Raw genomic sequence first — 72,089 nt, 5'->3', positions numbered from 1 at the left:
GATTTTGGCCACAAAAATGATTGAAAACGAGTGAAACAGTTTAAACACTGCTCAAATGGTAGTTATGGTGCAGATGCTAGACAACAATAGCTGTTATTGTAGGCCTAACTATTATTCACATTTACTGCATCTCATCATAATCATCTGGAGCTGGTGAGGCCGTGCCTCCCCTGCCGTATTGGAGTGCACGTGCCTGCTCCACAACATCCTGTGACAGGTTAGATTAACTGGGCGAATAGACCAGCCGTGACAAGATTCAAGCGACAGAGAATTGCTGTGCAGCAAGAGCGATACAAGCAATGGATGTGACTAGAGTAAGCCCATTAAAAGCAGAATGCAAGCATTCCAACATTCCCATTGGCTGTGGCCGAACCGCATCATAGCTAATTTGCACAACATTAGGAATGCTTGTGTAACCGGGTGAATGCGGATGGAGACGGAACCATTGTGAGTGGTGAAGCGTTCCACCCGGTCCTATTTAAACACCGGACTTCGGGCTTGTTTCGAGCTAGTAGTAGCCAGCTGCGTTGGATCTGTTGGGCTCCGAAGAGTTGGCTGTGCCTCTGTGCTATCCGCTTCTGGTAAGTATCTGAAACTTTGATATGGGGTTTATTGTGTTTGGGCCGTATGTGACCACATTCCCTTCTCCTTGCAGCTCGTTGCGAGCTGCGCTGCGTTGTCGCCTTTACAGTGTTGGACTGCAGTCGCTTCATGCGGTTATGCCAGGTGCGTGTTCTACTTTTCCCTCTTCCACTGCTTCTCTTGGGCATTTCAGTTAAAGGGACAGTTTGGTCAATTTCAACATGCAGTTGTATTGCTCACGCTACCCTTGACTTGTCAGTACCTGTTGATGCCACATTTTTCGGCTCAGCCCTTTCCGAGATATGAGCAATTCTAATGGGGGCAGCGTTTGTTTACATTTTAAAAAAATGAAACATAGGCCAACTCCAAATATTTTCCCAAAGGGTACTGCTGTTTGCTAGTTGTCTGCTGATGTTTTATAACCTTTTGGATGTTTTTGGGAATAAATAAAAACGTTTTTTTGAAATGTAAACAAAGAGCTGCCCCCATTACAATGACCAGGATCTCGGAAACGGCTGAAGAAGAAGAAAAAAAAATCTCAGTCACTGACAAGTCCAGGGTAGTGTGAGCATAACAACTGCATGTTGAAATTGACCAAACTGTCCCTTTAATAGTAGTTTCTCATTCGATCTCATTCTCGACAGATCGGTGCATTGCTTAAGCTCCTTTCGGTCATTCGGAGCGTGGAGGCTGTGCTGTCGCTTCACTGTCGCTTCACTTGCCGTTTGGGCAGTTGTTTACCTCTGCCACCTTACTTTGTGGAAACACGGTAAGTTTCCAATGTTTCACGCTTGTCGGCTACGATAGCGCTAGCAGTGAGCCTAATGCCTGTTTGTACCCGTGCAGGAAACGTGTGTGCTTATGCCAGAAACGGACGTAGGCCTACGGTGTATCCAATATATAGTCGGCAAGCAACGCGACCAGCTCCGAACCGGTAAGTTTGTATGCCATGTTCACTATAGCCAAGTATCCCTGTAACACGCTATTAACCGGCTGCCTTTGCTTTTAGAGGTCTAACCCCAACCGCTACTGCTGTTTTGCCTGGAGTGGGTGATTGCTGTCGCTGCCCTTTTATTATTTTCCCAATACTGTCGCTGTTTGTGCGTCCCAGCTCCCAGTTGGCGTGAGAGGCCTGTATTACTGGAGCTGTCTTTAGTGTGTGTGACATCATTACTGTGTGTGTGTGTGGATGTGTTTGTCATTTGGTGTTTGTGTGTCTTTTGTTTGCTTTGCGTGTTGCTGCATTGTGCTGCTTCGCTTTTGTTGCATTTGTTTGTTTTGTTTGTTTGGCTTTACGTTCTTCCCAATTGTCCTTGTTAATTTTGGGTTTATTTTAGCAAGCAATCCAGCTCCAGTAGGTTAAAGTGGGACTAGCCCCTCTCCCTTCTAGCTCTCCTCCACCTGACTCCCATGTGGAGTGCTTAGGACTAGTTGAGCAGACTCTTTCTCTTCCTGTGTGTATTTCCCTTATTTGTAGTGAGTAGAATTGAAGTTTGCTGTGTATTGTCTTTAATTTGCTTTTCTTCCCTCTCTTGCAGTATTGTAGTGACTTGCGGTGTTGGGTGCACTGGTGGTGGCTTTCCTGTCTAGTCTGCCTTCTAAACCCTTTTCTTCTCCAGGTATATATTACAGGTGGTTGGTGAGTGTGAGGTGGAGTAGCCTATAGAGATCCCCTTGATTTGAGTAAAATTGTAATTGTCATAGTCATTGGTACCTGATAAACTATTTAAAAAGAAATTAAATTAAACTTTTCTATTGACCTATTTATGAAATAAATATTGAGAATTGCCTTGTGACTCCATTTTCATAATTGTTGAATTGAGAAGAAAAATAAAGAGACATTGTATTTGTACACTTTTTGTCCTCATTCTTACAAACTTTTGCACATTCGAACCTGTGAAGCCTTTTGGGTCTGTGTTGTTGTCTTGGGGTAGTCGAGAAAAACAAGCAGCTTATCTACCACTGGTTACACTTGCATTCTGCTTTTAATGGACATACTCTAGTCTACTACAAACTGTCGCTCAAATCGAATTGAAATGCTTTTGTCTCACCTGTCGCCCATGACTCAATAAAAAGTCAACTACTTCCGTCGAGGGAATCATGCTTGGTTTACTCGTGCCTATAGGGATGGTTTTGGTCCAGGCATAATTTTTCCAACAACTTCGGCAATTCCCTTGGTTGTTTTGCTGTTCTTGGCAAAACTAAAGCGGCAGAAACATTGCTTTACTGACAGGTTAGGGTCAGGCATGGTTTTTCAGAAATTTGCGACACGGCGGGAAAACAACTCAAACCTCGTCACATGACAAAAGTGATATTTCACGGTGTTGAGGACCATGAGTTAACGTGCAAAGTCGTCACACCTCAACACAGAATGCACTGGCGTGAGATACATACACCTTTAGTTGATGCCATTCTGGAGATGAGCACATCTGTCAATGTCTTGTCCACTGTAGTGGGTTTTTTCTTCAATACTGAAATGGTCGTTGTTCACAGTATCTGTAGGTGGTCGGCTGTTCTCCAATGTCTTTCTTACCCTTTTTATCTTCTTTTACACCAACAAAAGCATCCACCAATGAGGACCATAATTATTACATTATCAATTATTATGCTATTGCCTTTATTGCATTTTAACTATAACTTTATTGGCAGTTATTGTGTCATTTGTTGTTATTACATTATTGGCTGCAAAAAAATAGATCTTGACAACAATCATCACAATAATCAATCACAACAAAAACAATAAACGCACACAACAACAACGATGAAAACAATGGGTAGTGTAATTCCTAGACCAAGTGCTAGGCCCAGGTTGGTTCCATCGTCATCGTCCTCGTCATCTATCCAAAAGTTTGTGTCTGGTCCAAACACCCCCTGCAGCTCTCCTCGGATCTTCGTATAATTATCCCGCAGATGTCTGTGGAGAAACACATGCATACAATTCAGGTATTCCCCATGTTGAACTGATTGTACACAGGCACAAATTTGGCATTTGAATTGTTCTTGACTAGGTCAAGTAAGCATGTTACTACTACTTAATTCTGGTCAAGTAACCACACCACTATTTCATTCTGCCCAGTGTCAGTTTTCCACAGACTGCCACTGTGGGTTCCGGGAAACCGGGAAAAAAAAGAAACTTTCATGTCAATGGGATAATAAGGCCCAAAGGTGAGTTATTACATTACACTTAGATGATGCTGTTATCCAAAACGACTTACAGTTATTAACAGGATATCGGTTACAGTAGCAGGCCTGGACTGGGATCTGAAAAGGGCCCGGGCACTTTTTGACGCCTGAGGGCCCGACACCGATGCGGCGCCTATCGGTATTTATGACATCGTATATAATATAGCCTACATTAAAAAGCTCACACGAAAAAATGCTTCATCACTACTCACAATAACCTTCTTAGGGAGATGGTCGCAGTGTACCCTCATGTTCCCTTCATCCTGCATGTGAAGTTCTGAGTATGTGTGAGGGTAGGAGATAGAGAGGTGGACAACTAACTCTATTTTCCTGATTATTTTCCTGGCCAGTGAATCTCAATATATAAAAGTATTCATACCATTTCCCTTAAGCAAAAACTGAAAACAGGTCCCACAGACACAAACACCTTGTTAAGCAAAGCAATATTTCACACACACACACACACACACACACACACACACACACACACACACACACACACAAACACCTTGTTAAGCAAAGCAATATTTCACACACACACACACACACACACACACACACACACACACACACTGCAAAATGGACACCATATACAATAATAGGCCTAATAAAATGTAAATGTTTCAGCTTCAAATTGCTCCAGTCCACAGATACTGTCAGTGAGCTTACTAAATGGCAACACACCACAACAAAACCAAGTGACCGCTCATTGCTTAGGCTTCCAACAGAGGTTGATGACGTTACGTACAATAGCCTACGCCTTGGAGCGTCCAAACCGGTCTCCTCAAACATGAAGATATTGAAACATCCATCCCAATGATTAAATGCTTTCCAGAACAAAACATGTTTGCATGGATACAAAAGCCTATCTGTGAACACCACAGGAAAATTTAACTCATGAAGGCCCAGTAAAATATCAGACACATTCCAACAACAAAGTTAAGATACCATGTTTCATAGCTATTACAATAAAGGGAGCGCGTATCTACCAAGCGATTCACAAACAGCACGGAAAGACGGTTTCTTTCTTAGCCATCTATGCAAAGAGGCAGCTCAGGATAATACTGTCTTGATAATGACGTGACATGCCATTACAGAAGGAAAAGATAGCAAAAATACATTTAGTTTAAAACCATAGTTGCAAAAGACACGACAAGCAATAGACTAAAACAAGATATTTGTTGGATTTGAGAAAGTGAAAGTGGGGCTGCGCCGTAGCCTAATTAAAACGTAATGAGACGCAGTAGCACAGGTGGTTGTGACAGACAGCGACACGTAAAGACAGAAGATGTATAGCCTATGCTCGCGCAGCAATACAAAAACAGTTTAAGAAAATAAATCAATAGGCTACATATTTGTGACTGCTTTGAGCGAGAGGGGAGGGACGACATCTTTATTCTTTAGTTTCAGGCTACATAGGAAAAACGCAGAGGCGGTGTAGCTAATCTACCTGGCCAGCCAGGGTAGTAATTGGGTAGAGGGCAGATACTAGCTTAACTTCAACACAGCATCTTGTGACAGCTCAAGCTAAGGCAAATGGAAGATGTCTAGCTGGCGCAACATTACAAGACAAGTGCATGGGCATTTATCAAATGGGTACAAATATCCATGACTGATTTGATAAGGTCAGCATGACAAATTGGTCTCAGCTAATGAAGGGAATTACGAAAGGGAATGAAGGAAATTACGAAACGGCGAAGCGGCGCATAGCTACAATGCATTGGCTAGCTGGGTGTGTTGGGTGCTACCTCTCTCTCCCTGGGCCACGTCTCGTATCCGTCTGTACCTCCTCTGCTCGAACCATCTCCCGACCCCCGCCGCCTCTCCTCCGCCTCATTCTGCACCACCTTGCACTTGTTGATGCACCGGTGGCCTGCATTTTACTAAAATTTAATTTTGGTCCAAGTATTTTATACCTAATTATATTTGAATCTACCTTGAGGACTGAGTAAATTCTGGTATGTTGAGAAAAATGAAATATAGGGAAAAATCTGAAATACATGAAGGGATATTGTGCACATTTACCATTTTACCTAGCCAAGAATAAATGATCTGTTTTGGACTAATCTATTGGATGATTATCTAAGGCCCGCCGGTCCCATATCACTGGTCCAACAGCTCATTAATCTGCAATGGGCCGACACTAGAGGTGCTTAACTCGAATCTTTGAGGCGTCCGGATTGATTGGATCATTCCAAGGAGGGTATCCGGATTAGACGGATCAATCGGATCACACGGATCACTTATTTAAAATAAATAAAAATAATGTATTTTTTAAAACGTTTCTGCCGTTAAGTAGCTATGCGCCTCGCCTTTGTTGTTCCATTTATCAATTCACGTTGATAAATCAAAGAGTAAGACAGTTTGATCAACAAAACTCACTTTATGAATGTAACAGTTCCTAAACTCATGCTGCGATCCGACCCACCTGGGTCTCCTCACTGAACATGCAACCACAACTCGAACAGCCTTTGGCAGCAGTGAAACGGCATGTTCCTGATTTTGCAATAAATAATGTGTGTGTTTGTATTTAAGAAGACTAAAAGTCAAACATTTGGGAGCAGAAGTCTAGTTGAGCAGGGACAGTCAGGAGGCGAGCAGCAGATGACCACTCGCTTCCGCTGCCGAGTTGCCTTGCGACTCACACACTCGTGGCAAAAACGAAACTTAAGCGTTGATCCGATCCGTAGGGGATTCGCTGCTACCAACAACTCAGTCAGGATTCGTCTCACCGAGTCGCCGAGGGCGCCGCTGCTGAGTGACTCGGACGAGGGGAGTGACAGCAGCAGTGGCTTTAAAGACTGTAGCCTACGCTGTAACGCAGTGAGTGATAGTAGAGTCACGTCTGTAGACTATAATTTCCCTAAGAGTAGCCTACAGACTGAGATGTTAAAGCGTTGGCAGAGCACTATTAACATTAAAATGTAGACCTCAACAGAGTCAGAAGCACACGCATAGGGAGCGGGGATCCGCGACTCAAACACTCAATTGGCCACAACATAGGCTGGACGGATCAAACAGGCTCGATGAATGACGAGGCGGGAGTTGGTTCAGTTTTACTCAGTGAGTGTTCGTGACTGAACAGCATACTAGGGAGATTAGAGAATGGCTGTTGTAGTCAACTAAAGAGGATATATTCCGGTTTCACAATTTCTCGCGCTGTAACTGCCATTTTGTTGACATATTAATGAAATGCCGTCTGACCCGCCTTTGGTGGATCAATGCACGACAGCCATCCGGTCTGTTCGGATGAGGTCTTGATCCGGCTCTCCAACCGGATCCTCCGGGTTTTTTATCAGCTCTAGCCGACACTGGGCCAGCCTTTTTTGAGTCTGCTCAAATTCCATGATCAAGTTAGTCTGGCGAATTGAAGTTTATATCTGCCTCCTTTTTGGAGCGAATTAAAGTTGAGCATTTCAACCTCCCCATTGCTAAATAAGACACAGGCCTGATTGATAAGAATAAGTGTGACCTGAGGGGCTTCCGGTTATGGCGCGTAACTGAAAGGTGGCTTGGACTGAGGGCTCCGCCCGAATTCAAATAACATTTAAGTTTTAACAGTTAATATCGAGCGAATTGTGACCAAAATCAATCTTAAGGTCTGAATGTCGTTTTATGGGAGGGAAAGGACGAGGTAGAGGGAGAAAACAGACAAGTAAAGTTAAAAAACACGACGTTGAAGTGCCACGGGAGGACGAGTCCGAAGCTGAGGAGGAGAGCACTATGCTAAATCAAGAGACCTAGCGATGTGAGTCAAATCCTGTCAGCTATTAAATCGCTCAGAGATGACTTTAACACGCAACTACATGAAGTTAGAAGCAACTTTTCCACACAACTACAAGAAGTGGTCTCCTCTAACCGCGAGATAAAAGATGCAATCCGAAAGACTCAATGAAGCCGAGAACCGCATTAGTGCGGTGGAGGACCAGATCACCTCTCTCACAGCAGTGGCTGACACCACATGGGATAAAGTTCAAAAGCTTGCTATGCAGATGGAAGACATCGAGAATCAACGCCGACGTTGCAATATTAAACTGGTCGGAATTCCCGAGGGCTCTGAAAAGCGAGACTGCCGTGCGTTTCTGATGGCATGGCTTCCACAAGTACAGGGTATAGAGGAACATCTGAACATCGAGCAAGCATTTCGGCTGGGTAGCCTACCTATGACGCCGACAGCACAAACCCAACAACAACAAAGTGAGACAAAACCGCGCATTGTGCTTGTGAAATTCTTGTCTGCTCGTGACAAAGTGATGGATGCGACACGTCTGAAGGAGGTTACATGCGATAACAGTCGGGTGTTGTTTTACCCGGACCTGTCACCAAAAGTCCAGAAGCAACGGAAACCTTTTTGATGGTGTCAAATCATGGCTGAGATACTTGAACATGGACTATGGATTCATATTTCCTGCGCGACTGCGAGTTTGGCACGAAGACGCCTGGCACTTCTTAAACTCTCCTGCCAAGGCTGAGAAATTTGTCGATAAGCTGGAACGCTCGAACAGACCTACACGAGATGCCCGAGGTGGCTCTTCCAAGGAACAAGGGTAAAAATAAACTAGCCTACAATAATAGCCTACCATAGTTCTGATTGACGGTCTAGATTGTCAACAGTAACCTACTTGTGTGTAACTACAGTGGCACTATAACATTTGTAAGAGACATTGATCCAAACTAAACCTACTGTGGACTGTGAAACATTTTTGGTCACAAAGAATATTATTTTTCACTTTTTTTTTAAAAGAAAAAATATCTGGGCGGAGTTTACACCCAAGGTATTATTTTGTTGTTTACTGCTTAATTTTCTCCATTGTGACGATTGGTTGCTCACTGCTCCCTTTATAGGATCAGGTTGGAGCCTGACCGGGACGCTGGTCAAGGGGGGGGAGGGGGAATATGCGTTTTTGTACGCATGGGGGTGGTGTTTGACCATGTTTGGGATAGGCCTGTGTTTGGTTTGTTTTATGTTAATTTTGAAGGCACATTGTTGGTAATATTACATGTTATGATTATAGATGACAGTAATAATGGTTAATTTACAATTTATGGTATCATGAGCAGAGAGGTAAGGGTAAATATGATTTCATGGAATGTAAGGGGTCTTAGGAAGTTGGTGAAGCTGAAACAAGTAACTTCCAGATTGAAACAACTAAAAACACACATTGCTTTCCTTCAGGAAACTCATTTACTCTCATCTGAACTTACACCCTTAAAAAGGAGATGGCCAGGGCAGATCATAGCAGCCTCATATTCTTCTCATGCAAGAGGGGTAGCGATACTAGTTCACTCCTCTGTTCAATTAAAAATTCACAATACCATATTAGACTCAGCGGGCAGATATTGTGTTGTGCAAGGCTCATTATTGGGTCAAGATATTAATTTGGTTTGTGTATATGGGCCGAATAATGATGATGCCTCTTTCTATGACAATTTATTTTTGACCTTATCATCACTATATGGTGCCTTCTGCGTAGCAGGTGACTTCAATTGCACGTTGATTCCAGCACTTGACAAAACCTCAGGTATAGATGTCACACACACTCAAAGTAGGAAAGCAATTCAATACCATATGAATAAATGTGGTCTATGTGACATTTGGAGACATAAGAACATATCTAAACGTGAATACTCTTGCTACTCAGCTACTCATACTCTCGTATTGATTATTTTCTTGTTTCTAAATCCCTTATAGAAAATATTAATGACTGTGGGTACAAAAGTATTGTCATTTCAGATCACGCGCCATTGTTGCTCTCCTATATTGTCACTGGAGCTTGCAAAGGACCTTCAGTGTGGCGATTGAGCCCACGATGGATCCATGATAGTAAGTTTTTGACATTTCTTGAGGCAAATATTGATGTCCACTTTAAAATAAACACCAACCAGACATCAGCGTCAATTAGATGGGAGGCGTTCAAGGCTTTTATCAGGGGACAAATGATCAGCTATACAAGCAGTATCTCAAATAAACAACATTTAAAATTGATATAGTTGGAAAGAGACATTAAAGAATTAGAAGAAGAAATCACTATTCTCAATACGAATGAGACCAAACAAAAACTGGATATTCTCAGAGCTCAGTATAACGAGTTATCAGCAAATAAGGCAGCGTCTAGTCTAATGAAACTAAAACAGACATTCTATGACCAAGGGGAAAAAGCAGGGAAGCTCCTGGCGTGGCGTATAAAATCATTACAGAATGAACTTTGATTGAACTTGAGTCTGAAGCAGGGAAACCAATTGCTAATTTACAAGACATTAATAAAAACTTTGACATTCTATTCAAAACTATATACATCGGAAACTAAAGCAACTCCTCACTCACTTGACGAGTTTTTAAACCAAATAGACATACCTAAGTTGGATGATAATGCTCAAAAAGAACTTAACCACGCTGAGGACTGCTCTTATAACTTTGATATTAAAACCCGGCAAACCTTCTACAAAATGTGAGTCATACCGCCCAATATCTTTGATCAATAATAATGCTAAAATTATTGCCAAAGTTCTTGTACGCCGACTAGAGAAACATTTGCCATCTATTATTAAGCCAGACCAAAATGGTTTTATTATGGGCAGACAAGGTTTCCACAATATCCGCAGGGTGTTAATATTACATACTCTAAAAAAGAAACACCTGACATGACCATGATAGGTTTGGGTGCATTAAAGGCCTTTGATATGGTGGAACACACATACTTATTTGAAGTTCTTCAACGTTTTGGTATAAGCAGTTATTTCCTGAACTGGGTTAAAATTCTGTACTATGACTCAAGGGCGTCAGTACTGACAAACCACATAGTGTCAAAACAATTTCCGCTCTCCAGAGGCACAAGACAAGGATGTCCCTTGTCACCTCTTCTCTTTGTATTAGCTATAGAGCCCCTGGCTATTACAATCAGAAACAACCCTGAGATAACCGGTATCAACATAAATGATATTGAAAATAAAATAGCACTCTTTGCTGATGATGATGTTGTTTTCCTGACCAACATGAAGAAATCTGTACCTGCCCTACTGAAATCTATAGAAATATTTGGGAGCTTTTCTGGATATAGAGTTAATACAACAAAATCTACAATCATGTTCCCGAAAAGCTCAGAAAGAGAAACCCCACCGCTACATACGGTACTCCCTTTACATACATCCAGGATAGTTTCACATATCTAGGTGTTAAAATTACACCAACAATGGAATCATTGGTACCCACTAATTATGACCCCATTGTTGAATCTGTGACAGGCTCTATAAATAGATGGAAATCCCTGCCGCTGTCCATGATTGGACGTATTAACGTTCTGAAAATGAATGTTTTTCCTAAGCTCCTTTACCTCTTTCAAACCATACCACTTCCTCCTCCTACTAACTTTTTTTTGCCAAAATGAAGCAGATCTTTTGTCATTTTATTTGGAATGATAGACGCCCCATGTTACGCATGACTGTTGTATTTACCATATGATAGGGGTGGGTTAAAGGTCCCTTTTCTCCAAGGATACTATTGGGCAGCACAATTGAGAGCGGCCTCATACTGGTTTGACACTACATCATTCCCTGACTGGGAGAAGATTGAGGAGAAGACAACCTCCAAAATCCCTCTTAAGTTATATCTCCATTCAGCTAAACTTTCTTTTTTGAAAAAGCATACCTTAAATCCTTTTGTTAGGAACACGGTGACTGTCTGGTATGAGGTTTTGAAATACTTAAAAGAAAATGCTGCTTTATCCCAATTTTCTCCCATTTGGGGAAATAAAAATTTCACACCAGGTACAAATGATCTTGGCTTTAAGATATGGGCTAATGAGGGTATCAATAAAATATCAGATCTTTATGACAACAACGTCCTTTTAAGTTTCACTGATGTCAAGCAAAAATGTAACATTGATGGCAAGCATTTTTTTCAAATACTTGCAGATTAGACATTTTATTAACAAACTCAAAACTCTTTAAACATGCCCTCCCTGAACACTATTGAAATGATAGTTGTGAACTATTGTGGCAGACCTGGACTCATTTCTAGATTCTATCACAATATCATTGCAAAATCAGTAGAGTCCTCAGATGATAAAAGGCATGCCTGGTGTCTAGATCTTAAAGAAGAAATAACTGATGAAGAATGGCAGCATGTATGCTTACAAAGCCAAGTTCAAACAATAAATACACGGTTTAAGTTACTTCAGTACAAATGGCTGATGAGAACATTACTCCAGTAATACAACATCGTATTGATCCTAACACACCTGATCTATGTGTTAAATGTGGTACACAAAAAGGGACTCTATTTCATTGTCTTTGGGAATGTTCCATTATCCAAGAATTTTGGAAGGAGATAATTGAGACTTTGTCTAAGATAACTGATACACATCTTCCATTGTGTCCTAGGTTTTGTATACTGGGACTTTTCCCAGAAAATTGTACCCTCAGTAAGTATGAGAAATCAATGGTTATATACTGTATACTTGAAGCAAAACATAAAATAGCTCTTTCATGGAGATCTATGTATAGGCCAAGTAAGCAAATGTGGACTAAAGGACTTTCACACTGTATAGCCATGGAGAAGTTGACATACGTAATCAAGGGGAAATATAACACACTTGTTAAGATCTGGGATTCCTTTATGGAGTTTTTGGAGAGGGGGTTTGTCTGAAATTGTATAACCCATTTTTTTTTTTTTTTTTTGCTCATGTTGGTTTTTTTTTTTTTTTTTTTACTGTCTTCACATTGTTAATCTCAAGATTTTGTATCTACATACTGTTATGCTTGAAGATTATATCTGTCAACGTGCCTTCCTGTGTTCTTTTTACTTTATTTCTATTCTGTTTTTGTATGTGATTGTTTGCTAATTAAAAGGAAAAACCAATAAAGATATTTGTCTAAAAAAAAGTGTGACCTGATTGATACAGTATGTCACATACCAAGTGAGCACGGTGAGGGGTGTACAGTACACCCCTCATATTTTTGAAGATAAGTATATCTTTTCATAGGACAACATTAAAGGAATTTCACTTCTACACAATGATTAATGACCTGTTAACAACAGATATAACTGCTGAAATTTGTTGTCCCTTCACAAAAAGTCAAAATACTACCATTAACGTTTTACATCTTGTAACGAGTACACCTCAGGCTAAAATCCTGTCGAGTGTCTGCTAATGGCCCGAAACGTCTCGAAATGAAAAGGGATTAAAAGGGAGGTCATCATCGGTGTGCGTTTCAACCTTTCTTTGCATTAAACCTTTACATTTTGAGTCTGTGCCTGGCTAAAATAGATGGGTGTGAGATTTGAATTAAATCCTATAGAGAGTATCATGATCTGCTTTAGCCACTGTGTTTGTTGACATGCATGTTTCGTTAGTGAAATTCAACTTTCCAATGTTGACAGCATTCATACATTCCCAAACCATATCAGTGCTACTACCATGCTTGACTTGCCAGATGATAACCACACGTCATGGCTCCAGTGATCCATATCCTTGGTCTGTTCATCTCTCTTGAGACCAAGATAAACTGAATCTACGGTGTGAGTGTAGTAATACTACGAATTTCAGCGATGCGGTACCTAAAAGCCCCACGTGTCATTCCCAATACTCAGACGTTGCACAGCCATTACCTCGGTCTGGTACCATAGGCTCAGGGACCCCGGAGGTGTGGCAATCACAAATCCCTGTGGTCTCTCTCCCGCGTGCACTAACTCACTCTCACTCTTTCTAACAGTGTTGCGCTGGGGATTGGTTGAGACTCTGCTTGACGCACAGCTTTCAATGGTAGGAGACAGGGTTACCCTGTATAACACGCTCCAAATTTCACTGCCCCCATTTTTAAGTAACTGTAGTGTAGAACGGTGCGTGTGTAATGACACTTCGAATCTCAGCGATGCAGTGCATAGAGCCACACACGTGATTCCAATACTCAAGCGTTAGGCTACCATTCCAGAAAACCTAGTCTGGTGCCAGAGGCTCAGGGGCCCTGGAGGTTTATTTAAGTTGTATCCCCAAGCAGCAATTGAATCATGACACAAGAGCCCTTAGTAAACAGTTGAGGCAAGGCACCGATTGAAAGATTGGTTAGTATGGGGTTCTGTGTTGCCGGCCAGAGTATTACAAGTTCTTGTTTTAGTCATTTACCATTTCACCACTTTTGGTGTGATGTTGTGTGGTAGCTCACGGTAGCTCCATTCCCTTTCCACACACATTTCAGAGCTATTTTGAGCACGAGGGACCTGTGGACGCCCCAGGCCCCGTCTGTTATACCAAAACTCGGATCACGGGGTGCCGGTGCCACGAGCTGGTGTAATTCCGCACGATTCTTGGAAATGTCGGAGGAGCTTTACGCACAGCCCTCCTGGACGTATGGATTTGCCAGACACACATTCCCTGACTGACGAGGCTGGGTAAGAGTTATGGCATCTCGAATGGATTACGCCTGCTCTGCCGCCTACATCCTTTCTACTACTGTTGACTGCTGGCATCACGTCTCGGTGGAGACAAGCCAGGAAATATCTTTAGTGACACGTGGTGATCTTCCGCCAGTGTCAGTCACAAAAGGGAACTTTTCCAGGGTGACCACTACCATAGGGGTAGGTATTGCACTCCCAGACCAAGCAGGTGACTCGGGGCCCTTTGGGCATTTCCCAAAACATGCAATGACATTTTACGTGAGAGTCTCCACGGGCCAAGCATAAGGCGTTACGCACGAGCCCTTTGGACTCCCCTACGGTCATTTCCCCACAGAGAGATTTCTTGGCTCTAGTGCAGCCCAGTTGGTCACTCGGAGACCAGGGCTGTGACACTGGAAGGGGGGGCCTTGTATGCCTGCCCAACCCCACAACGGCCAAAGCTTGGCTTCCCCGGGCCATTGGGAGGGTCCCTTGCCTAAGAGTCTAGTGCATCCATGGGTAGCTGGAACGTCTTCACTTGAATACCGGGGCTCCTGGATAATGTCATCAGAACAATCCAGGGCGCCAGGGCTCATTAGCCCTCTACAAGGCTAATGATGGCCTAGGGCCCTGGTTCTTGGGACCACAGAGCCCTCTTTGGAGCCCTGAACCCCATTCTCCCACTGTTAGCGCACAGGAGAGCCCACTGCCTCGGACAGCCAAGTGCGGTGGTGTGGTCCCCCAGTGGACCCTCCTCTCGTTCCAACTCAGATCGCACTCCCAGGACAGCCCCAGGAGCACAGCAGTGTCTAGAGGGCTTGGTCTGCCCTCCGGACACACTGGTGGTCAAACCGCTAGGCCACAGAGCTTGGGTCCTTAGGCCCCTGAACCAACCTCCTCTCGGGTATGTCACCACGTCTTGACAGGCACAGAGGGGTATCTAGAGGGGTGGCCCCCGCCTGTCTCCGATCTCCGGCATTCCGTTCAGGATTGAAAGCAAACACCAATTGTGAGATGTCGAAATGAGTCGACCGAAAGAGAACTAATGGTAACGACTGTAACCCCTGTTCTCTGAGAGGATTGGTTGTTTTCAGAAGAAATCTGAGTGTGCACGAACTCTGTTATATACTCCTGGGCAAGCCCTCGGCTGCGGCTCATTGGCCTGGTGGCACAATTGAAAGCTGGCTTTGGTAAGTATCACACAAGAGAGATGATACCCATAGTGATATATTAGATATTGTAGATATATATTAGATATAGTAGATATCTTATTCATCTCCCTCAGAGAACCGTGGTTTGTAACCTTTAGTTCTGTTCGGCTTGTGGCCATCGTCTTTGTTGGACAAAAGGTACATTTTGGATTACTGGATTGAATGATTTCGAAGATCAAATTCGAACGGACCTCTGCAGAGTCTATGATGTTATAATTGTGCTTTGGGTCCAATGCTAAGGACTCATACTCCACGGGGAACATTTTGAGAGGGGCTTGAACGTTTCCCCCGTATGAAAAACATGCATGCAACTAAATGTAATGGCAGGGCATATTACGGGCAAGTACACACAAAGTAAGTTCTAAAGAACGATGGTGTTACCCAGGATTCTTATGTGGACAATCTCACCCTTTAAGGATTTCAGTTGGAACAATGACATCATTTTCTCTGGCAATAAAGCTGACTTCAGCATCGCTGTCACTGTTGCCTCTCTCAACATCTGTTATCATCACCCATAATGTCAGTCCCCTCTCAAGTGCTCTGGTAAGACAAACATTAGAAAAACACATGATCAATGTGAGAAAAAAACACATTAAATGCATGAACATGAACAATGAAAAACAAGTGCAAATAATCACTTACAAAATGTGGAACATGTATTGTAAACAAGAACATTATTCATCACAAGAATGAAACTCACCTTTCTGTGTCATGAACCTGTTTCAGTACTTGGTTAGGGTGCTTGTTGATGTATATTTGCACAACTTCATTGTCCTCTATTTCACCGGTTACATTGATAATGACAGTTGTAGCATCAGAGAGATGTCCAATATCCTATATAATGAATCTGTAGTTAGTATGAATGCAACCACGATGTTTTTAAACTACATATTATTATAGGACCTATCCTGGACCACCACTACATCACTGGTGAATAAAGCAAACTAGTGCCTTTACTTCCTGTGGAAACTGAAGAAGGCAAGTGCTTCACCTCCCATCATGACCACATTCTACAGATGAAACATTGACAGTAAGTTTTCCCTCCAGCCAGCTTCACCTCAGTATGGAGCTGAAACTGCACAGACCAACAAGAAAACTATACAGTATGTGTGTGATTCTCCAATTTAAGGGCAGTCATGGGTAAGCGGTTAGGGCGTCAGACATGCAGCCCAAATGTTGCCGGTTTGACTCCCGACCCGCCAGGACGGTGGGGGGGATAATTCACCAGTGCTCTCCCCCATTCTCCTCCATTACTGAGGCACCTTGAGCATGGTACCGTTCCAATGCACTGCTCCCTTGGGACATGATGCGCTAACAGACCTATCACAGATCAGTGCTTTTGAAATCACTGGCATTGGGGCTCCAGTAAGTCACTGGCAGAGCTGCCTGGGTGTGGCCTGTGGAACTTGAGAATTGCAATGCATTATGGGGATTGTTGTCACAAATCCACAAGCACTAAAGTCATTTTCTGCCTTTACTCGGCCAAGAAGGCACCAAATTTGAAATTTATGCTACTATTCCACTATATATATGACCCACTTTCAATACATATTCATGTCTCGTGGAATGCCCCTTTAAAAAATGTATGTCCCTGGCAAATATTTTGGAGATGTATACAATGTATACATGTAAGTTATACATTATTATTTCACCCACATTTAGGAATTATTAAAGGGAACTTGGAAGGAATAAATTATGGTTTAATTATGATGCTTTCTACAAAAGTTTAAACATTTAATAGGTGATTGTAGCCATTTTGCCTCTGTCCCTAAGCCTGACCTTTGGCCCTTGACCTTGTTTTTGGATTTGACATTAATTTATAATTCTATCATAAAATATTATTTACACCCACGTAAGTAAACAAGTATTGTATTAAAGTAAATATTGTGAAAATATCAACATTTTCACATGTTGAACAGCTGTCCACTGTGTTTATCTCCACTTCTCTGTACAAACTACAATCTCAAGCACCTTGCTTTACAATTAGTCAGTAACCACGGCAAAATAATCTGTTCTTCCCAAAGGGGGTAAGAAAATCAAGAAAAATCTAGGTAAATATGGCTTAAACTCAGCAGACACTTTATGCATGTCATTTCCGCGACTGTTACTTCATGAGAGGAATAAAACAATCAGGATTTATAACCTTTGGTAGTTGTCATTTGTGATCATCTAACATTATGGTAAAAGATAAGGCTAGACTGCTTAGCTAGCATGTGATTTTGGAGTTAAAGTGAGGAAATGCCATTTCCACAACCGTCATTTCCACTACTATTTCCATGATGGAAATGGTATTTTCTTTGCCTGGTCTGGAAGATTTACCAAAATTGTAGTATTAATTATCTAACATGACCACTGCCAACATCTTCAGTCATTGTCAGAATGTGAATACTAAGTATACCAATAATTCAGTTTGCACGGTTCCTGAACTTGTACTCTAATTGTAGAATCGCCCATGTGTACCCCTTGAGCACTTCAGATGTTTCTGTTGTTAACCATCATCGCCATTTTTTATGTATGAAATGTCAGACATGTGTCATCAATTGTTTGTGATTTGAAAACTTTCACAGTTGGTAACCCACTCTATGGCAAATATGTTTTGTATTGCACGTTTTCTGGAATATGATGACTAAATATGCAAATGAGGTCAAATGAACTGAAATATGTGATAAACAGACCAATCATGAAACAAATTGCAATAGTATTGGTTCATATATTATACTGACCCTTAAACACCTCACCATCTACACCAATGTAGTGGAACGCACATTTTCCATGGTCAAAAGTAGCTGATTTTACCCTCGGAATAGCAAAAGGCATTATAAATCTGCTACTTCTGACCTTGAAAAAAGTGAAGAAGGCACATTTTTCACAAGTGATGTAGGGCGGATAAAATGTGAAAAAGTGTGAAGTATTGTTTTTGTTTGTTTAAGTAGATGTTATCTCGTATGCATATTTAATCATATTTCAGACAAATACTAGCGCCAGCGTTAGTTCGGGTAGTCAAGAGCTTGCAGCTTATTTGTCTCAGGTGGGTCATTCCACGCCAAATCTCCGAATCATCCCGCACGACCATCTCAGAATTGGCAGGAAAAAATCAAGGAGGTTCACACATGTCCCAGTAGCAGAAGTGCAGCATTATAGCTCTCAATTCCTTATAGTTTTGTCATTAAAAATCCTTTTGTCAGGTACCCCCCTGACCCGTTTTGAACAGAGTTTTCAGAGAGCCCACTTTCAGATTGTTGTATCTAAAAAAATACTTTAAGTAGGTCCTTGTGAATTTCAAGGGGTAACATTTGGAACATTTACTTGTGAAATGTGGATTTTCACACATCCTCTTGTCATTTACCACCGTTTTCTGGGGTCTTAAAGTTGCTTAAAAAATTCTCACCTTTGAATTTGTGGGCATTTTTGAAGGACTGTTGTAAGCGCAGTTTTAAAGACAGAGGTTTGATATGGACAATGTATGTTCCCAGTCTGTGTATGTTGTTGTTTGAAGACTGATCCTCTGTGATTAACTATTGAGAAGATATGTCTTTAAAATGGAAAAAGTTGAAGTGGGTGCCATCTTTGTCACGTTATACCAAAAAAGTCACGACTCACCACTGTATTATCAACAGTTTTGGAAAGATGTCTGTTCTTAACATATCCAAAAACTGGGATGGTATTCTGCCTCATTTGGTCACAATTATTTTTTTTTAAAATCCACTGTTGTGTGACTTCAACAGCTCCTATGAAAAACTGATATTGGGGGGCAACTTTGCCATGTCATACCAAAACAATGACTGCAATCACCACAATTAACCTAATAGTTTTGTAAAGATTAGATGTCTGTTTGTAACATATTCAAAAACTGGGATGGTGTTCAGCCTCAATTTCCTTTAATGACTCTTTAAAAACCCTTTGCTGTGTTACATCAGCAGCTCCTTTAAAACCACCTAAGTCCCATGAATTACCAGGGGCGGAGCTATAGGGGGGCAAGCAGGGCATTTGGCCAGGGCCCTCCTGAATTTGTGGTAGGGGCCCTAATCATGACCTTTGCAGACTGTTGGGTGCCAATCTATTTGGGCTGACACTGTGAATGACAGGCAGTTGGACTTGGGGCATTTTTGATACAATACATTTGACTTGAGTATTTTTGAAGCACAGAATGCGGCAGAGAAGAAGAAGCAGTTGAGTGATTTATATACCATTATTATTTTTATTTTTATTTTAGCTTTTAGGTAACTACATTTTTAGGTAACTAAATGTTCCTGAATGAAAGGTTATGGCCACGTGTTTAATCCTCAACACTGTATGAGTTACTATTTTGCCATTATACCGTAGAGAAAGTCTTGAATTGGATTAGCAATACATGAATAGAACCATTCTGATTTGTCAAGTAGCATTTAGCATTGCCAACACATATACTTGATACAGATGGATGTTTGCCCAAATTTATTTCAGCACTTGATTTTCTCTTGATCACTTCTGTAACTTTACTCCGTAGATGTAGATATCAACCGTTAATAGTCATAGTCATAGGGGGGGGGGGGGGGGGGGGGGGGGGGGGGGGCGCACCTTGCATCAATTTTTTCTTCTTTATTTTTGTTCACAGACGCGTTTCGGCGTGTGTCTTCCTCAGTGTGCAGGTTGCTAAACCACTGCAATGCTTACTGACTGAAGTATCAATATTTGATGTTCTACCTTATCTTGATGAGTTTGCTCAAGTGGACATACATGTATACATGGGAGTGAAACACAAGTAAAAGTAGAAAGGTTAATCACATGATCAAAAGTAACATCTCCTAAACAACTCAAAATAATCCACAGCAGGCCTCAGAACTGCATCGACATTGATAAACAAGATTTTAAGCGTTGTTATGACTTAGAATAAAGTGCATTAACATGTGGTGATAGTCAGGATAGGGTATTTTGTTTCAAGATCTACGGGGATGTTTCAGTCATTCAACATTTCATCACTTTATTCCAGTATTTGGTTTTCAGTGCTTAAAGATGAAGTTTACACACGTCTATAACCTTTGATTTACTGAAATGTAGTTGCAGTAAAAGCTGAGAAAAAACCTCTCACTCATCAGCCACTTTTACTTTTCTGCCGTATTATATTGAGTGTGTCGAAAATGCTCAAGTCAAATATCTTGTATCCAAAATATTTACTCAAATTGCTCAAGTCATTCACAGTGGCGGAACAATTGCACATAGGGCCTCATGGCAAATACTGGTAGATAGGGCCCCCATGTAGCCTGCAAAGATCAGAGTAGGGGCCCCACCTCAATAGAGCAGCGAGCTGCAGATGTCACACAGCCGTTTTTACAAATCCATTCTTAAAAAGTGAGAAAGAACTCACCACTATGACATCAACAGTTTTAGAAAGACTCAATGTCTGTTTTTAACATATCCAAAAACTGGGGTGGTGTTCTGTCATTTTTTTATATAACATGGCGAAGATGCCACTGATATCAGTTTTTCATAGCAGCTGTTAGGACTGGGCGGTTAATCGAGTTTTATGGTTTCTCGAGAACTTTTATGAAATCGATTAATATTTTGACATATCGAATATCTCGAGTTTAGGCTGTAAATGCGTAAGATTTCGCCACTCTGATTTCCCTTCTGTGCTGTGGAGCGGTCCGCCCCGCCTCCTCCTTGCGTGTGTTTCCCCCCAACAGAGCTGGCTCCCCTCCCCCTGCTGCTCCTCCTCCCCCTTCCCTTGCTTGTAGCGGCGTGTGTTTGTGTTGATAAACTCTTTCAACATGGCGGCGCCCACAGAAGAAGCCGAAACAGCAGAATTTGTTCCAAAGAAAAGGATGAACAGCTCAATAATATGCCATTATTTCGGATTTAGAGCCTCTGATGAGGAGCATCTCTATAAGAGGCTTTGTCCGTTGGTCCGTCCGTCCGTGACGCTTTTTGTCAGACATCTTTGTCCCATACAACCAGAGTGGGGTAAACCGGCTGTGCTAATACAGCCGTGATGCGTTTCCCAATCATTGGAAACCGCTTCGAAATGATAATAAACAACTAAAATATGATTTAAGTGTTTCTAGAAAGTTACCGCTGTTTTTATAAGTGCATACAGTGACACTAATAAGCGTTTATTACTGCCGTTTTCTGTTTATCACCGCTGCATACTGACGATGCACCATAGATGTGCGATGCACCCCTCGCTTCACAAATAGTGCCGTCTAGGAACAAAGACCGGATTATTTTCGTTCCGTCTGGAAGCGGTCCGGAGTAACGGGCCTGACTCCTGTCTGACTCTAGTCCAGCCTTTGATCTCACATGGTTTAAGCATTTTGATGCTTTGTTATATTTTTTATTTTTGTACATATTATCTTCCTTGCATAGATATCGAGATGTATATCGTATATCGAGATATAGCAGACACTAATCGAGATTATTGTTTTTCTCAATATCGCCCAGCCCTAGGAGCTGTGGAAGTCACAGAGCAATGGGTGTTTAAAAAATCATTATGACAAAATGAGACAGAATACCATCCCAGTTTTTTTATATGTTTACAACATACATCTAATCTTTCCAAAACAGTTGATGATAAGGTGTAGACTGGTGACATTGTTTTGGTATAACGTCTCAAAGATGGCACCCACTTTCAGTTTTTCCATTTTAAAGACTTCATATCTTCTCAACTCTTCATCACAGAGGATCGGTCTTCAAACCCAACGTACAGAGATTGGTTGGGAGCATACTTTGTCAATATCAAATCTCTGTCTTTGAAACTGTACTTCCCAAAGTCCTTCAAAGAAGCCCGACAATTCAAAGGTGAGCATTTTCTGAGCAACTTTAAGCCACCACAAAAAAATGATAAATGACTAGAGGATGTGTAAATGCCCACATATCACAAGTACATATTCCAATTAATATCCCTTGAAATTTGCAAGAACCTACCGTAGCCTCTTACTGCAGCAGGGGTCGCGACGTCAGCGACACTATTCACTTGCTGAAAGTGCTGAACTACATCATAACAACATTGCCATGACATTACAGAGAGCCATAGTGCTGTGCTAAGGGGTTAAGTGTTTCTTTAGATATGGTAATCTGAAAGTGAGCTCTTCGAGGACTCTGTTCAAAACGAGACCTGACATACCAATTTTAATGTCAAAACAGTAAGGAGTTGAGAGCTGCAATTGTGCACCTTCCCTATTGGGAAGTGTGTGAACCTCCTTGATTTTTTTTTGGCCAAATCTGAGATGGTGGTGCAGGACGATTCAGGTGCTGTTTCCACGCAGCAGGATATTTTTTTAGCAGGGTATTTTTTTCTCCTGTTGAGGTGTAAACGCAACATGTGGATAAAAATAAATCCTCCATTGTAACAAATGCGTTTCAGCCCCCTGAAAAGGATATTTTTTTCTCCTGCTTTTTAAAGCTGGATTTTAAATATCTGCTACGTGGAAACGGAAGGCCAGAACCAATGCACAACCAATGCAACCAGGAGGAAAAATATCCACATATAAAAATGTCCAGCTACGTGGAAACAGCACCTCAGTGATTTGGCTTGGAATGACCCAGGTGTTCTAGATCAGCTCATCAACTCTTCTCATTGGTCAGTTTCAAATTTGGTCATTTCAAAAGTTCTCTGCTTTGTTCGCAACTCCTGGCTGCTTGGCTGTTCATGGGGGAATTGTTTGTTCTCCTAATCTTAAATTGGGTTAGCATTCCCTATGCTGCCGCCATTCCCTGAATCTCTGCTTTCCGTGGTGCTCATGGAAATCAGGGGACCATACCGCCAAATCTAATCCATAACTATTCAATAAAGAATTGCATTGAGAATTTCTTGTCTTGTTGTGTTTCTTGACTGTAATGGTCCTGACAGAACTTACAATACAAAAATCTTTGTCTTAGTTTGAAAAACACTTCTGTGAAAGTTTCAAATTTATATCTCATAGTTAAAAATGTTACCCAATTGACATAGTATCCCCTATATTAACCTCCAATTTTGACCTTGAAAAAAAGTATTTTTTAATATGTCATTTAGATATACCAAGGGATTACAAACATGACAATGATTACTATTGACTGGCTCAATTTAAAATGTGGATGTCTATTAAATAAGTTTCTGTTAATGGCCCCCACCCCCCCCACACACACACAAATAAATAAAAAATAAAACATAATTGACCATGTCTGGAGGGTTCACGTACAGTATAGCACATTCAAGCAGCACAGTAGGTTACTCGGTAACCCCAGTTCGCTAAGGGAGATGCAGGAGCCATCTCACTATGTGGAACGCCCTCTGTAAAGAAATTAACAATAATGCTAACTTGACTATTTGTACTGTTGGTGTTGTCAAACATAATATGGCCCTAGATCATAAGTAGTATAGATGTTTACCATGGCTATCACACTGAAACGGTATGAGGTAGTCACAGCAAAGTTCAGTTGTTTAGTCAATATCACTGAACCGTCAGTTGTCACGTCAAATGTATCTGAGGGTGGCTGTGTACAGAGAAGGAAAAAAACATATTTAATGCAACAAGGTCTATACTTAACAACACTACTTCTAAAAAAAGCTGTTTAATTTGCAAACTTACGTGTATGTTGTAGTATATAGTATTGAATTCTGGAGTCGCATCTGCATCAGTGGCTTTGACTTGAATCACCACACTTCCCACTGGCAAAGTCTGTAACAGAAATTAAAAACATTAGAAAAACTCTTGATACTACAACCCGGTTTTTGTAGAAGTTGCCTGAAATTCATTTTTGAAGAGAAAATCAATAATCCTGACAAAGGCAGTGTCCTTACCTCAGAGGCTTTTACACTGTACTCGTGTCTCTCAAATATTGGCGAATTGTCATTTATGTCCTTCACTGTTAGAGTCCGCTGGTTTCTAACCTAAGAGGACAGGAGTGATCACGTGTAACATCTTTTAGGATTGCAGAGTAGATGACTATTGTAATTATACCTAAATTTGATATGTTGCACCTTACCCCATAGGTACTGCATACGATATAGTAGATAAAATGGCGATCATGCTGCAGGAGACAAAATACACACCATGCTCAGAAATTTGAATTAGAAGTTAGATTTTCAAGATTTATAATAATGATATACAAGATAATAATAATGATAAAAATAACTGTTTTTCCAACATTTAGGCTAATTTAATGATCAGGCAGGGGTAAAAATATGTTTTTTTTTTTACTAGCAGTCCCATTCGTATCAATCAATAAATAAGTAAAATCATGTAAACAGTGGGTTAGGGTTACAAGAGGGTGGAACATTCCAGGAACATTTCTGGAAAATGTGTAGCATAGTGGAAGCACAGTGATTTCTAACTTTGACTTATGTAGAGCTTAAGGTTTGAACAGGGGTCCTCAGCAATGACAATGACCTGTGCATAGCCTACCTGATTTTATTGTCTTTAAAAAAAAAAATCTGACGGTGGTGACTAAAGCCGGGCATACACTGTGCTATATTTTCACTCGTGGGTCTTAAGCTTCTGCTCACACTGCACGATGGAATTTCACTGTTTAAAAGTTCACAGCTCACGACTCACGTCCTCACACTACATGAGCCGACAGTCGGATGCGAGCGAAATGCTTCCACCGTACGACGCGAAAAATTGGGGCAAAAGTCGCACAGTGTAAGCCCAGCTTAAGGCTGTAACGATATTGCATCGAACCGAGGGATCGCGGTACGCAGACCCACGAACCCCTATCGCGAAGCTTCCTCACAGAATCGCAATGTGCCCTTTTAAGGTTGTTGCCCCTCAGTGTACAACACAACAGGCAACATACAAGCAAGAGTTTGCATATGCGCTTAAAAAGACCAGTAGAAAAAGGGCGCACACGTTCGAGTAACAGTTCCATTCACCCCTTTCTCATATAAAATGCTCCTTCCAACCAGCACGTTGTTGTTATCCATTGCCGAGCAACCTCGGTGAGACGAAAAACTTGGGCAAACATCGGAAGATGAAGGACAAATTAACAACAGACTAAGAAGGCTTTTATAAACGTGTCTAGATTTTTAGATGCGTCCCAGCATCTCTATAAGAGGGTCTGTCTGTCCGTCCGTCCGAAACGCATTCCTTCAATTGTTCCTACTGTGGCCACAAGGCGGCAGAGTTGCCATTTTGGACCGGAGCGAATGCGTGCAAGCCAGAACGTATTACCAAACAGGCAAGACGGCTGATAGCATTGTGAGACAACTGAGGGCGGAGCGAATGCGTGCAAGCCAGAACGTATTACCAAACAGGCAAGACGGCTGATAGCATTGTGAGACAACTGAGGGGGGCATTCAATTTTCGCCATTGTTTTGCGTTTGGACAATGGGAGGCAACTTTATTTTGGTTCGTCAGAAACTCGCGGAAATGAACGATTTAGAAGTTGGCAGGCAGTTTTTGACACAGATGTTTGTGCTCGGATAGAGAGGCGTTTGCATTGCATAACGCTCCACGGCATGGAACCGTAATTAGTTGACAGGCGACCCGCAGCGCATACAGCTCTTCCTCTAAACGTCGACCTGTAACATTTGGTTATAGCTTTTCTCCTTTCAAAACATTCACATTTTCATTTGTGCGTGGATAGAGGGGCGTTTGCTTTGCATAACGCTCCACGACATGGAACTGTAATTAGTTGATAGGCGACCCGCAGCGCAGCTCTTCCTCTAAACGTGGACCTGTAACATTTGGTTAGCTTTTTTTTCTTTCATAACATTCACATTTTCCTCCGCTTTTCTCCAGTCCACAAACTCGGGTTCAGAGGTCTGTGTGTAGCCTACGAGCCTCCCTTTTAATATTCCCAGCGAGTTTACTTCTGCCTTTTCAGTACCCTAGTCAGTTTACGCTGTGCACTGGAGCATGGTGCTCGAACTACAAGTAGACAGCTGGGCCATTTGACATACGGTGTGTTTAGCCTACTCGTAGCCTACAGGGAGGTTCTTTCGTTGGCGGGCTCGTACCCCACAGGTGCTTTTCGCTGCGCTCAGAGAGAGCACAGGACAGAACGCGTCTTTCGTAATTGCTTTGTAGTCGTGTGAATTTGGTAAACTCTGGCACGGGAGCTCACTGCTTTGTGCCTTGACGGTGAAGCTGGTTTTGAAAAATAAGCGCACATTCACCTAAAGGGTGAACCCATAATGATTCACCAAAACTTTTATTTATTTATTATTTGTCGATGTTTAAATTCTTTCCCACATGCACATGATGCTGAAATGGCATGATACTAAAGGTTGATACTAATAAATGTCTGGTCATTTGTAATGTAGCCTACTTCATCTATTTGAAATCATATGGTTCTTTTCCAAATCCAAGAATGATAAGCTTATTATAGCCTGAACTGCAAAAAATAAAGCCATGTCTTGCCATTTTGCTGCCTGCCACATTATTTGGAGTGTCCATGATGACCAATAAACAAAAAGTACATCCTCAGGGGGGCGTTGACAGGTTAGGAGGAGGCCAGGGGGGTGTTTGTGGGGGGGGGTTGGGGGATTGCATTGTTGGAACTGGCATAGAGGGACGCATCTGTTGTCCGCCTGTCGGCCTTGTTTATTCATGCATGCGCGATGTATTGCGAGTGGAGTTTGACGTTGGAGCGGAGCTAGAGAGATAGAGCGAGAGAGAGAGAGAGCGCACGAGATGTTCCGCCTGCCTATACACCAGCCTGGAATCGCTTGTAGGGAGGTGCTCGAAGCACGAACGTTGAGGTCGATAGGCAGGATATTATGCAGCATTATTTCTTCCCACATTAATGTTAGGCTATATTGTAAAATTATCGCCAGCATAAACAGAAAGCATGCTCCATTTCAGCCTCTGCATTCATTCTCGCTCTTGACAAAATGTCAAATCACAAAACAAAACAAAAAATGTGCGCGCAGTGAGAACTAACTGAGGTTCATTTCGAGTTTTGATTGTAGGCTACGGGCAGGCGCTGCTGCACGATCAAAAAAAACTACGGAAATATTTAACTTAATCAAAATTAAGTGTTGCATTTCTTTAAATAGCCTAACTTAATACAACATGTTTCCTGACGATATATGGCCAGTGTTGTTTAAATGTTTGGATATTAATTGGATAGGCCTAATGTTTGATAAAGTAAGACAGCTGCCAATGACCATACACCCTGACCAACCCCCCCCCCCTCTCTTTCTCTCTCTCTCTCTTTATCTCTCAACATATGATCTTAGCCTATTTATAAGCCTTTTCCCTTGGTGAACTAATATCCCTTATTTATCTGTGTTGTGTTTTGGTTGCAGTGGTAGCCTATATCTGCAACATCATTCAGCCTTGTAAACCTACAAAAATAATGCAGGCAGGTAAATGCAAAATAGATATTAATTACAAAGTATATATATAATTCATCTTCTTTCTTCATTTCCCTGTTTTCCTTTCATTTACATTTGTTAACTTTGTGAAGCACATTGAGTTGCACCTGTGTATGAAATGCGCTATATAAATAAACTTGCCTTGCCTTGCCTTGCCTTCTTATTTTTATTTTTTTTTTTTTTCTATTTTTTTGTGTGAAATCGTGGGGCATATCGAACCGTGGGTCATACATCGTGATACAAACCGAATCGTGGGTTGGGTGTATCGTTACAGCCTTAGTGGTGACGAATATGCTGGACACATTTTGAGCAATCAGAAAATAATGTTAAATATTGTTTTACACTATGTGCATATCTGTAGAACCATTTCAATACGCTCTTCCATGTCATGGTGATACTATTCAATTTCATCAGTGATTTTCTTATTTTAAGTCAATTGAAATGATGATGTCTGTCCTTGAACAGTCATTTTTACAGGGTATGAGCATGTTTGCCGCCATGAAAAGTAATACAATTACACTTACATATTTCAAACAACTGTGCATTTGTGTAACAGACCCCTTGGTCTTTGCCTATATTCATTTTGTAAATGAAAATGTAGTTGATTTTCAACAGAATTAGCATGTTTTTTGCTGTTACATGTTTTTGCCTTAAAGGGACAGTTTGGTCAATTTCAACATGCAGTTGTAATGCTCACACTACCCTGGGCTTGTCAGTGCCTGGGATTTTTTCTTCTTCTTCTTCAGCCGTTTCCGAGATCCTGGTCATTGTAATGGGGGCAGCTCTTTGTTTACATTTCAACAAAACATTTTTATTTATTCCCAAAAACATCCAAAAGGTTATAAAACATCAGCAGACAACTAGCAAACAGCAGTACCTTTTGGGAAAATATTTGGAGTTGGCCTATGTTTCATTTTTAAAATGTGGCATCACCAGGTACTGACAAGTCCAGGGTAGTGTGAGCATTACAACTGCATGTTGAAATTGACCAAACTGTCCCTTTAAGGAAGAAAAATCCGCACTCACAAACTGCGTCTCATTATTTATTTATATTACCACCATGTCCAAAAAGCAAACGCGTTTCGGCTATCAAGCCTTCATCAGTGCGTGGACATGTTTTTGCCGAACTTTCAAGAATNAGTGAAAGTATTAAGTTGAAACAGGAACTTGTATTCAGATTAACTTGCCTTCTTGGTGGCTCGTATTCAGTGCTTTACTGCATTTGTTTTTGAAAAAAATATTAATTTTTAATTGCAAAATAATTAGAGGGTGGCTAATACAAATGTAAAATAGGGCTAACGACAGCCCTGGTCCTATACCTGAACACTCAATTTTCCATCAGTATGATTCATTTTGAAATGTTTTTCCTTGCGTTGTTTTATCTTATTGGATGTTTATTTCATTTCACTGATCCCCGTCCTAACTTGAGACGTGTTGCTGTAATCAAATTAGAAATGAGTAGGCCTACATGTGTCCTCCGAAACAGTATTTTTCTCGGTAACACTAAATATGTCGTCTTTACACTATTCCCTATAATGAATGGATTGAATATTTTTTTAATGTATTCATAGTTTACCAAGTGTCCCAACTTAACCGTTGGGGTTTGTATATCGCTTCAGTACTATGTTGCAAAATTCTTGTCTTGCCAAAATCTGCCCTTTCTGTGTTAATTAAATTAGTCTTTCTTCAGTGCAAGTAATTTATTTTTGTACATAAAACTTCATTTATGAGGGTAGTAGCTTTCATATGAGCGACTTCTGAAGCCAAGTGATTAATTGAACCATCAGCTGTTGTTCCCACAACATGGATAGGTGACAAAACTTCTGGCAAGGGTTATATAGTAATAGGTGAATTAATTGGATTTAAAGCCAACATTTTCATCTACTATTCTTTTACTTACTTCAGTCAGTGCATCTGCATCCAGGGGTTTCCTTGTGCTCACTGTTGCAAATGAATCCCCAACTCTGTGGCTGAGTTCCAGGAAGGAGAGACAGACCGGGCATGATGGAGACTCAAGGGATAAACTTACTTGTAGCAGCGGTGTTTCAATATGCTCTACTGTACCTGCAATGAAGGTTTTTTAAATGAAAAAAAAGATCAAATACACATTTTAATTGATAATATTTTTTATCAGCAGACACGTAACTAAATCGTGATGGCTCATTACAGCATGGGTATTCCCAAGACATTCCCATGAAGACTGTGGGCTAGAAATCATAACTTATCTGTAAAATGAGTTTCTTTGTAAAGTGCTGAATCCAAATCTGCCTGTTACCAGGGAATAAATCTGCTCCCTTGGCCACTACAGGGGGAGCTACTACAGGGGGAGCTATTTTGCTTATTTATAGGCAGAAATAAAAGTTAAGAAAAGTGCACGTACTGTACACATTTGGCACAAATGTTCATTCATATTTTTAAAAAATGACCTTGGCCATGCAGAAATCCAAGATGACCACCATTTTTTAAGATGGCCACCCTCTGCACTTATAAATGAGGCCACAAATAGGTTTATTTATGATAGCATAAAATGTGGCTAATGCAAATGTTAACAGCAATCCAATTTTGAAAGAAGAGCATTGACCATTGGGCACGTAAGTCTCCACCCCTTCCGGGCGGCTCATGGGGCTGGCAACGCAAAAACTTTTGACTGGGCTGTAATGGACTGATCAAAGCTATTTCCCGATCCACCTCGCATTTCCCTGTTGATCACACATATGCTGTGCCTCGGAATTAATAAAAAAACAATATGCTGTATTTTCATGGATGCAACATTCAATTTCAAACGGGGGCAGGTCAAAATTACAGTTCTTTTACAGTCTAGGCTATGATTTCTACCACATTCCCCCACAAGCGCATGATTTTGTTTGAGGAGTAACCATAGCGACGAGCACTCTTTTAGTTCGGCTACTGACGTGTATGAGGGAAACATGGATTCAGTAACGCCCATGTTGCTTCACCAGAGCTCTTGCCGCCGATTCATAAAACATTAAGGAGTATTGGCCAATCAGAGTGCGGCTGTGGTGCTGTGCATTGTATGGAAAAACTTCCTGGGTAATTTTTAGATGTCTGCTTACTCAGCCTGATCTCCAAAATTTGGGACACGACATCTGTGTCCAGGAGCACGGATTTGGCCAAAATTCTGTGCGCCTGGACACAGAATTGTTTTCCGTGATGGACATAAGGAAGTGCTTTCTATATTCCCACAGCACTGTGTTAACTCTATCATTAGAAAATATATACCAAATGCTAATTCTAAACAAAATAATGCTATAGCACACTGATTCTCAAAACTATGGGCCACGGCCCTCTGGTGGGCCGTGGCGGCATTGCAGGTGGCCCGCGAGAGGTCTGGCAAAATTATTCTCATATTTACTCACATGGTGTTTAGATATTCACATTATCTTGTTTAGTTATCTTGTCTCTTTCTTGTCTGCCTCCAGAAACTTCAGCACACTTCATTATTTGGTGTTTTGTGGTAAAATGTACTGGATTTATGTGCAAACATTTATGTGTCATTTCAATTGCGGAAGTAATTTTCTACCGCAAATTAATTAGCGCAAGTTAGGTACAGTGTTACATTTTCTATCTAGTGAGAACTTTGCCGTTTTGGCTTGCTACAGTTGGCTATTTCCTCCTAACTGTTAATAGCGCATTTAGTATTTAAATGCATATTTCTCTGAGCTGTGAATGCTGGCTTGTTTCATGCTAATTTCATATGCATTTAGGAGGCCCCTCAGTGGCCACAACTTTTTGAAAATAGGCCCTAACTTATTGTTCATCATAACAATATATTATATTACATTACATTACATTACATTATATTATATTATATTATAAGTATTATAAGATATAATATAATAAATGATTAGAGTTATATTGGGCTGTATGGTTTGGTGGGCCCCAGAATTTTTTCATATTTCAAAGTGGGCCTTGGTGTTCTGAAGTTTGACAACGGCTGCTATAGAACAGTGTTAATTTTGACAGGATTTTTAAATTTAGTTTTAGTCTCTTCAACTAATTACTATTACATTCATTTCCTCTTGTTTACACTTCTCTATAAAATCAATAACAGTAGTGTTATAATGCACTTTTTTTGACAGCTGAGTTTGATGAGTTTGATGAGTGTAGGAAGATGTTTTATGAGTGTATGATGTAGTGTGACAGGTTAGGCCAGGTGTGTGTGTGTGTGCATCAGTAGATGTCAAGTCTACATGATATGTAGATGACAAGTGAAGTTATGGTGTGTGTAGTGTTTCAGTTGGTCAAAGAGGAAACGTTGTGTCAACTTGTAGATGTCAAGTATTCATGATATGTAGATGTCAAGTGAAGTTATGGTGTGTGTAGTGTTTCTGTTGGTCAAAGAGGAAACGGTGTGTCAACTGTGTAAGCAATTAATCAGATGAGTGTAAGTGTGTTGTGTGCGAGCACATCTGTTGTGTGAATGCAGTTGCTGCGTCTGTACGATGTGAATCGGTGAAGAGTCCAGCGATTCTGTGGGCCAAAGAGGCCTACACGGTGTATTCCATTCACTGGTGGGTGGAGTTTAGGGCCTACATGTGTGAGGGGGTGTGAGTGTGTGTGTGTGTTAGAGTGTGTGGTGATATTGTTTGTTGTTGTTTTTAGCAGGGCCTGTGAGGGTGTGTGTGAAAAAAGCAGATGGGGTGAAAGTGTACTTCCTTTCACGGATGGGATCCTAATTGAAAATGTGTTGGACTGTAATACTAATTGTAAAAGTGTTGGTCAGTAATTTTCCCTCTCTTTTCCTCTGGCACCTCTCTCTCTCTCGCGCGCGCGCGCTCACACACACACACACACACACACACATAACATTCCTCTGTTGTGCCGGGAAAACAATTCAGAGGGTGAAAGTGACTATGTAAATCAATCGAATTCAGTCAAGGGTGACTAGTACTACCCCTGTCTCTCTCTCAGACACACACGGTGCAGTGTGACCATCCTGAGACCTGGTGTGGTGGAAGTGACTATGTAAATCAATCGAATTCAGTCAAGTGTGACTAGTACTACCCCTGTCTCTCTCAGACACACACGGGGCAGCGTGATCATCCTGAGACCTGGTGTGGTAGTCAGAGCGAATTACGATGTGTGGTGGAAGTTTCAGCATGGCCAGACTGTGGCTATTCAATAGTAAATGCTACTAATGCTAGACTGTGGCTATTCAATAGTAAATGCTACAGTTGGTAAGACGGTGCAGTGACTAGTGGGGTACCATGACATATGGTTCTTTTCACTCTAAGTTTGCTGAAAATATAACATTCCTCTGTTGTGCAGAGAAAGCAATTCAGAGGGTGAAAGTGTACTTCCTCTCACAGTTGGTTTCCTAATTGTAAATGTGTTGGGGTGCGATTCATTCATTCTAGTAAGTCTAGTAGAGTAATAGAGTAGAGTAACTTTATAAATACCCAGGGGGAAATTCAGGTGTCCAGTAGCTTACATAAATACACAAATAAACAAATGCCCACATGGACATTTCAAGACACAAATAACACAGGAATAGTCAGGGAGGGGAAAATAGTAAATAGAAATACTAAAGATAAGGAATGTGAAAATGTAATATGTAAAAAATGTAAAAAGGTAATTGTGCAAAAAGACATTCTGTGACTTGGGATAGACCATGTGCAGAAAAACATGCTCTGTCAGTTAAGGTAGACGGTCTTAACATGACCTGGAACAAGTGTTGACAGATACATCTAAGATATAGTATAGTATGTATCAGGAAGTTTGTGTTTGTGTAATGGTCAGCGTATGGGAATACCATAATGGCACTGTCTCTCTCTCTCTCACACACACACACACACACATAACATTCCTCTGTTGTGCAGAGAAAACAATTCAGAGGGTGTAAGTGACTATAGTCCCCCAGTGTGTATGTGCGTATAGCCATGGCTACGAATCAGACTGACTACCCTGCCACAGTATGTGTGATGAATGTCACAGTCTCTGTGTGAGTGCGTGTGCGTGTAGCCATATATCTACAAATCAATCAGAGTGACTACCCTGTCCGTGTATGTGGTTTACGTGTTGGTTGCACGCAAACAGATTTGCGACCATCCCGCTTGATTGCAACCAGATGATCACCAAGGTGGCTGTTTTTGCAGGCGGTTGAGTGAGAGCATCCTGCCAGGCAATTAATGCTTAATGTGAGGCCGAGAGGATACAAACAGGTCTCCCTCTGTGTGTATTCAGACTTGCAATTACAATTTCAGGAGGATTTAGGCCGCATTAACACATTTCAGTACATCAAGTTCAGTTTATGTTGCCCCCAAGGTGAAATTTGGTTTGTAGCAGGTATTTAAAAACATTCAGGACATACGACTGGAACCAATACACACAATTAAAAATCCAAAAATGAACTGATGATATTGAACAAGAGGATAATTTTTTTTTGAACAACATGGTTATAGCTTAGTAAATAAAGGAGCATTTGCAACGTTAAGTCCATTGCTTTGGAACTCTAAACCTTATGCCTGATGGTATAAGTTCAAACTCCCCATACAGAGGGTGATCCACATAGTCTAAAATTGCATCCGCTTTCCTTTGGATGTGGTGATAAAACAGTGCGCTGAGAGGAGTCTGCTCCTCCCCTATGACCTTCCCAGCTTCTGTGACGAGTCAACCCAACTTGTTGCATTCAGCAAGTTTTAGGTTACCAAACCATACAACAATAGCAAAAGACAGGGCGATTCAATAAATGATTTATAAAACAAAGATATCATTTTTTTCTGCATACATTAAAGGTGTTAATTTCCCTTCAAATGAATAGAGACGCTGCATCATGCAACATGTATTTTTCTCTTATGGCCGAGCTACGCATGGTAGGTGTTGGTTTGAGGCCAGCCTTTTTAAGGTGTTTTAGTGAATAGGATGGTGACACCTCAGTTTCAAGAGAGGGGGGTTGCACTGTTTCAGAAGCCCATGTGTAGTTGTTTTTACTTAGTGATTTAGACAGAGTGATGTCTGAAGGCTTGTTCTAACTCATTTGATTTTGTGAAAGTTTTGAGAGGTGTAATGGACATGGGTAGCCTATGTCCAATTCAGTCATGACTATGTCATGTCATAGAGTACAGAACTTTTTTGTCATCTCACCTGGAAATTAATGTAATGCTTGGGGTGTGTAATTTTTAAAAGGGATTCCTAACATATAATGCATTTTAAAATGCTACTGTAACATGGTTGTCACATGGATTAAGTAATTTTCTGTTCAAATGCACCATAGCAGATGGGAGTATATATCTGTAACTGTAAAGGCTTGTTTGTTCATCCAGGAGTCAAATGGAAAGGTCTCTACTGACTATCTGCCCAGTCCCAACCAGAAAACGTATTTCTTTAAAATTATTCTTGTAAAGGTACATTGCTAATTTCAAAGAACATTTCCCGCGAGAATTAAATACCTAAATGCTTAAATGCTATTCTTCATGCATGGCTTCTGTGTCTAGCACAATACCGGCCATTATGCTGCAAATTAATCCAACACGGGAAGGCTATGTAAAGTAGTTAAAAAAAAAGAATACCATGAACAAACACAATTTCCATTCTTTTCCAAAGGCAAATTTTAAAATGTCAAATTATTCATGAAACATATATTATTTACAATGTTAAAAGTCTGTTATAGTAGCCTATAGTACCTTGAGTAAAAGTTATTAGTTATTTTACACCAGTGTCGAACCTTTCAAATGTAATATACTTCAGTGTCACAATGCACCAAACACTCATCAGCACTACATTCCTTTTCAATTACATCAACCCTGCTTAAAGAACTAGATTCATATTCAAATTCACAATTTTAAAAAGTTAAAATGTTAAGCTACTCTATAATCAACTGCAATGTACAAACGCCACATCCAACTTTCTCTAATGTGTAAAAAATACAGGCGGAAAATGCAACTAGGCCTACATTGTGTAAATTCAGTACCTCACCTACAAAGTCAAACACACTTAATTTCAAATGCAATGTGTGTGAAAGCTACTTAGATTCTTTGATGTATTGACCTCTCAAGACTTAGACAATATTTCATTTATTGAATGAACTATCACTTGTCACCAATCATCATCGAACACATTGATCTAGGAGAGGTATGTTATGGGAAATGGAGAAAATGCTGAACAAAATCTACAAATGTTGCCCTTCGTTTCTGACTGATTGATATTTGTATGCATTTTCATTTTTTCTCTTCATCTGATTACTCAGTATTCAGGCTTAGGTGTGTAATTGTGTGAAACAAGTGAGTCAAGATGTACAGAAGTAAAAGTAAAAAGGTTAATTAAAAATACAGCACATTAGTGATACAAGCAACTCAATTAAAATAATTTGAGTAGCCTAAATGTAATTACCTTCCACACCTGTTCTCTACTATAACTGTACTGTACAAGCAAAGCAGCAAAGCTGCAAAGAAGCCACCAACGGCAAAGGAGCCAACAATCTAAAGCTACACTGTATTCCAGGGGCAATCACACCACCCATCCAAATATTCTCTGGAGTAGACAGACTTGGATCCACCTCACAAGTTAAAGAATATTGTGTCATTCCACAGTCAAAATCTCAGGATAAGATAAAAATCCATATATCCAACATTAACCAATTTTAACCCAACCTCACACCACAGCGCACCCAACATCTATCGTCTACACTAGACTCAACCACACAAACAGTTCAAATGTTCTCATGCATAGCTTCAAAGTCCAGCGCGGCATAGTAGCCACCTATTTCCCAAGTCTCCTTACCCATACAACCTGATCACACTGATCACCCCATAGCCACTATTGCACCATGGCTGATAGGGTATTTAGTGTGGGTGGCCCAAAAACTCTGGAAAGTCCAAACTTACTGACCGGCTTGCCAACCATGGGGATTGAATGATCTGAGATAATGTTATAATTGCTTTGGTTTTTTGTTTTGTTTTTGTTTTTTGCCTTGGTATGTCCGTTTTCTTCCTTTTTATATAATTCTCTTTTACTTGCTGTGTTATCCTCTAAATCATTTAGGGTGGGTTTATATTTTGTGATATATCCTTTCATGGTTCATGACTATGACATGTCTTTTCACAGGTTATTGTCAATTCAGAATTCCCCCATCTCTTGAGATCCTTTTGATTTTCCCTGATTTTTAATCATACCCTTGCTATCTCTCTATCCTATCTTCTCAGCTTACTCTTGGTCTTGGGACTGAAAATAGTAGGTGTGAAAACTTCACACCTTGACTGGGGAGTGCCACTGTAGTTGTTATCTCGTTACTGCCTCTTTCTGAGCAGGAAACACCCGATTTTCAAGAGGATGAGGCACCCAAATATCTACTTGAGTATTCAAGTTTTAGATCCTGTGTTTTACTGTGGTAAAAAAGAGCCGACAGTAAGAGATTCCATCTTCAAGTCTTTTAGAAGAGATGAAATATTGTATTTTTGCTGAAGTATTTAAAGTAAATATAAAAACATGAAGTATCTCAGCAGCTCACAGACACATACATTGATACATATTTTATATTTCACAGTCTTTATGACATTTATGACCGTACAGTGCATACCCTAATAATACATTTGTCATTTATTAAATTTGTCAATCATGGCACACCATTGAGTAGTACATATCAAAGTTACAACAGCATGTTTTATTACACTTTTCCATTGCTTGAGCTTTTTTGTGTGAAACATGACTCATACAGGTAAAATTTCACGCACAAACAAAGCCTATACCACTACACCGACACATAAGAGTCACATTTTGACACTTAATATATGCACGGAAAACAATTAATGCTGGCAGCAAATGCCTTAATACATTTTACTTAATGTCAACTTGTCCATGTGGATATCAACTGACCCAGAGTAGCACAGCAGCAAATGAAAACACTGTTAAATCTGTATTAAGTTAAAAAAAAAAAAAAAAAAAAGCATCAGTTATGTTTTATTGTTTGCTTTTTTCGGTTCCGCAAAAGACACATATTTATAAGAGTGATGTATTTAAAACTATAGATTAAAACAATGCACTTTACAAGTCAAACAAATAAGCCTACTCTGGTCAAAGATTGTCATGTATAACTCAAGACATATCTTTTCTAGGACTGGGACTCAATTAAATTTTTAATCGAATGAATCTATAGGCTTTGGAATAAATTAATCAAATGAATCACATTTTAATAGCGTTTAAATATCTGACCTGAGAACAATGACCTTTTTTTCACATAAATTTCGAATAATTTCAATCAATAAGCTTCATCTAAAAATATTATTCATTTTTAAAAGAAGAGAAAACTCTTCTCAATTTCAACAAGCTGTTCACCATCAGGCAGAATTATGTAGCTATATTATACTGCGATTATTTTTTTTTAATCGCGTTAATTTATCGAATTGCGTGATTAATTAATCAATCGAAGTGAACGTGTTAATGTCTCAGCCCTAATCTTTTCAAATAACTGGACATATCATTCACTAAAAATCTCTTGCCATGATGTGGTAAACAATCTGTCACTGACCATATTCGTATTTTGCTATGATAATTCGAGTTCATTTAGAAACAAAATGTAAAGCACTTCAATATACCCACAGAAATTGTAAATGTTAACCCTTGATGAGTAATGTTGTTAAATATTGAGAGAGTTTTTGTTCTTGTAGGAGTCCAGAAACTAATTGAAAGTGTCTTGTGAAAAACAGGGTGACCTTATTTAATCAAACGCCCTATAGGGTGTCTATTTTGTCCAATACAGATGAATGGCATACATTTTGCACAAGTGTCATATATTGTTAATTCGTTTTATTTGTGTTGTTGGTGAGAGTTATTTCACTTACATTTGATTTTAAACATTTGGATTTTGTTTTCTATGTAGTATTTTTACTTAATTAAAAGAAAACTGGCATCACTTGTACCACTGGTGCACATAATGACATAGGCCTAATACATTCTGTATGCCTGTGCATATTCAGAACAAACTCGGAATTCATGGTGGAAAAGTTTCTTTTGATTTGGTTATCATTTTTTTTTGTCCAATCTGATGGCACAGCACAGACTAGCTTGAAAGCGTTCACTTGAAAAATATTTTAAAAAGCAACACAGGAGCAGTGTGTGAACCTTCATCTTTATTTTCACAGCACAGTCCAATTTTCCAGGTAGTCAACAAATATCATGCACAAACAATCAGTTAAATCCATGGTTTATTTATACAACCTCAGTGCCAAGTTGTTGTTTGTGTGTAATATTGTGTAAAAGATTGTTTTGAAGGCTTAATGGAGGTTTATAAGTTCTAAAATAAAAATTAAAATAAATAATATGACTAGTGTCTTTTTCTTATAGTTGGTGTTAGGTGTTTGGCTACATTACTTTTAATGGTATTAAGGGGAGTATTATGGGTTGTTGGGTAATGTGGGGTTGACATTTTGAGCAATGCAGGGTAAAAAAATATATATATATAATAAAAAAGGTGAAACAACCAATTATGTGTATGTATAGAATATGAATCGTAAGCAGCAGCAATCATATAACATGGTCCTAGCCTACAAAAGACTTGAATCGAAATATATCAAAGGCTAAACACACGTAACAGTGATTTTTAATAAGGCTGGGAATTCGCAGCAATCTCATGATACACCACATATCACAATACAGGAGTCACAATACAATACCCATAGCGAGTAGACTACATGTAATACATTATGCTTGGCATTTTTTTCTCCTATGGAGGGTAGCAACAGAAAGCCACAATGCAGGGAAATTACAAATACGTAAATGAGGTCTTTGAACTCAACAGTGTCAATTCATATCATCATGATACGATACGTATATCCTTATGAGGTTCAAAACATGATATGGTCATGACATTTTGCACACACTCTAGTTTTTCAACAGAGCATTTAAGGTGAAACACACACATAGGCCTACTCTAAATCTAACAACAGGCCAAGCCATTGTCACACCTATTCCTTTCTCTCACACCTCCATACCAATTTCACACATGTTTCTCTCAAAGCACTCATCTAGCCTCTGCATAAATGCTACAGACTTTATCACAACATTTGTTTACTTATATCTCAAATTCAACCATGTCATGTGAACCCTTCCACCTACCATCTTCCATTGGTTGCTAGTGGTATCGATGCATTTTGGATAATTTGGCCACTCACTTAGGCCTATATTCTATGATGGAGTTTTCAGAAGCCAAGAAAACACTATTTTCCGACCCACAGCATACTCTCCAAAAAATGTGTTATTTGAGTCATCATAAACTAAAAGTTTAGGGGTTTTTTGTTTGGTAATTGCAAATGTGTGCTTGCTGGTGTGGCGCCTGATTATCATGACTTCCAAATCTCTTGGGTCCATGTTTTGACTAGTTGCTTGAAGTGACTTATTTCCTTTCTTTTTTTGTGTTTGTTTTTTGTGAAGAACATTGAGTTGCATTGAGCAAAATGTAAATATTACAGCAGTATTCTCTGTGTTAATGTCGTTATATTGGCCCATACACCTCACGTGCTTAGCATGACCTTCAGAACATCATAGGAATCATGTCCTTAAACCATTTTAATAGACCATATTAGAGCTCCATCACGTAACGGCCACATTAGAGCTCCAGTACCTCAATGTGCTTCACAAAAAACAAACACAAAAAAGAAAGGAAATAAGTCAATTCAAGCAACTAGTCAAAACATGGCCCCAAGAGATTTGGAAGTCATGATAATCAGGCGCCACACCAGCAAGCACACATTTGCAATTACCAAACAAAAAACAAAAAAAACCTAAAACTTTTAGTTCATGATGACTCAAATAACACATTTTGTGGAGAGTATACTGTGGGTCGGAAAATAGTGTTTTCTTGGCTTCTGAAAACTCCATCATAGAATATAGGCCTAAGTGAGTGGCCAAATTATCCAAAATGCATCGATACCACTAGCAACCAATGGAAGATGGTAGGTGGAAGGGTTCACATGACATGGTTGAATTTGAGATATAAGTAAACAAATGTTGTGATAAAGTCTGTAGCATTTATGCAGAGGCTAGATGAGTGCTTTGAGAGAAACATGTGTGAAATTGGTATGGAGGTGTGAGAGAAAGGAATAGGTGTGACAATGGCTTGGCCTGTTGTTAGATTTAGAGTAGGCCTATGTGTGTTTCACCTTAAATGCTCTGTTGAAAAACTAGAGTGTGTGCAAAATGTCATGACCATATCATGTTTTGAACCTCATAAGGATATACGTATCGTATCATGATGATATGAATTGACACTGTTGAGTTCAAAGACCTCATTTACGTATTTGTAATTTCCCTGCATTGTGGCTTTCTGTTGCTACCCTCCATAGGAGAAAAAAATGCCAAGCATAATGTATTACATGTAGTCTACTCGCTATGGGTATTGTATTGTGACTCCTGTATTGTGATATGTGGTGTATCATGAGATTGCTGCGAATTCCCAGCCTTATTAAAAATCACTGTTACGTGTGTTTAGCCTTTGATATATTTCGATTCAAGTCTTTTGTAGGCTAGGACCATGTTATATGATTGCTGCTGCTTACGATTCATATTCTGTACATACACAGAATTGGTTGTTTCACCTTTTTTTATTATATATATTTTTTTTTACCCTGCATTGCTCAAAATTTCAACCCCACATTACCCAACAACCCATAATACTCCCCTTAATACCATTAAAAGTAATGTAGCCAAACACCTAACACCAACTATAAGAAAAAGACACTAGTCATATTATTTATTTTAATTTTTATTTTAGAACTTATAAACCTCCATTAAGCCTTCAAAACAATCTTTTACACAATATTACACACAAACAACAACTTGGCACTGAGGTTGTATAAATAAACCATGGATTTAACTGATTGTTTGTGCATGATATTTGTTGACTACCTGGAAAATTGGACTGTGCTGTGAAAATAAAGATGAAGGTTCACACACTGCTCCTGTGTTGCTTTTTAAAATATTTTTCAAGTGAGCGCTTTCAAGCTAGTCTGTGCTGTGCCATCAGATTGGACAAAAAAATGATGACCAAATCAAAAGAAACTTTTCCACCATGAATTCGGAGTTTGTTCTGAATATGCACAGGCATACAGAATGTATTAGGCCTATGTCATTATGTGCACCAGTGGTACAAGTGATGCCAGTTTTCTTTTAATTAAGTAAAAATACTACATAGAAAACAAAATCCAAATGTTTAAAATCAAATGTAAGTGAAATAACTCTCACCAACAACACAAATAAAACGAATTAACAATATATGACACTTGTGCAAAATGTATGCCATTCATCTGTATTGGACAAAATAGACACCCTATAGGGCGTTTGATTAAATAAGGTCACCCTGTTTTTCACAAGACACTTTCAATTAGTTTCTGGACTCCTACAAGAACAAAAACTCTCTCAATATTTAACAACATTACTCATCAAGGGTTAACATTTACAATTTCTGTGGGTATATTGAAGTGCTTTACATTTTGTTTCTAAATGAACTCGAATTATCATAGCAAAATACGAATATGGTCAGTGACAGATTGTTTACCACATCATGGCAAGAGATTTTTAGTGAATGATATGTCCAGTTATTTGAAAAGATTAGGGCTGAGACATTAACACGTTCACTTCGATTGATTAATTAATCACGCAATTCGATAAATTAACGCGATTTTAAAAAAAAATAATCGCAGTATAATATAGCTACATAATTCTGCCTGATGGTGAACAGCTTGTTGAAATTGAGAAGAGTTTTCTCTTCTTTTAAAAATGAATAATATTTTTAGATGAAGCTTATTGATTGAAATTATTCGAAATTTATGTGAAAAAAAGGTCATTGTTCTCAGGTCAGATATTTAAACGCTATTAAAATGTGATTCATTTGATTAATTTATTCCAAAGCCTATAGATTCATTCGATTAAAAATTTAATTGAGTCCCAGTCCTAGAAAAGATATGTCTTGAGTTATACATGACAATCTTTGACCAGAGTAGGCTTATTTGTTTGACTTGTAAAGTGCATTGTTTTAATCTATAGTTTTAAATACATCACTCTTATAAATATGTGTCTTTTGCGGAACCGAAAAAAGCAAACAATAAAACATAACTGATGCTTTTTTTTTTTTTAAACTTAATACAGATTTAACAGTGTTTTCATTTGCTGCTGTGCTACTCTGGGTCAGTTGATATCCACATGGACAAGTTGACATTAAGTAAAATGTATTAAGGCCTTTGCTGCCAGCATTAATTGTTTTCCGTGCATATATTAAGTGTCAAAATGTGACTCTTATGTGTCGGTGTAGTGGTATAGGCTTTGTTTGTGCGTGAAATTTTACCTGTATGAGTCATGTTTCACACAAAAAAGCTCAAGCAATGGAAAAGTGTAATAAAACATGCTGTTGTAACTTTGATATGTACTACTCAATGGTGTGCCATGATTGACAAATTTAATAAATGACAAATGTATTATTAGGGTATGCACTGTACGGTCATAAATGTCATAAAGACTGTGAAATATAAAATATGTATCAATGTATGTGTCTGTGAGCTGCTGAGATACTTCATGTTTTTATATTTACTTTAAATACTTCAGCAAAAATACAATATTTCATCTCTTCTAAAAGACTTGAAGATGGAATCTCTTACTGTTGGCTCTTTTTTTACCACAGTAAAACACAGGATCTAAAACTTGAATACTCAAGTAGATATTTGGGTGCCTCATCCTCTTGAAAATCGGGTGTTTCCTGCTCAGAAAGAGGCAGGCAGTAGTAACGAGATAACAACTACAGTGGCACTCCCCAGTCAAGGTGTGAAGTTTTCACACCTACTATTTTCAGTCCCAAGACCAAGAGTAAGCTGAGAAGATAGGATAGAGAGATAGCAAGGGTATGATTAAAAATCAGGGAAAATCAAAAGGATCTCAAGAGATGGGGGAATTCTGAATTGACAATAACCTGTGAAAAGACATGTCATAGTCATGAACCATGAAAGGATATATCACAAAATATAAACCCACCCTAAATGATTTAGAGGATAACACAGCAAGTAAAAGAGAATTAGGCCTATATAAAAAGGAAGAAAACGAACATACCAAGGCAAAAAACAAAAACAAAACAAAAAACCAAAGCAATTATAACATTATCTCAGATCATTCAATCCCCATGGTTGGCAAGCCGGTCAGTAAGTTTGGACTTTCCAGAGTTTTTGGGCCACCCACACTAAATACCCTATCAGCCATGGTGCAATAGTGGCTATGGGGTGATCAGTGTGATCAGGTTGTATGGGTAAGGAGACTTGGGAAATAGGTGGCTACTATGCCGCGCTGGACTTTGAAGCTATGCATGAGAACATTTGAACTGTTTGTGTGGTTGAGTCTAGTGTAGACGATAGATGTTGGGTGCGCTGTGGTGTGAGGTTGGGTTAAAATTGGTTAATGTTGGATATATGGATTTTTATCTTATCCTGAGATTTTGACTGTGGAATGACACAATATTCTTTAACTTGTGAGGTGGATCCAAGTCTGTCTACTCCAGAGAATATTTGGATGGGTGGTGTGATTGCCCCTGGAATACAGTGTAGCTTTAGATTGTTGGCTCCTTTGCCGTTGGTGGCTTCTTTGCAGCTTTGCTGCTTTGCTTGTACAGTACAGTTATAGTAGAGAACAGGTGTGGAAGGTAATTACATTTAGGCTACTCAAATTATTTTAATTGAGTTGCTTGTATCACTAATGTGCTGTATTTTTAATTAACCTTTTTACTTTTACTTCTGTACATCTTGACTCACTTGTTTCACACAATTACACACCTAAGCCTGAATACTGAGTAATCAGATGAAGAGAAAAAATGAAAATGCATACAAATATCAATCAGTCAGAAACGAAGGGCAACATTTGTAGATTTTGTTCAGCATTTTCTCCATTTCCCATAACATACCTCTCCTAGATCAATGTGTTAGATGATGATTGGTGACAAGTGATAGTTCATTCAATAAATGAAATATTGTCTAAGTCTTGAGAGGTCAATACATCAAAGAATCTAAGTAGCTTTCACACACATTGCATTTGAAATTAAGTGTGTTTGACTTTGTAGGTGAGGTACTGAATTTACACAATGTAGGCCTAGTTGCATTTTCCGCCTGTATTTTTTACACATTAGAGAAAGTTGGATGTGGCGTTTGTACATTGCAGTTGATTATAGAGTAGCTTAACATTTTAACTTTTTAAAATTGTGAATTTGAATATGAATCTAGTTCTTTAAGCAGGGTTGATGTAATTGAAAAGGAATGTAGTGCTGATGAGTGTTTGGTGCATTGTGACACTGAAGTATATTACATTTGAAAGGTTCGACACTGGTGTAAAATAACTAATAACTTTTACTCAAGGTACTATAGGCTACTATAACAGACTTTTAACATTGTAAATAATATATGTTTCATGAATAATTTGTCATTTTAAAATTTGCCTTTGGAAAAGAATGGAAATTGTGTTTGTTCATGGTATTTTTTTTTTAAACTACTTTACATAGCCTTCCCGTGTTGGATTAATTTGCAGCATAATGGCCGGTATTGTGCTAGACACAGAAGCCATGCATGAAGAAGAGCATTTAAGCATTTAGGTATTTAATTCTCGCGGGGAATGTTCTTTGAAATTAGCAATGTACCTTTACAAGAATAATTTTAAAGAAATACGTTTTCTGGTTGGGACTGGGCAGATAGTCAGTAGAGACCTTTCCATTTGACTCCTGGATGAACAAACAAGCCTTTACAGTTACAGATATATACTCCCATCTGCTATGGTGCATTTGAACAGAAAATTACTTAATCCATGTGACAACCATGTTACAGTAGCATTTTAAAATGCATTATATGTTAGGAATCCCTTTTAAAAATTACACACCCCAAGCATTACATTAATTTCCAGGTGAGATGACAAAAAAGTTCTGTACTCTATGACATGACATAGTCATGACTGAATTGGACATAGGCTACCCATGTCCATTACACCTCTCAAAACTTTCACAAAATCAAATGAGTTAGAACAAGCCTTCAGACATCACTCTGTCTAAATCACTAAGTAAAAACAACTACACATGGGCTTCTGAAACAGTGCAACCCCCCTCTCTTGAAACTGAGGTGTCACCATCCTATTCACTAAAACACCTTAAAAAGGCTGGCCTCAAACCAACACCTACCATGCGTAGCTCGGCCATAAGAGAAAAATACATGTTGCATGATGCAGCGTCTCTATTCATTTGAAGGGAAATTAACACCTTTAATGTATGCAGAAAAAAATGATATCTTTGTTTTATAAATCATTTATTGAATCGCCCTGTCTTTTGCTATTGTTGTATGGTTTGGTAACCTAAAACTTGCTGAATGCAACAAGTTGGGTTGACTCGTCACAGAAGCTGGGAAGGTCATAGGGGAGGAGCAGACTCCTCTCAGCGCACTGTTTTATCACCACATCCAAAGGAAAGCGGATGCAATTTTAGACTATGTGGATCACCCTCTGTATGGGGAGTTTGAACTTATACCATCAGGCATAAGGTTTAGAGTTCCAAAGCAATGGACTTAACGTTGCAAATGCTCCTTTATTTACTAAGCTATAACCATGTTGTTCAAAAAAAAAATGTATCCTCTTGTTCAATATCATCAGTTCATTTTTGGATTTTTAATTGTGTGTATTGGTTCCAGTCGTATGTCCTGAATGTTTTTAAATACCTGCTACAAACCAAATTTCACCTTGGGGGCAACATAAACTGAACTTGATGTACTGAAATGTGTTAATGCGGCCTAAATCCTCCTGAAATTGTAATTGCAAGTCTGAATACACACAGAGGGAGACCTGTTTGTATCCTCTCGGCCTCACATTAAGCATTAATTGCCTGGCAGGATGCTCTCACTCAACCGCCTGCAAAAACAGCCACCTTGGTGATCATCTGGTTGCAATCAAGCGGGATGGTCGCAAATCTGTTTGCGTGCAACCAACACGTAAACCACATACACGGACAGGGTAGTCACTCTGATTGATTTGTAGATATATGGCTACACGCACACGCACTCACACAGAGACTGTGACATTCATCACACATACTGTGGCAGGGTAGTCAGTCTGATTCGTAGCCATGGCTATACGCACATACACACTGGGGGACTATAGTCACTTACACCCTCTGAATTGTTTTCTCTGCACAACAGAGGAATGTTATGTGTGTGTGTGTGTGTGTGAGAGAGAGAGAGACAGTGCCATTATGGTATTCCCATACGCTGACCATTACACAAACACAAACTTCCTGATACATACTATACTATATCTTAGATGTATCTGTCAACACTTGTTCCAGGTCATGTTAAGACCGTCTACCTTAACTGACAGAGCATGTTTTTCTGCACATGGTCTATCCCAAGTCACAGAATGTCTTTTTGCACAATTACCTTTTTACATTTTTTACATATTACATTTTCACATTCCTTATCTTTAGTATTTCTATTTACTATTTTCCCCTCCCTGACTATTCCTGTGTTATTTGTGTCTTGAAATGTCCATGTGGGCATTTGTTTATTTGTGTATTTATGTAAGCTACTGGACACCTGAATTTCCCCCTGGGTATTTATAAAGTTACTCTACTCTATTACTCTACTAGACTTACTAGAATGAATGAATCGCACCCCAACACATTTACAATTAGGAAACCAACTGTGAGAGGAAGTACACTTTCACCCTCTGAATTGCTTTCTCTGCACAACAGAGGAATGTTATATTTTCAGCAAACTTAGAGTGAAAAGAACCATATGTCATGGTACCCCACTAGTCACTGCACCGTCTTACCAACTGTAGCATTTACTATTGAATAGCCACAGTCTAGCATTAGTAGCATTTACTATTGAATAGCCACAGTCTGGCCATGCTGAAACTTCCACCACACATCGTAATTCGCTCTGACTACCACACCAGGTCTCAGGATGATCACGCTGCCCCGTGTGTGTCTGAGAGAGACAGGGGTAGTACTAGTCACACTTGACTGAATTCGATTGATTTACATAGTCACTTCCACCACACCAGGTCTCAGGATGGTCACACTGCACCGTGTGTGTCTGAGAGAGAGACAGGGGTAGTACTAGTCACCCTTGACTGAATTCGATTGATTTACATAGTCACTTTCACCCTCTGAATTGTTTTCCCGGCACAACAGAGGAATGTTATGTGTGTGTGTGTGTGTGTGTGTGTGTGAGCGCGAGAGAGAGAGAGAGAGAGAGGTGCCAGAGGAAAAGAGAGGGAAAATTACTGACCAACACTTTTACAATTAGTATTACAGTCCAACACATTTTCAATTAGGACCCCATCCGTGAAAGGAAGTACACTTTCACCCCATCTGCTTTTTTCACACACCCCCTCACAGGCCCTGCTAAAAACAACAACAAACAATATCACCACACACTCTAACACACACACACACTCACACCCCCTCACACATGTAGGCCCTAAACTCCACCCACCAGTGAATGGAATACACCGTGTAGGCCTCTTTGGCCCACAGAATCGCTGGACTCTTCACCGATTCACATCGTACAGACGCAGCAACTGCATTCACACAACAGATGTGCTCGCACACAACACACTTACACTCATCTGATTAATTGCTTACACAGTTGACACACCGTTTCCTCTTTGACCAACAGAAACACTACACACACCATAACTTCACTTGACATCTACATATCATGAATACTTGACATCTACAAGTTGACACAACGTTTCCTCTTTGACCAACTGAAACACTACACACACCATAACTTCACTTGTCATCTACATATCATGTAGACTTGACATCTACTGATGCACACACACACACACCTGGCCTAACCTGTCACACTACATCATACACTCATAAAACATCTTCCTACACTCATCAAACTCATCAAACTCAGCTGTCAAAAAAAGTGCATTATAACACTACTAATGACTTAAATGACATATTGTAATCATAAAATATTGTCAAAAACTGCCAGAGCGTCTTATAGGCTAAGCCAGTGCGTCCAATGTGTAAAAAAATCATGGCCGTGACACTCATAAATTGCTGTCGATATTTTAGAACGACTTCGGGGGAAAACGGGACTGCACGTTGTGAAAAAATACTTGTGGGTATACCAGTAGCCTAATCAAGAGCGTCGCAGGTACAGTAGCCAGGTTACTGTATGCAGCAATGGCACCTGTTGGAAGACCCCTCTCTCTCTCTCTCTCTCTCTCTCTCTCTCTCTCTCTCTCTCTCTCTCTCTCTCTGCTGTTGCATATTATTTGCTTGATGCAAAGTTGTGATGGCATACGTGCTCTCGTTGACATGGTTGAATGCATGGTTGCATGCATTCGCAAGACCTGTGTGAAGTTGGCACCCCATATGTTGAAAATCTGAGTAAAAGCATTTTGGTTCGATTGTGCATCGTTTGTGCACGATTGTGCAGGCAAAATGAGCGTTTGTGCACAAACCCTCTTTAAGATATTTACATTTTAAGAGGTTGGTGACCTTAGGTCACTCAGCACCCCATTAACCTCCAAATGACTAAAAAATGGTTTGTGCAATTAATGTTTGAGCACAAACCGTTTTTATGTTATTTAACTTTTAATTTTTTGAAAGTAGGTCACTCAGCACCCCATTAACATCCAAATGACTTGAAAATGGTTGGAATCGTTTGTGCACAGTGTTGCCAGATTTTCTACGACAAATAAGCGACTGACGTCCTAAAAACAAGCCCAAAAGAAGCGACTGAGGGGCGTCGTGAAAACAAGCCCAAAAGAAGCGTCAGAAAGGGTGGGTTGTCAGTCGCGTGCCTGGTCAGGGAAGACCTTGCTCTTTGCGGGGATCTGCGTGGCAGCTAAAATCCCACAAGTGACCACAGAAAGTGGGAGTTAACGACAGTCGTAGGGTCAATTGTAAGGATGAGTGAGAAAAAACTAGTTGCCATTGAGAAACACATTCAAATCACCACCAGAGCAGGAGAAAACAGCAAGCCCAACTCTGAAAAGAGCAAGCCCAAAAAAACCGCAACCCGCGACTTTACAAAATTAAAAGCGACTGCTCAAAAAAAGAAGCCCAAAGTCGCGTATAATAAGCGGACTTGGCAACACTGTTTGTGCATCGTTTGTGCACGTTTGTGCAGGAAAAATTAACGTTTGTACACAAATCGTTTTTATGCTATTTAACTTTTAATTTTTCAAAAGTAGGTCACTCAGGTCAACCTCAGGTCAACCTCCCCCGTCACTCAGGTCAACCTCAGGTCAACCTCCCCCGTCAACCTCCAGACTGATCCTCCATTGAGGCAGTCGGTTCATATGCAAAATAGGGAGGCGGAGCACTCAGAGGGTCACAGGCAGCCTCAAAATGAATGGCAGTGAACGAGAAGCCAGTGTATTGAAGGATAAAACTCGCTCACAGCCTACCTCGTGAATTCAGGGAAATGACAAAAAAGTGGGACAAACATATGTACATCCAGATGACCACGAGCACTTGTAGAATCCACAGCCCCCCCCCCCATTTTTTAGTTATTTAACTTTTAATTTTGTGAAAGTAGGTCACTCAGCACCCTGTCAACCTCCAAATGACTCAAAAATGGTTGGAATTGTCTGTGCTTCGTTTTGTGCATGTTTGGGCAGGAAGAAATAAAGTTTGTGCACAAACTGTTTTTATGCTATCTTACTTTTACTGTTTTACTGCCATCATGTGATTGGCTGACATCAATGACAAGTTGGAAAGGTGTGCCTAATAAATTTGCCATTGAGTGCAGATGTAGGCCTATGCACATTATTTGCTTGTGTACAATATGTCATGCTTAATGATTATATGGATTTTCTACTTTTTTGTATTATTGTAACTATGACGTGTTGAATCATTTATTTGGACAAACGACACAAAAACGTGTGAACATGTAAAACTAGCTCCATCAAGCTAGGCTACCTCTCCAACCAATCCAACCAGTGACAAGAGCATTGCAATTATGTTAACACAGCAAATTAACCCCGGAGCATCCCCCTAAACATTTCCCCCCCACTAGACTAACCTATTTTCACACAGAGCCCGAGGACGAGGATAATTTACTCACCAATACCTGTGGAGATCTTGAGGTCGCGTTAACCGACAAATGTCCGTCATTGACGGATTTTTTTGAAGGATGACGGAAAATTCTGAAGCCTGTCCGTCATTTTGACGGATCAATATTCAGGGTGATGATAGATAAATCACAAGTTTAAGTAGGCCTACCCCTCTATCGAGTAGAGCAAATATGCATTTCAATTAGGCATAGTTATCAGCGCAGATAATTTCATACTACTATCGTTTGCCTTTCTCCCTCTCTCCCTGCTTGTCATACCATGCGCCGCAGCTGGGCCGTGCGGCTGGCTGCAGCAGAGCGCGCGCCTCTGCGTTTGCTCAAAATAATGAATTAAAATTAAGACGTTGCCACCATACACGTGTGACTTCGACTTTAAGAATCAGAACTATGTGTAGACCTAGGCCTACTACATTTACCGACTATCTGATTTTCTGCCAATGACGAAGTTGTCCCTCTATCGCCCTTCATAGAAGCATTCTTTCATAACTCCTCGCTTGAAACAAACAGATATGCGAATAGCACGTTTGCTAGCCAGAACCTTCACTCAACGGCAATGCAGGTCTAAAACGGCTTCAGGACATTAACTAATAAAAACGACGGATATTCAAGAACCTAAATATTACCAGGCAACGCAACTTACAACTTGGCAAACGTTGCCAGAAACGGCTAACCTTCTCTCATTTCGATAGCTGGTTCACCCATTAGGCCTATAGGCGATATATTTTTTATTCAGACAACTTTACCGCGCTCCCAGAGCCAACATATAAGCCGATGGGGCTGCGTATGGAGAGGCTCCCTTTACCGTCGCTGACATTTTTCAACAAAGTTTTGCGAAATCTGGTCGTCTTCCTGTTGTAGGCTTCAGTGCCTTTATCTACTGTCCGGGCTACACCTTTCTGCTTCAAGACGGCTTTCCTTCCCATCGTGCATGTGAAGTCCAACGCGAATATTATTTAACACTGCGCCTTTGTATTACAATCGGTGCATTAATCAGAGCAAAACGAGTGACTGACAGCTGTTGGATAAAGCCCTGCACGCGTCTTCTAAAAAAGTGCTTGTGGTGACCATAGCGCTGAACACTGAATCAGACGCCCGTCATGAGAGATATCTGCAGCTTTTTAAACAGTGCAATGAGGGAGGCAGAGAGAAAGTAGACAGCAAAATTGACTCCATCCTTGAAGTTGGAGAATGAATCTCGAGTGAAAGGGGGTGTATTCACAGCGGTTTACTCTCAATTGGCCGCAATTGCGCATGTGTTGTTCTCGGTGCGGGGTCGCGACCCCCCACATTGAGAAACCAGGTGGAGAATTTAAAAAATAGGCGATGACGGATTTTTTTCGACCCTGTCCGTCAAAATGACGGACTGTGAAAAAGTCTAGCACAACCTCTGGTGGAGATGTACCATCCCGACAAAGCCGTTAGAGAAAGATTCCGCAAAAGAGAAAGATCCCGCAAAAATGCATCGTTAGAGAAAGATGTTTGCTACTGTGCGACACCACCACCACTATTTCATGACTGCATAAACTTCTTCGTCATGGATAAATGGGCAACAATATTTTCCAGTCAGGATTGCACTGAAAAGTAGGCTACTGCTGTTACGGGTGTGCAGCACCGACGCTGCCTGTCACTGTGCCTGCACGTGTGTGTGTGAGGGAGGGGAGGAGACGCGGAGCAGATGAGGGTCGCGACTTCCGAAATAGCAGGCAATTCTTTTGAAATGTTCCAGTGACATATTAACAAAAATGCTTCTTATTGGTTTTCGTCTCCGGTGGTATTGTAGTCACATTTAAAAAATTTTGACGAAAATATAAATCAATATCGCTATATTTTTCGTACAAACGCATGCGTCATCGTTTTATTGTCGTCAGGGGAAAAACAATCGTTAACGATAATTAGGACGAAAATATTTTGTCACGAAATTAACACTGCTATAGCAATTTAAATTGTGCCCTGACCAAAACATTCCCTAACCTTAACCTGTCATTAAAGGTCCACTCTAATAGAAAACTACAAGTTTACATGGTTTCAAACGTGTTTTCATGTGTCCAGAAACAGAACTCTAATGTACAGAAGTTGTTTTGTTCAGTAGTAAGGACTGTTTGTAAACATTGTTTTAACCGTTTTTCAACACTCTTAGTCCCGCCCCCCAAAAACAAAAACGAGCCGGAATTGATGTCAAAAGATGAAAAATCACGTCTCAATCCACGCACTTGTGTCAGCCAAAATATCTGCACTTATTTGCCATTAAGCTGAGGGTGGGAAGTGCACTGCATCTCAGTACACAGTGCACAGTGCGGGGAATGGAACGCACACCGGGTCATTAGCAGCGCCTTGGCTAACTGGATCTGTGCACACTGTGGGAGCTGTGAAATTTGAGTGCGGATATGATAGTGATGTTATAGTTTAAATATACTATCTCTTTACGTTATAGAGTGCATGATGTTCATGGGTCCAATTGATTTGGCAGGTTTGGATTCTTTTAAGTGAACGGTAAGCTGCGTGACTCAAGCATGTGAAGTACCGTATTGTTTTTACTTTTGGTGTTGTGAATAACCAACTACTTAATAATAATCACTTCGTGATTTAACGTTTGTATGACTCTGTTTTTGGGATCCCTTGCTGTGTCCAAGTGGCTAGGTGTTGCACTGATGATTGTGTTGCAAATAAATAAGCTTTATGTGAAAAAAGTTGTGTATCATTTCAGATTTATTTGATTGGTTTATATAAAGATTAAGTAAGTAAAATGTATGCATTTTTGTCATCTATTAAATTGCATAAATCTTATTCATTCTGAATGCATGCAATTTTGTCATCTATTAAATTGCATAAATCTTATCCATTCTAAATGTACAAGTCTTATTAATACTAAATGCATAAATTGAGGGTTATAGGTTTCAAATGAATAGGATTTATTTAATGAATTTCTATACATCCTATAAGTCTAAAGCTGGGCCTACACTGTGCGACTTTTGCCCCGTTTTTATTTGGCACTCGCACAACTTTTTGGGAGTGTCGGGACGATTTCTTGCTCAATCGCAGGTCAATCGTGAGTCTCCCATTATGTAGTGTACATGGGGTAACGACAGGCGATTTCACCTCATGATCGCGCAATCGTGGGGTCGCAAGAAAATCAAAACTGTTTGAAATCCTGGACGTCCCTCGTGAGTAAATTGCACAGTTAAAGCAGTGCTACGACCCGATTTGACACTTCACATGCACATATGAATAGAGCCGTGCGATTCGCTGTTGAGCGCCACCTCATCTCCACCTCAGGTGCGCATGTTCCCTCCTCTGCAGACCGGGGAAACATGCCTGTCGCGTCGTACGGTGGAAGCATTTCGCTCGCATCCGACTGTCGGCTCGTGTAGTGTGAGGACGTGAGTCGTGAGTTGTGAACTTTTAAACAGTGAAACTCCATCGTGCAGTGTGAGCAGAAGCTTAAGACCCACAAGTGAAAATATCGCACAGTGTATGCCCGGCTTTAGTTTTCAGGATTGCATAAAACTTAGCTATTCAAAATGTATGCATTTTTGTCATCAATCAAATTAAATAAATCTGATGTTTTGGGGTGAATTATTTCTGTGAGTGTAATAGCACTTTTGGCTTATGGCATTTGTTAGCTTGCTAACTTCATCTTGTGCCTTGCTTTGTGAGATAGCCAGTAACAGCAGTTGAACCTTCGGCCCATGGCCCATCGGCCGGTTATTACAACAACAATAACACATAAGTAGCACTAATAGGCCTAGTTATGACATTTGTTTCATCTAGTAAAGAAAACTAAAATATGTTGAATATTTTGTGTGTGTTATAATAATAATAATAATTTTATATATTGCCTTTCAAAACAACCAAGTTAGCTTGAGAAACCCAAAGGCCCATGCAAAAGATGGGTGCTGGCACTGACATTACCACGCTCCACTGACATCCTCATTATTATATTTCCAGTGAAATACTGGACGACATACAGATATATGAACACACAGCCAAAGTCTTCTCTGCCATCTCTACTGATGTAGTAGCAATTTCTTCCATCATCACATTATCTGCCCCCCTGCCTTTGGTTTCTGAGCCTTTTCCCAGAAGGAAAGAAGGCTCTTCTGTTTCTTCCCTGACATTCTAAATAAACAACAGCCTGTTACAAACGTGTAGAAAAAACGTATGCCTATACATGTCCATGACAGCTCTAATGCCGTGTACAGACCAGGAGCGAACGGAGCGAATGAAGCGAAGGAAGCAATTATTTCTCTATGGAGGGCACGCAACCTGCAAGCGAATTTGCCAGGAGCGACGCTTCTTGCGGTACCAGAGCGAATTTTGACGATTAAACTAAATCTAATCGCAGGCGAATTCGCTCTGACGCTGTTCGGCGAAAACCAATCGGAACGTTCATATCTCCGAATGTCCCAGGCTGTCAAGCAAGAGCCGTTATGTGATTAGCTGAATCAAACATGTCAATGCTGCGTCTCGAGCGAATACAGCGACTTCAAGGCGAAACTTCTTCTGCTACCCACGCTACCAGGCAGCGTAGGCTAGTTCGCTCTTGGTCTGGACACGGCATAAGGTGACTAAACCAAAGTCATTCTACTCGGGAAAAGTACTTAACGGACTAAAGGACTAAACAAACACTAAAACATCGCCAGCATAGCCTGTTTTTAATAGCTTATAGCTTGCTATTAATTCCTAAACTAACGGTAACTTGAAACGGATATGTGTAGGCTTTGTTGGTCACTCACCACGAGTAACACTACAGCCTAACTAATGGAATATATGCCGGTCCGAAGTCTTGGGAAGGCCAATAGGGTTAGAGTGACAGGTATGGACATGACCCGAATACGAGAGCAATGTGCGTTATACTGACAAACAGTTCTGTACACTTCAAGAAAAATAACAAAAAGGAACGGGAAGGAGACGATGCCCACAGGCGTGCGTGCCCTCCTATCGAGAGCACAGGTGATCTCCACGCACACGTTACAACGTACAGGACCTAACCACACACACACACACACACACACACACACACACACACAGGCACACGCATTCACACCGGTCGGGAGCGCAGCAAGAATCGGTCTCGCTCTATCTTTCCTCAAAGTGCGCAATGCAATGACTTCCAGAGCTATTTTTCTTCCCATGTAGAAACTTAGCGCTGGATGACAAGGGGACTCGATGTGCTCAGGGGGGAGGAGGGACATCTCATCCAGACCTGCCCCCTGGCCCCTGCACACTGCAGTTGAACATACTTGAACAACATAGCGATCTATTATTCTGATTGGCTCAACGACAGTTGTTACTTCCTGAAACTGAGCACGCTGGGAGTGGGTTATGCTGTTACTGTTTATGGTTTTAAAGTGTGTTTGTGAATGTTTAATGTACTGGGGGTGTAAATATACTGGGGATATTATTGTGAACATTTTATGATCGCGATGTTGGGGTGGATGGGTTTATTTTATATTTTAAAGAGTTGTAGGGTTGCCAACTGTCAATGAAAAAAATACGGGACACTTCATCGTGCCGGGGGTCTGGGGGTCGTCCCCCAGAAAATTTTGCATTTCTTAGATGTAATTTCCTGCATTCTAACGTCCCGTGTCCCGTTTCAGTTCAATACGGAACCCGTACTTTTATCTCTAAATACAGGACGATTCCGTATTTCAAGGGACGGTTGGCAACCCTAAAGAGTTGTCACCATTGTTATGCAAGCTGGTGCACAACACTTGTAAGTTGATGCATCGGATATCTCCCTCTCACGTGTCATGCGTGATAGAGCCAGCAGGGCTTTACCTCCACCCTAAACAAATTCGAAAACATTGCCAGGAGGAAAATTGACTCTGGCGAGTTTTATCGGCGGGCGTGTGAAAACGCATGTGTGGTGTGTGAGAGTGTGAAAACACTCTGAAAGTGGTAGTTCGCTATTTTAGACATTAAGCCCTGTTTGTGTGACTTCTGGGGTGAAGTAGAGATGTTCTCATCACAATTTTGACATTTGGTGCTGAACGGAGCATTGGGTATCCAAGACTGCAGCCCCCCCACCTTTACATTGACTCCAATAGAGCACTCAAGCAATCGATTATAAAATGGCATTTAACTTTTGTTTGAGAAGACATGGAACTCACCGTGTGGTCAGTGGTAGACAGCGATAAATTGACCCGAAAATTGCAGCGAAATATGCCTTCTAACTGTTGTTTAGCAATTGGCGGACCTATTTTTCCCCAGACGCCGTTGAATAGCAGTAGACATCCAGCCAGTAGGTAGCGATAGTGTGTTGTTTATGTAGACATCAAGGAGCGAGGTAGAACGGCTATCTTTGAGCGGGACTGGCTACAAAAACTACAGCTTGCATACAAACCATAGATAGTAACGTAAAACAACGCACCCCCATTTCCGGTCGCGCGGAGTAATACTAGTCAAACCAATACAATCAATGAAGACGGACAATAATGAATATATCTTCTCTGGAAGCGTATTTCGCGGTGATTTTCGAGCCAACGTATCGCTGCCCACCTCTGACCACTCGGTGAGTTTCATGTCTCTGCAAACGAAAGTTTAATGCCATTTTATGATCGATTGCTTGAGTGCTTCATTGGAGTCAATGTAAAGGTGGGGGGGCTGCAGTCTTGAATACCCAAATGCTCCGTTCAGCACCAAATGTCAAAATTGTGATGAGAACATCTCTACTTCACCCCAGAAGTCACACAAACAGGGCTTAATGTCTAAAAAAGCGAACTACCAGAGTGTGTCACACGCTCAGTGCGTGAGACTTGAGAGCTCTGCTCTTAATTTCATTGTGGTACAGGACTGCACAAATTAAAAAAATAAATATAGATCCCATACATGTACTTGTATCAGGCAGCTCTAAACATTACCATAACAGTACAGTATGGAGTGGTGCCATGCACGGGGTGTTACAGTCACGGTGGAGCATGGGAGGTGGTACAGTATCATGATCAGGGTACCTCAATCATGGTGAAGGATAGGGGGGGCAGGACCATAACACGTAATAAACTAGGTTGGGGGAACAACAGGAGCACGTCTGGAGAACCAAATATGTGACCAACAAGGTTAAGGGAACCACATGGGAACGGCGAGGGAACAAACATGACATGAACAAGAAAAAAGGGCCGGTGAGAGAATGTTGGGGGAACGGAATGGGAACCACACATGTAACATTCTGGGAACTAAAATTAAAAACTTTCCTGCCAACCAAGTGGGAACATAATCAAGACTAAAGTGGAACCAAGCGCTTGTGTTCCAGGAACCTTCTTGGAACTAAACATTGTTAGTAGGGTTTGCATCTGAACTCTTCATTTTGCAAAGTAAATTTCAAAATAATTGCAAAGTAAGCTATAAGTTTGGCAAATTGGTGATAGATTGTGCATCTGTGTGAAGAGTTCAGTAATATCATAAAGTTACAAAAAAAAGAGATTCAGCCAACAGGGAAAAAACTTATCAGGCAAATGTTTTCCAAGTCTCTTACCTGAGTAGCCTTCATCTACATTCCCATTATCAAAAGGCATTGGGGTCGTACAATCAACAGCAGTGTCTGTCAGGAAACATAAATAAGAAAATAGCATTGAGTGACAGTTTTCAGTAATCTTACCAGGATTGATTAAAACATTGTCGAGTTTCAGTTCAGTTTGAAACATTTTCCTGTATGCCTATCTGACTCATGACTATTGTCTTTTGTCGAAGAATTTGATTAACAATCCCTCTGNTTTCCTCAGAGGGTGGACTTGTAAATCAGGTCCAGTCGACACAAACCAGGTGGTCCAAACAGATCTAAAAGTACATATTTATTTAGTGAAGTTGCACAAAAGACAGTAGGCCTACACCATAAATGTAGGCTAGCTATACAATCAATTCACAAGTCTTTATGCACAGTCTCTGCAAACAGCCACCATAACAGACAGACTACACAGAGTTGCAACCCGGAAACCTGCCCTGAGATGCTTAGTAGCACATTCAAAACAAGTTCCACTTAAGGGCTTGACTCCTCTCACTTTTGTTTCATCTCAGGCCCTCTCATTTCCATTTCCTCAGCCAATCAGTGTCTTCCATAATGCCATGGAAACTTCTCTATCGTGAATTTGGCTCTGGTCTACTGTATATTATTACAATTATAATTACCTTGCGTATTTGAATCCCTTTTTATAGGGCAATATTATCTTGGTTTATTTCTCTCTAGCACACAGGGCATACATACAAGCAAACAACAGGTTTAGAAAAGTGTAAGTACAGTGGCTTTCAACTTTTCTTGAGCAAAGACACATCTTTTCTAAGACAAAAATGCCAAGACACATCATCAATTGTAAAGGATAACAAAAATAACACCCCAATGCCTAAATGAACAATCTACAATCTGTAATTTTCACGACACACCAGATGATCTCACTGCATATGTAATGGGAAAGGCTGCGCTCATGTGCCTGTTGACTACACGTTACCGTAATGACGTATGAGCTGACGTCCTCCTGACACACTACCGTAAGGATGTTACACCCACGGCGGATGGTAATCAATTAGTGATCAGGAGAGCTTTTATTCTTTGTTTAGGCTGTGCGACCGTGATGAGTGACACTGGTTGTGTTTGACCATTCGCTTGATCCGATCTGATTCGGTTTGTGCTCCGCGTTGGAAGTGGAGCTGGAGATAACCTCATTGTGTGGAAGGGGTAACTCAGCGCTTTCTCGGCTTGTGCTCCGCGTTTGAAGTGGAGGTTGAGGACATCTCCCGTTTGTGAAAGGGGTTGCTCAGGTGGCTACCTCCCCTGTCTCTGGTTTCTCTGCTGCGTTTGGTGGTCGCATTGAGTCGTGGTGCAAAAGCGAGGACTCGGCGTCCGTGACCTAAACCCGATTGACGGTTGCGTTGGGGCGGAGCGCTCGTTCTCTGCTTTCTGTGCTTCAGCGGCATCATCTGCGGTGGTGCCTGACTCCTTGGTCAGTTGGAATCCTCAGTCTACCAGCTGATAGCTGTGCCGCTGTTTTGTCTCTGTCCAATCCGTACGTCTGCTGCTAACTTTCGCTGCCCACAGCTTTGGGCCAGTGCCCTCTGGACGCGGACGTGTGTGTGTGTGTGTGTGCGTGCGCGTGTGTGATTGTATCTTTTTGTTTGTTTCCCTTCGTTTATTTGTATTTTGTTTTGTTTGTCTTGTCAATCCAGTGTTTGGCTCTGCCTGGCCTACTTTATGCATGGCTTTTGGCTGCGTTTATCTGGGTTTGCAGGGTTAATTTAGCTTGCAGTGCTGTATTTCTTTTGGGTTTGCATGGTGTGACTTCTTTTGCTTTGCTTGCCGTGCCATTATTTTGCTTACTTTGATTTGCTTTGCCGTGCTATTTTGCTTGCTTGGCTATCTGCCTTATTTGTCACAATTTAACCCTTGCATGCCAGGCGAAGCGCATTGGTCCAAGTGGCCTATGTGTTTTTGTTTGTCCCGCTTCATGTGTCATTCTGTCTCTTATTCCAGGAGTGGAGCGGGTTCTCAGAAGGGAGGCTGGTTACCTAGTGGCAGGCGCCCTCTTGTTGTGGTGTGTTGCACTCCTTACAGTGTGTAGTAGTGTAGCTTCCAATTGTGTGTTTGTAGTATCACTATAGTCCACGTGTGGCCTCTTGGGCCTCTGTTACTGAAGAGACACCTCCCTCTGGTGGGTCCCTCCTCCACTCCTGTGAATGTTGTATGTATGCATCATGTCTGTCTGTGTCTTGGCCTAATGCCCTATTGTCAATAAACTATTAGTTAACTGCATATTCCTTCCCTCTCCTTACCATACCAGGTTTTGATTTGTCTTTAAATAAATTATATCATGTGAATGGAATTCTGTCTCTACTCTTTAATTGCAACGAACCTGTGTGCTTAACCTTCTGGTATTACCAAGTGATTGAGGTTTTGGTTGGTTGTTGGGGCTATTCCCCATGGCGTAGTCGACTACTTATTGAACTTTACCCCGCCCCACTACACATACTAGTGTTCCCCCGAGCAGTTGGTTAGAAAAAAAGCAATGACTTAGTAGCACAAATAGTTATAATTTGGCTGTTATATGTTGCTCACAGTTTCTGTGAAATAAATGTAGCGTGTGGGACTGAAGGCAGAGTAGTTCTGTTATTCATTTTCCCTTTTAAATGGTTGTCTTTCAACCCCCTCCTGTGTATGCGTTGGCCTTAGCGCAAACGTGATTGGTTCATTAGGCGCTGGCATCTATATGGGCACCTGGGGTCCTTAGGCAGGTAGCATTCCTCCGGTGTTAGCTGGGAGCTGTGTGGCTGGCGGCGTTTGGTTGGCGTTTGTTCACCCTAAGGTATGCAGCGGTTTTATTTTACTTTATCGGGGTTAATTATTGATGGTACTTTGCTGAGCACTAAATTCTACTGTTTGGTTGGTTTAGGGGGAAATAGCCAGGAGCCTCTTGCCTTGTGATAGCGGCGTTATCTGCTGCCTTGGTACAGCGTCTGACTGAGCGTGCGACTGTTGATGGAGGCACGACTGCCTAGGCATCCGTATGATGTGCATGAAGGTATGCTACCGTTTTGGTTGCTGCCATGTCTCCTTGTTTGTAAGCGTAAACGTTCAGCAGTGTAATGATCGCTCTCTTGCGTTCTCTCTCTCTCTCTCTCTCTCTCTCTCTCTCTCTCTCTCTCTCTCTCTCTCTCTCTCTCTCTCTCTCTCTCTCTCTCTCTCTCTCTCTCTCTCTCTCTCTCTTTGCTAACCAGTGCCGGTCTGAGTAGTGGGGTTGCCTGGGGACCCACCCCAACGCTTGTGTCTGTGTGTATCAAAAGATAGCCACAGGTATGTTATAAATTACGCAAAAGTGTTGCATTCTGATAACCCTCTTGTTTTCATTGCCTGTTACTATCTCCGGGGAGGTATTGGTAATCTTGTAAACGTTGATGGTTAACTAATTCTGATTAGTCAACTTCATAGTGGAGTTTTATTGACAAATTTGTACAACCTTGTGTTTTAAATGGGGAATGACAATATCATATCTGTGTGGTAATGGTTTTTGTATTTTTCTTTTCTTTTCTTTTTCTTTCCTGATTCAGATCCATATGCTGCGCAGTTCAGCTGCTGTTCTCTTTTAAGTTCTTTTGAGTGCATGAGTTGTGTGAGTGTGTATGTGCTGCTAGCTGCTGCCTACTGGTTGGCTGAGTCTGACCCGGTTAGCTTTGTTTCTGTTTATCCCCCTCTGTCCTGGTGGCCAGAGGGACAGGGGACTAAGTGTATAGTCGGTCACAGGCTGAGGGGGACTCATTTATTTTCTTGTTTACCTGTTGTTTGTCTTATTTTGTGTGGCCCCCTCTTCCAAATCCCCTTCAACTCCCGGTCCGCACCAGGCCCTATTGGCTAGGCCTATTTGCGGTAGCGGGCTTAGGGCATACAGTCTCCTCGTGTTACCAGTCACCTTAGTAGAGTGAAATAGTGAACTCTGAGTGATCAAGTGTGTTTAATTGTAAACTTAAGGTTGCAGTGTACACTTCTCTGACTGTGTTTTACCATAAGGGTTGTTTCCCCTCTCGTGTGTAAAAAAGGGTGCAGTGCTTGAATATTCTGAATTATTTGCGGTCTGCCTTAAGGGGTTTGTTTCCCGTCACGTGTGTAATGGAGACTGTCTGCTCTAGTCTGTCGCCGTTCTGCTGAGTTGGCTGGTAGCCGGCCGGGTACTTGGGGTCCCCCCGTTATGTTTATTTTCTTTCCCCTTCTGCAACACTTCCAAAGAGTCTTTTTATCGTGTAATTTAATAAAAGCTTGTATTTTTATACTTTTCTAAACAACCTTGTCGTGTGGATTTCTGACAGAGTTCCTCTTGCTCTAAGGGTGTTAATCAAGGGGTGGCGTAGTCTACTGCAGAGGGCGCTGTCGCTACATGGTGTACTGTAGGGGGCGCTACACATAAGTAAGGGTTAACGTTCGGCGAGAAGGTCGCTACCGTGGAATAGCAGCACGACAGAGAGAATCTTTAGACCCCGACGCGGAGCGGAGGGGTCTTGTTCTCTCTAAAGTGCTGCTATTCCACAAAGCGACCGACTCGCCGAAAGTTAACCCGCTTATTATATGGATATACTTAAATGATTCACACATGGCGGGGACATTTCTTTAGGCCTATAGTTTTTAATGTCAAAAGATTGTTGCTGCGCAAAACAAAACAGTGCCGTTGTGGAACACCGCTAGGCAACAGCTAGGTAGCCAGGACAACAGGTGTTGTCTATCACAGCAGCTGATTAGAGTCTTGTTGAAAAGTCGCTTTAGCAGTGAAAAGTCTTGTTGCCATTGACAGCGGTCTGATATAGACCAACCCGTCTGTTATCGAAAATTATTATATGGTGCGACGTCATCGGTCGAATGCTCCATTCATTTCAACGGGGCTCCCCAACGTTCGCACGTCTGTTATTTTTCGATAACGGACGGGTTGGTCTATAACAGACCGCTGTCAATGGCAACAAGACTTTTCACTGCTAAAGCGACTTTTCAACAAGACTCTAATCAGCTGCTGTGATAGACAACACCTGTTGTCCTGGCTAGCCTACCTAGCTGTTGCCTAGCGGTGTTCCACAACGGCACTGTTTTGTTTTGCGCAGCAACAATCTTAACATTAAATAGGCCTAAAGAAATGTCCCCGCCATGTGTGAATCATTTAAGTATATCCATATAATAAGCGGGTTAACGTTCGGCGAGTCGGTCGCTTTGTGGAATAGCAGCACTTCAGAGAGAACAAGACCCCTCCGCTCCACGTCGGAGTCTAAAGATTCTCTCTGTCGTGCTGCTATTCCACGGTAGCGACCTTCTCGCCGAACGTTAACCCTTACATAATAGACGTGCGAACGTTGGGGAGCCCCGTTGAAATGAATGGAGCATTCGACCGATGACATCACACCATATAATAACATTCAATTAGACTTCAACTAAATTTGTCACCACTATGTAACATTTACACAAGTCTAATAATGCAGACAAAAGCTGCATTGTGGTTTCATCATGCACCCTGACCTACTTTTCCACTGCCTCAAAGCAACAGCATATTGGTTTTATTGCAACTTTTCTAGTACTTTTCTACCTGTCTCAATGTGAAGTGAAAGCCCGAAAGTGAAGTGAAAGCCCAACTGGGAAATTCCAACCCTCATTGTGACAGAGCACTCCACAGCACACTGTGAACACTGCACACAACAAAATTGCATTTATGCCTCACCCGTGCAAGGGGGCCCACAATGGCGGCTGAAAGGGAGCAATGCAGCGCGACAGTACCATGTTCAGGGTACCGTAGTCATGGAGGAGGATGGGGGTGAGCACTGGTTAATTATTCCCCCCACCAACCTGGCGGGTCACGGGTAGAACTGGCTAACTTTGGCCTTCAAGTCTGACGCCCTAACCACTTACCCATGACTGCCTTTAAAACCCTCTTCTGATAATATTATGTATGCCTGTTTGTACATTCTTTCACATATTCAAATTGTCAGCACAAAGTCGGCCTGTTCTGTTTTCTGCTATACAAGATTTTTTCTCGTTTTCTATGTGCTTTATAAATGCAATTTAACTCTTTGTAAGCCATTACCACTCAAAAATCACCACACTATCTTAATACAGGTACATAATTTGTGAGCTGAAACATAGGGATTGAGATGGCATCAAAAAACTAAAAAACACTTAAGATGGCATCAAATACAGTCGACGTGTCACAGTCACAGCCATCACAATATAGAACAGACTCTTTGATTTAATTGATCTGTTTACTGTTGGATTAAGTTCCCCATTGGCATGTTGTCTTGAAGTCATAAGGCAAGAGACATATCGTGAATCTCAAAACATTTAGACAGGTCATCAGCTGGGAAAATTAGGCCTTTCGTCCTACCGCACTTTTCTCTGTGGATTACTGACCAGAAGCCCTATTGGAAGAAATTAAATCATGGGGCCACGTCAATTTTTGCTCAGAATTCAATATGGCCGCCATTTTCCAAAATGACTTGTTTTCATGCATTATTACATTGTACTATAAGGTGATATTCATGAACGATGAACTACTTTCAGCACTATTCTGTCCTATTTCCTTACATACATGTTTACAAAGGTTGACTAAACTAAAAGAAATGAAAATAAAGTTGGCCACCTTGCAATATCCAAAGGAAAGTGCTGAAAATAATGATTGAAATGCACATACAGAGTCTATGGCTGCGAAAATTAGGCCTATTGTCCTGTCAGGGTTTTCACAGTGGATTACAGACCAGAAGGCCTATTGAAAAAGATGAAAATTTGGGGCCATCTATGTGCTCCAAAATTCAAAATGTTCTCTGTTTTTCAGAATGGCAGACTTTCACACATTTTCTCAATTCTGCATACCTGCCGACCATTACGCATTTTGTGTAGCAGATACGGATTTTGACATCAAACTACGGCGCTGTCACTTCAAAATACGCGAAAAAACAATAGCAAAGTGTGTTCATGGGCCCTTATAAATTGCTCTGTAGACTTGCAACCAGACAGAGCCGTCTCGCGCTGGCCTTTCCATTGGCCAGCAACGTGTGGGGGAATATTGACCAATCAGAGCGCTAAAACTAGTTTGGACGTCTTCATGTGTTATGCTGCGCTCCTCTCGAGTCGAGGCATCAGCTTCCGACAGAAAGTTTGCTTCGAAATCTAATCACACAAGCAGAGAGACTGGTTAATGTACTCCTATAATCTCTGAAACAAGTGTCCTCCTGTCGTCATGTATTATCCATCTTGGTACTGTCGCTGTAGTTTTACAAGTGAGCACCGTCTAAATCACCGTTTCAAAGGTAAATTGACTTTGAGAAAGGTAGCCTGTATGGGAATAGTGAATTGCGTCCAGTTTCTAAATCCCTAAACTTATGAAAATAAATAAAGGCCGAGGTCTGTCGTAATGATTCACCCAATGTTTCGCCGTATTTGACGGCAATATGTTGTTGCTTGTTTTGATATTGGACCGACACGAGATTACTTCCGAATGAGAAAATGTGTCGATGACCGCGCTATAAATTAGCAGATTAGCAGCAAACTAAATTCGGTTTCCCTTTGCGCCGGATCATTTTAACTCGGGAAAATAAAGCGATAGTTCTAACGGTTGTGCTCGGAGTAGGTCTACATCCGTAACCTACCATGACGCCGTATAGGAATACCAGAGAGAGTAGAGAGAATACTGTTCCCCCCCTGAGTCATGGCCCATTCTGTGAACAGGTGTAACAGGTCGTGCGTCATACCAAATATGCATCACTCCACGGCTACTATCCGTAATCACGTATGGCAATCTATTAATACAATCAATTCTCCTATCATCATATATGTGCCGAACAGTGAACAATAGCCAACTCATGACGGCAGATGAGGGTAGAATGGCTACTATTATGCAGAGAAGTGGAAAAAAAAGAAGCGACGCCCCTCAAAAGTTACCGTGGAAGTTCCAAGAGCATTGGCCATTATTAGCCCCCGTCCCTCAGTAGAGCCACTACATGACGCATTTTGTACTGAATGAATGCTGAAAGTGTGATTTTGATGTTAGCCCCCAACGTAATAATATTTACCTGATATTATCCTAGCTTAGATAACACTTGTCTTTATCTTTTTCTCTACTGCTGATGCTTCTTCACAGTAGGTGACAACATCACCATTTATTAATATTGGGGGAGATGATGTAAGAATCATTACAATTCAACTTTTTGTTCATAAAAATCACTGAAATGCCTCTGTATTTTATAATCAAATTATACATTTTCCTACATGTAACTTCTACAGCCAAAAAAAAAAAAAATCAGCAAATGCTTCAATTTCATACTCAATTCCAGCTCCTTAACACCCCCCAAGTGACCAAATGCTCTGTTTGGCTGGTACATAGGATAACTTAATAGCCACTTAGGCCTACTAGCCAGACTGGTGGTATGTTTGACTAGTATGTTTGACATATTGGCTGGTTAATTTAGAGGCCTCCAGCACACTATATCATAGCATTGTATTGGTGTTATGGTGTGAAACAAAAAAAAAAAAATCTTTCATGAAAGTTGAATAAATTATGGTAGTTCAAAGTACTGTGAAGAGCAAGATAAACTATTTGCCAGATACACAGGATGTTAGGCTAAAATGCATTAAAATGCAGGAAATTGCATCTAAGAAAAGCATTTTGTCTGGGGGAGGACCCCCCTGCCTGAATGAAGTGTCTCATATCTTCCCTGTTGACATTTGGCAACCCTAGGTGTAGGGCAGACTATGCAAAACAATGTAGCCTCTCAGATGGGCCCGCCGGCGACCCCGTTGCTTTGCCATGCCAAGTTGTTGCGCCGTGAATTGCCGCACCGCGATAAGTTGCTACTCAATTTTTTTTTAAAAGGTTGGCAGGTATGATACTGTAAGGCCATAATTACCATTAAAGATGACCTATTTTTCAGTTAAATTGTCCTATTTCCTTACAGACGTGAGTATAAAGGCTGTCTAGAAAAAGGCATGAATATATATACCGGGGGTGGACAAAATAACTGAGACGCCTGTCATTTTAGTGTCATTTAGTTCCTCTTGTGTCTACAGTTAATCCTGTTGGATGTGGTTCATCCTGTGGTTCATCATGGTTCATCATGTGGTGGCATCAAATACAGTCGACGTGTCACAGTCACAGCCATAACAATACAGAACAGACTCTTTGATTTAATTGATCTGTTTACTGTTGGATTAAGTTCCCCATTGGCATGTTGTCTTGAAGTCATAAGGCAAGAGACATATCGTGAATCTCAAAACATTTAGACAGGTCATCAGCTGGGAAAATTAGGCCTTTCGTCCTACCGCACTTTTCTCTGTGGATTACTGACCAGAAGCCCTATTGGAAGAAATTAAATCATGGGGCCACGTCAATTTTTGCTCAGAATTCAATATGGCCGCCATTTTCCAAAATGACTTGTTTTCATGCATTATTACATTGTACTATAAGGTGATATTCATGAACGATGAACTACTTTCAGCACTATTCTGTCCTATTTCCTTACATACATGTTTACAAAGGTTGACTAAACTAAAAGAAATGAAAATAAAGTTGGCCACCTTGCAATATCCAAAAGAAAGTGCTGAAAATAATGATTGAAATGCACATACAGAGTCTATGGCTGCGAAAATTAGGCCCATTGTCCTGTCAGGGTTTTCACAGTGGATTACAGACCAGAAGGCCTATTGAAAAAGATGAAAACTTGGGGCCATCTATGTGCTCCAAAATTCAAAATGTTCTCTGTTTTTCAGAATGGCAGACTTTCACACATTTTCTCAATACTGTAAGGCCATAATTACCAATAAAGATGACCTATTTTTCAGTTAAATTGTCCCATTTCCTTACAGACGTGAGTATAAAGGTTGTCTAGAAAAAGGCATGAATATATATACAGGGGGTGGACAAAATAACTGAGACACCTGTCATTTTAGTGTCATTTAGTTCCTCTTGTGTCCACAGTTAATCCTGCTGGATGTGGTTCATCCTCCTTGGTGGTATGCAGACATCACCTTGGATACTGTGGCTCTTGATACATCACAAAGACTTGCTGTCTCGGTCAAAGATGCAACAGTTACACAGAATTTCTCCTTTTTGAACTCTGACATGTCACCCATAATGTTATGTGCATTGCAAAATTTTGAGCAAAACTGTGCTCTTACCCTGCTAATTGAACCTTCACACTTCACTTTACTGGTGCAATGTGCCATTAATGAAGATTGGCCAACAGGCTGGTCCACTTGAGCCATTAAACTTCCAACACTAAAATGAAAGGTGTCTCAGTTATTTTGTCCACCCCCTGTATTAGTCCGGGAGCCGTGGGGTTGAACCCAGATTTCTTTGATAAAGTTTTTTTTTTTGCTTTATCTGATAGATTTTAGGCAAGTCTTCAAGATTTCAGACGATGCCCGGTGATATCCCTTGAGCATTTCCAGATTTTGAGCCTTTATTGTCCCATAAATGCAAATTATGACAAAAAACTAAAGACGCCTAATATTACTGTGAATAATGTTACAAAATGTACCAAATTGCTTATATTACCTGAAAAACATTCACATTGGACTGCCTTAACACTGCCCTTATTGAAACAAACCCAATATGGGGTAATAATTAACCCTTTCATAACAGCAATCCCACAAATAAGGCGAGACACTGTAGGTGAATATGGTATTTTTTTTAACTTGCAGATATCAATATGAAACTTTATCAGATGATTACTCGTATGAATTGGAGAAAAAAATGTATTGCAAGTTTTCTATAATTTATGTTTAAATATGCTAATTAGGCTATTATCTAATGAAATATGCACTAATTTGCATATATTTTGATGCAATGAATCTGACCACCTGAAAATGCCAGCTTCAAAAGTCCTGTTTTATTTTGTTAATATGTGGTTAATTGTGGCTAACTCCTTTTGTTATCCAGGTAAAGAGAAAATACTGCTAATAACCTTAAAAAATGTGATTTCTGCCTATTTTTATGAATTTAGTTATATAAATCAGGTCATGAATGACAAATCAAGAAATGCCTCAGTAAAAACATTCACAACATTGCTTAGAATAAGACTGTAAAGTATGGAACGGATTGTGCATTATGAGATCCTGCATAACATCACATCATGACAACATACATGACAACATCGCCGGTAGGTAGCCTACCACAAATAGCCAACATACAAGAACCCCCCCCCCCCCCCCAAAAAAAAAAAAAATGAACAACAGAGTGTGGGCTGTTGGCTGTTCGTTGGCTGTTCCAAAAGATGAGTAAAGAAATTACATACATCCAGTGTATCCAGACTGGTATTGAATGATCACTTAAATCCATAAAGCCATCAAATAAGATCTGTACATGCATTTAAATTTACACAGAAAGACCTATATACACTGCAACATACAGTACCGCACGCTCAGACAGAGAGAGAGAGAGAGAGAGAGAGAGAGAGAGAGAGAGAGAGAGAGAGAGAGAGAGAGAGAGAGAGAGAGAGAGAGAGATCTAAACATAGGAAAACAGCCAGGGCTTTTTCTGAACGGGGAAATAGGGGCGCTCCACCCTCATACCTCCGCGGGTGCGCCCTCATACTTCTTTTTTTTTAATATACAAAATACTTTTTTGAGCGCCCCAAGTAAATTTCTCAGTCACGGGGGCCCGCAACCTGCCATGATGCTCCCTCATGCCAAAAATTCCTAGAAAAAGCCCTGACAGCTATAGATTATATATACTGCTGAGTCAAAAAATTAAGTCAATCCAGTGTATCCTGACTGGTATTAAATGATCACTTAAAAGTCCATAAAGCCATCAAATAAGACATGTACATGCATTTAAATTCGCACAGAAAGACCTGTCTATACCTATACAACATACAGAGTCCTTAACACCTAAAACAACTATAGCCTACATTATATACACTACACGCACACGCACGCACACACACACACACACACACACACACACACACACACACACACACACACACACAGTAAAGCTCACACAACATTGGTTCGGCAGCATCCCAGCCGAAAACATGCACAGAAAATGGTGCAAGGCACACTGTTTACAGCACAGCTACATTTCTTAGAATTGCAGGGGCTTTTACTCTTGCAATCACATCTGATCATCTGTAAAATGTAGTCTGGTGCCACTTTGACATTTTCTGGAACACTTATTGGTATCAGTGCTTTGTTGCATGGGTCTTTCTTCCATCCAAATGCTTCAGGAGATAGTTCAGGTGGAGTGTGAACCAATGTCCTCCACAATATTGCTTGAAAATGAGCCCTTTTCACATTCTCAAGAAATGCCTCTGTTGTTGGTGGAAGAGCAGCCAGGTTAGGTGAAGATAAATGACCTTTCCCATTCTTTTTTTCCCCATACCACCAACCTTGTATGTGACATGCTGATACTGTCTGGAATGCCATAACATGCCGACACAAAGTTAGTGGCCTCACTGGAAAGTTGTTGGAATGGTGCCAGCACATTACCAATTGGTGTCAAGTGATATCCAGCTTTTAGGGTCTTGATAACAAAGCCTTTATCAATACCAAAATAGGATGCCGCAGTGTCACACCCTGATATGGCATGGGCTGGTAAAAGGTCAATTACAATGTCATTTTGTGGATTTACATTTTTAATTTTATCTCTTTCCATGTTAATACGACCACCACTGAAATTATGTACTTTGTAGGCAAACAAATAATCAGCCAAAAATTATGTAATTATTACTTAAAATTTTTATTTTGTGTTACAACAGCACAGGAAGAGTAAATAGCAATGTATGAAATGGTGAAATTCTTTGTTGAATTAGTAATCCTTTCTGGGTATGTCTGAGCTGACACCACCAATATTCGCCTAAATGTTACATATTTCTGCTTCACAAACAGCTAGTTATGTAATTGTCTAAAATGTATTTGGTACGAGGACACTTTCTCCACTTTGATGTGGCAGGCCTACCACCCAGAATGCTCTATGGTTAATCATAGTGCAGTTATGAAGCTGTCAAAAGCTTGTGGGCTATGGCTGCAGCAAAATCAACATGAAAGGGTTAATATCTGAAATTGGCACATCACCCACTCTTATCCTGATGGGTAAGTGTTGGACAACTACAAACAGCAAAACCAAACAACCCACTATGAGATATAAAGCCACGTTTGGCGAAATGTTGGCCTTTGTGTCTCCGACTTGGAAAATCAGGCTTTTTGGGTGAATGCCCCGCCCCCAAACATGCATGACCCCACCCCCACTGATGTCCATACCTCACCACCTGTTCTTATACACATCCTACCATGTAAACAAACACAAAATAAGTATGGTATAGGGTATTTGGTCAGCATAACATGAATTGGGAGCCAAACACTGTTGTAATCTATGGCTGCAGCACATCAAGCATAAAAGGCTCAATATCTGAAAATGCTCAAGGGATATCACCGGGCATCGTCTGGAATCTTAATAGGTACACCTTAAGCAACCACAAACTGCAAAGAAAAAAACTTTATCAGACGAAACTGGGTTCGGCTGATATTTGGCTTTTGGCTGCCGGACTATATCTCGCCACTTTGAAATATCCAATGGAATGTTGTCAAATGATTGAATTTCACAAACACAGTGGACTGCTGAAAAAAGGCATATTGTCCTGCCAAACTGTGTGTGTGTGTGTGTGTGTGTGTGTGTGTGTGTGTGTGTGTGTGTGTGTGTGTGTGGGTTTGTGTGTGTGTGTGGGTTTGTGTGTGTGTGTGGGTTTGTGTGTGTGTGTGTGTGTGTGTGTGTGTGTGCGTGCGCGTGCGCGTGTGTGTGTGTGTGTGTGCGTTTGTATGTGTGTGTACGTGTGCCTGAGTGCGCTTTTCTCAAGTGTGTGTGGCCAGTGTGCTTCTTTACATACACTGACATAGACACAGTAGACAGGGTGTGTGTGTGTTGGGGGGGGTAAGGTGGGGGGGGGGAGGACAGAATGATGTGGAGGAGGGGGGA

General features: G+C 40.7%; 1 long non-coding RNA gene across 1 annotated transcript; it reads right to left on the bottom strand.

Annotated features, from left to right (window-relative positions):
- Positions 1-24,283: 24,283 nt before the first annotated feature.
- Positions 24,284-58,218, bottom strand: LOC134448949 (uncharacterized). The gene is made up of 3 exons (XR_010034877.1): positions 58,151-58,218; positions 29,523-29,686; positions 24,284-24,333 (listed from the first exon to the last, which is right to left on the bottom strand). It is a non-coding gene; the product is annotated as an uncharacterized LOC134448949 (long non-coding RNA).
- Positions 58,219-72,089: the final 13,871 nt, after the last annotated feature.

This window comes from Engraulis encrasicolus, chromosome 1, assembly GCF_034702125.1.
Source record: "Engraulis encrasicolus isolate BLACKSEA-1 chromosome 1, IST_EnEncr_1.0, whole genome shotgun sequence".
Lineage (NCBI taxonomy): Eukaryota > Metazoa > Chordata > Actinopteri > Clupeiformes > Engraulidae > Engraulis > Engraulis encrasicolus.
This window is presented reverse-complemented; position numbering and strand designations above follow the sequence as displayed.